Source organism: Rhincodon typus, chromosome 25 (genome assembly GCF_021869965.1).
Source record: "Rhincodon typus isolate 14 chromosome 25, sRhiTyp1.1, whole genome shotgun sequence".
NCBI classification, from domain to species: domain Eukaryota; kingdom Metazoa; phylum Chordata; class Chondrichthyes; order Orectolobiformes; family Rhincodontidae; genus Rhincodon; species Rhincodon typus.
In genome coordinates, this window is record NC_063356.1 from 22797268 (window position 1) to 22860022 (window position 62755).

Here is a 62755-nt window from a genome sequence, read left to right on the forward strand (position 1 = left end):
GTCAACAAAGCCCGCATTCCATGAACTGATACAGAAACAAATGGGATAAACAAATGAGGCAATGGATAGGTTTGGTCAGGAGTGGAAAATACTGAGCTCTGGCCTAAATATTTTGCTACTCCATAATGCTATTACAACACATAGACAGTGTCTCCTTTCTTTTGTTTTAGCTAAGAAAACATACTTCTTTGTATAAATTGTTGCATAGTATAACTAGGCAATGAAAAATACTTATTCAAGATGTAGATTTGGTTATATTAAAGATATTTGGTAACTCATGATTCAAATTGACGGAGAAAAGCTACTGATACTCCATACATTGAACTAAGTTACAATGTTGTTATTTCCGTAAACTAGGATAGTCTTAATACAGATAGTAATGGGAGAGTTTAAAACTGGAGTTTTGTACTGGGTTAGTGTTCTGATTTTTATAGTTCAGTCCTTATGATCCATTGAATGTAGAATATAGTCCTAAAATGGAATGAGTTGATTATATTTATTTTTATATCAGCTGAGGTTTATAATCAGAAAATTATGTGCAACCTAGGCTTATGTTTGAAGTTTGAATTATTTAACTAAATTGAGGGGTATAATAAAGCATAACATTGCAATAAGTTTGTCTTATTGTAATTCATTAGATATTTAATGTACTTATGATTTTTTGGAATGATTGAATTATTGTGTTTTAAATTTTGCCAATTTCTTATGCTAAGTCAGGTTATATGCAACTTATTTTGATCTTTCTTTTGTTTTGGATGAATTCAACCCCTGCCTCCACTCTGACTGGATGCAATGATAGGAAAAGAATTGTACATTTTTACCAATAGTTATAGGGAATTTTATGACTGAAATCTTTTTTCTCTAAAATGTGAACAAAAGTAGCAATAGCTAATGTAAAAGAGGCTTTAATATGTATAACTTAATTGACTTTGCCAATGTTCTATTGACTAGTTCGTTAGCAGACTGATGTTCAATCGCAGTTTGGACATCTCTGTCATAAATTTCAGTGACCGAGAGTGCTATTTCTGGTACTTTCAATTGCTGTTTATTTCCTTTCCGTAAACAGCCAGCATTTCTATATTGATTGTCAATTCAATCTCCTCACGAAGACCTTCTGTCTTTCAATAAATATCTGCAGTTGTTTGTCTTACCAGCAAGTACAATCCAATCTGAAAATTACAATTAGATTCAAGTATACAGTTCTTTCATTTCACTGCGTCATTGGCACAATGTCCTGCGTACATGAAGTTGGGTCTTCTGTGTGAAATGTTTCAGGTGCAAGGATCAGAAGGAAGGAAAAGGGAAAAAAAAAAGACCTTGAGAAAGGAAGCCATTTCATTTAAAGAACCAAAGGCAGCTTCATCAATACAAGCTATTGTAGCTTCAGAACTTCAACAAGCCTTCTAATACAAAAATCCCAAGAAAAATGTAAAAACATTGGAAATAAAGCATTCAAAGCAATTTATAAAATAGCACGTAGATCACACTTTAGAAATGACACAAGTACAAAAGTTCAGAAGCTGGAAAATCAAATTCAATCTAATGCAATATACCACAGTGTATAAAATACACTCTTTAGTACATGTAATTTGTTGCTGAGCTGATTGCTGTCTCCAAGTTATTGATACGTAACTGAAATTTTGATAAACTGGATATTTATGTTTTTGAAATATCGGCTGAATTTGAGGTACTCTTTAAATTAGAACAAGGGTTAATAGCTTGAATCAACGTTATTAGTTAAGTGAAAGCAGATTTATTCATGATGTACTGTTTATCATTCAGAAACCTTTACTAATAGTCTTCTCCACCCTATCAGAAATAAAACAGCATTGATTGAACAGTTATAATCAGATCGTGGAGTTAGTGGTAGTCAAAGAGGAAATCAATGAGAGTGAATGCCTCAAAACATTGTTCAACTCTCTACGTCAAAAATTGGTAGAAATTTCTTGTCTCAGATAATTGGCAAATTAGTTGGAACACCACCACCTGCTAGTTCCCCTCCAGGCCAGTCACCATCATGACTTGGAAATATATCATCGTTCTTTTACTGTCGCTGGATCAAAATCCTGGAATCCCCTCTCCAAGGGCATTGTGCGTCAATCTACAGCACGTGGTCAGCAGCAGTTCAAGAAATCAGCTCACCATCATCTTCTCAAGGGCAACCAGTGACAGGCAACAGATACTGGTCAGGAAGTGATGCACACATCCCACAAGTGAATTAAAATAAAAGAGAAGGTAAATATACATAAATATGTGGTAGTACATTTTGGTAAGAAGAATTGGAAGACCCTTATTCTCTGGAAGGTGCAAGTCTAGGTGACGTAGAGAAACAAATCCATCAATCACCAAGTGTCATGCTACATGTTAGCAAGGCTATAAAAATACAAACCAAGCACTGGAATTTATTTCCAGAGTAGGGAAGTTATGCTAAACCTGTATTGGAACTTACTTAAACTGTACTTAAAAGTACTGCCTGTCATTCTGATGATCACGTCATAAAAGGATACAGAGGTATTGTAGAGGGTGCAGAATTTACATGGATTGTACTAAAAAGATTTGGAAATACAAATTACGATGAAATTGACATGCTGAGTCTCTTTTGTCTTGAAAAAGGAAAACCTAACAGAGGTTATTTAACATTAAAAACAGATTTGATAGAATGGATTCAAAGAGAGTACATCCTTTTGTGAGGAAGAACATAACAAAAGGTCAGGGATTCAAAATGTTCACTGAGAAATTTAACACGGTATTCAGAGGAAACAGCTTTATCCAAAAAATGATGAGAATATGGAACTTTCTATTGCAGGGAGTGGCTGATGAAAATTGGATAGATGGATTTAAGAGGAAGTCAGGCATGCATTTGAAGAGCAGGGAGCAGATAATTCTGAAGGCAGATTTAGTTGTGAAAAGATGGGAGGTAATTCAAGTGGAGCATAAATACTGGCATGGACTGTGTGTGGACCAAAGTGGTACAGTGGCTCAGTGGTCACCACTGCTGCCTCACAGTGCCAGGGACCTGGGTTCGATTCCACTCTTGGGGGACTGTCTGTGTAGAGTTTGCACATTATCCCTGTGTCTGTGTGGATTTTCCTCCAGGTGCTATGCTTTCTTCCCCCAATCCAAAGATGTACAGGTTTGGTGGATTGGCCATGCTAAATTATCTGTAGTGTTCAGGGTAGGCTAGGTGGGTTAGCCTTGGGAAATGTGATGTTAAGGGATATGGTAGGAGGCTGAGTCTGAGTGGGATACTCTTCAGACGGTCAGTGCAGACTCTATGGGTTGAATAACCTCCTTCTGCACTGTAGGGGTTCTATGATAATCAAATAGCTGTCCCCCCATGCTATGCAATCCAAACTTAATGTATGAAATTCAAAGTCCTCCTTGTTATTTACAAATCTCATCACAGTGTTACTGTCCCAACTCATGTTATTACTGGATGTGTCAGATTGCAGACCAAAATCTGGCTTGATAGATCACATATTGTTGTGTTTTGGTTTTAATGAGATGGTCGCTCACCCAAACATAAGCACGCAATGTTTCAGGTTTGTTAACAATAAAACAAAATGTTATTAACCAAAACAGGAGATACAATAGAATAAACCATACCATTACTTATAACACAAATTCAAAGATTACTAAACACACAGTAAAAGTATAATCCCATTAATTCCAAAATATTCTTTCACAAATTCCAAAGAAAAAATACATTTCCCTTCTACAGTATCTAAAAGCACCCCTTTTACATTACTCACACCAGAGAAAGTGACAGTAAAAACTATTTTAAAACAATTCTCATTATCCTCAGCATTTTTAATTACCTTTAACAATTCACATTTACACAATATAACTGCTACATAACAGATTGCTTACTGTCTCCTTTGTTCAGTATCTTGGGATATTTTGCTTTGTGTTGTGCAATTCTGAATTGCTGAAATTAATTAAATATGATGAAGCTTGTTAGGCCTTTTGGAAATCAGTCCTGTGCTGGAGTCTTAATTATATTAATTAGACAGTAATGGAGTTTGATCCAATACATAAAATTCTTGGCTGATCTGAGGGACACAATAACATCCAGCATTAATTTCAATATTATAAGCTGTTGCATTATTTTAGAACTTTGGGAAAAAATCAAAACAACAGCACTTTAAAAAGGAGGAAGACAGACAAAGGTAGTGACCAGTGATTCACATGGGAAGTGAATCAAACAGAGAAATAAACCAGCATTGCTGTCTGACCCAGCAGTGAATATGCACAGCTGACTGTTTTGCTGCTTGATTTCAAATACCTCTGGACATCAGAGTTCATCACCTAAGGAGCAACATTTTCACGCAGAGGGTGGTGCATGTATGGAATGAACTGCCAGAGGAAGTGTTGGGGTCTTGTACAATTACAACATTTAAAAGCCATCTGGATGGGTATATGAATAGGAAAGGTTTAGAGGAATATGGGCCAAATGCTGATAATTAGATTAGATTTATTTAGGATATCTGGTCCACATGGATGAGTTGGACCGAAGGGTCTGTTTCCTCTGTGACTCCATGACTCTATGTAGGAAAGTAATTGGAAAGTGACAATGGCTCAACATTCATTGCAGTTTATTTTAGTAAGTTTTTGATTAGTCTGTATTTGAAATTTCCATGACCTGCAACCAAAGCATTGGCAGTAGGAGGGCAATATAAAAGGAAACAGGTTTCACTTCAATTGACCAAACTGGCCACTGAAACCTCAAACTGCGAAGGACAAACATAAGTGCTTACTTAACTCTGCTTTTAAAGAATTTCACAATGCTGTTTCTTTCACTGTTAAATGGGTTTATCATTTAAGAATCATCATGTGTTTGTTTGGCAAATTGTGACAAACGTTTTGACACCATGCTTTAAACAAAGAGGTGGAAAATGATGGTCCTATCAAAGGCTCCTCAGAATTCCATTTGCATGACACAATGAGATAATGTGTAATGACGATAGCTTAACCTAATGAAATGAATGTGCAATGTAACATGGCAGTACAGATAAGCTGAAAACACAGAAAATCATCATATATTTTCTGTATCCTAGGTATGGGTTACCTTCCTAGATAAATTTGCTTTATAAATAATAGGACAGAGTCCTGTTGAAGAAAACATATTTGCCCTGGAAGTATGGCATAATTCAAATCACAGAATGGTTTAATCTGAATAGTGTGGTCTCCTTTAATTTGTTCACATGATGTGGGTGTTGCTGGCAATGGCAGTATTTGTTGTCCATCTCTAACTGACCTAGAAAAGGTTGTGGTGAGCCCCATTCTTGAACTACTGCAGTCTGTAAAGGATGGGATGGTCAAGTGACGACAGGCCTGAAATTGAACATTCGAAATTGACCCACAGTCAATGAAATCGGACTTGATAGAGAATTGGCTAAAATAAATTAAACAGCAGCCAGTAGCTGTTGGTGACAGAGAACAGTGGAAATGAAGGTCGTAGAGGTGCTGGAGGTCTGGCATTCCAACCGGAACTCCATAAACAAACGTATTGAACTGGATCCAATATACAAGCCACTGAAAAACAGAACTGGAAGTGATGCAAACCATCCCAGCAAACTGAGGCATGTAAATAACAAGCGGGACAGAACGCCAATGCTTCACCAGAGGCACACTGACTATGTTACCTTGCAGGGGGACGAAACGTCTGCAATCAACACACCAGCTCGGCGAGCAAGTCCGCAACCTCATCCATAACCCGAGCTACAAATCTTCTCAAAAACTTTAGAGGTCACAAAGGTTCAGGGGAACCAGTTACAAATAGCACAAAGGTTGTGTACTGGAGAAGTGTCAATCAGGTTTCCTGGCACCTTGACATCCAACCAGTGCCTGAGGATGTACACTTTACACCTCGCTGGCATGGCAACAGTGAAGGGAGCTGGTGCAGCCCCATTGAATACTTTGAACCCAGCTCATGACCCCATTGGCAAAAGGCTACAGAACATCTTTAAAGGTTCAGCGTGAGGGAGATAGAAAGACACACCTGGAAGCCACCCCCTCAGCGAAGACTTAGAACAAAACTCGTGGTAAAGAGAACCTAGAGAAGATCTGCCCTGACCTGTTGGAGAGAAAGGAGTTTCCAACAGCCCAGTTCAAATACATGGATTGTTGCAGGTTTCTCAGGAGGATGGAGCTAAATGGGGAAGAAACACAGTGGGACATTGGGAAAATGAGAAATGTGTTTTAAATAAGGAATATTTTGTTAATAAAATTGAGTTGAAATGCAAACTGAATTCTGTGATCTTTTGCCCGCTTCACCAACAAGAACACTTGGGTAAAGTGTTTTTAATACATAAAATGGTCAAAGTGTCCAAAGCACGGATGGAATAGATGTATCGATAGTGTTGTTAGGAAGGGATATCCAGGATTTTGACTCAGCACCAGTGTATGAATGAAAATCTGTTTCAAATCAGAATGGTGAGTGACTTGGAGGGGACTCTGCAGGTGGTGCCTTTGTCCTTCTAGATGGCAGATCTTTTGGATGTGGAAGATACTATCGAAGGAAACTTGTTGCAGTGCACTTATTGCTTTCACTGTGTATTACTGAAGGAAGGAAGTGTTGGCTGCTGTGTAATTTAAGTCGGGTACTTGTCCTGAATAGTGTTGAAATTCTTGAGTGTTTTGGTAGTGTCCCCATTCAGGTAAGTGGAGGACATTCTATCACACGTCTGACTTGTGCCTTGTAGATGGTGGACAGGATGTGGGGAGTCTCAGGAGCTCAGTTATTGCAGAATAGCCATTCTTTGACCCACTCTTATCTCCATAGTATTTATCTGTTTCGTCCACTTCAGTTTTTTTTTGTCAATGATAACCCCCAAGATGTTGATAGTATGATATTCAGTGACAGTAATACCATTGAATGCTACAGGACAATGGTTGAATTCCCTCTTGCTGTAAATGGCCATTGCCTAGCACTTGTGTGGCATAAACATTTCTTATTCTGTTTGATTGGAACTTGTAAAGACACTCATATCCTCACATTTGTTACAATGCGGTTGCAATGGTAGAAATGAGTCATCTGAGGGATTGAGGCCTACATATGTTAGATTTATGAAGTATTGCCTGATTCTTTGTGAGTATATCTGTTATAGAGGCAGACTTCAAGCACAATCAGTCTAGATCTAGCAGTAAAAACAATATTAGAACAGAGAACAAAGAAAATTACAGCACAGGAACTGGCCCTTCAGCCCTCCAAGCCTGCGCTGATCCAGATCCTCTGTCTAAACCTGTCACCTATTTTCCAAGGATCTGTATCCCTCTGCTCCCTGCCCATTCATGTATCTGTCTAGATACATCTTAAATGACGCTATTGTGCCCGCCTCTACCACCTCCGCTGGCAACGCATTCCAGGCACCCACCACCCTCTGTGTAAAGAACTTTCCATGCATATCTCCCTTAAACATTTCCCCTCTCACCTTGAAATCATGACCCTTAGTAATTGCGTCTCCCACTCTGGGAAAAAGCTTCTTGCTATCCACCCTGTCTATACCTCTCCTGATTTTGCAGACTTCAATCAGGTCCCCCCTCAACCTCTGTCTTTCTAATGTAAATAATCCTAATCTACTCAACCTCTCTTCATAGCCAGTGCCCTCCATACCAGGCAACATCCTGGTGAACCTCCTCTGCACCCTCTCCAAAGCATCCACATCCTTTTGGTAACAGAACTGTACGCAGTATTCCAGTTGTGGTCGAACCAAAGTCCTATACAACTGTAACATGACCTGCCAACTCTTGTACTCAATACCCTGTCTGATGAATGAAAGCATGCCGTATGCCTTCTTGACCACTCTATCGACCTGCGTTGCCACCTTCAGGGTACAATGGACCTGAACACCCAGATCTCTCTGTGCATCAATTTTCCCCAGGGCTTTTCCATTTACCGTATAGTTTCCTCTTGAATTGGATCTTCCAAAATGCGTCACCTCACATTTGCCTGGATTGAACTCCATCTGCCATTTGTTCACCCAACTCTCCAATCTATCTATATTCTGCTGCATTCTTTGACAGTCCCCTTCACTATCTGCTACTCCACCAATCTTAGTGTCATCTGCAAACTTGCTAATCAGACCGTCTATACCTTCCTCCAGATCATTTATGTATATCACAAACAACAGTGGTCCCAACACAGATCCCTGTGGAACACCACTGGTCACAGTTCTCCATTTTGAGAAACTCTCTTCCACTACAACTCTCTATCTCCTGTTGCCCAGCCAGTTCTCTATCCATCTAGCTAGTACACCCTGGAACCCCTGCAATTTCACTTTCTCCATCAGCCTACTATGGGGAACCTTATCAAACGCCTTACTGAAGTCCATGTATATGACATTTACAGCCCTTCCCTCATTTATCAACTTTGTCACTTCCTTAAAGAATTCTATCAAGTTGGTAAGACATGACCTTCCCTGCACAAAACCATGCTGCCTATCACTAATAAGCCCATTTTCTTCCAAATGTAAATAGATCCTATCCCTCAGTATCTTCTCCAGCAGCTTCCCCACCACTGACGTCAGGCTCACCGGTCTATAATTACCTGGATTATCCTTGCTACCCTTCTTAAACAAGGGGACAACATTAGCAATTCTCCAGTCCTCCGGGACCTCACCCATGCTCAAGGATGCCGCAAAGATATCTGTTAAGGCCCCAGCTATTTCCTCTCTCCCTTCCCTCAGTAACCTGGGATAGATCCCATCCAGACCTGGGGACTTGTCCATCCTAAAGCCTTTTAGAATACCCAATACTTCCCCCCTCCTTATGCTGACTTGACCTAGAGTAATCAAACATCTATCCCTAACCTCAACATCCGTCATGTCCCTCTCCTCGGTGAATACTGATGCAAAGTATTCATTAAGAATTTCACTCATTTTCTCTGACTCCTCGCATAACTTCCCTCCTTTGTCCTTGAGTGGGCCAACCCTTGCTCCTTATGTACAAATAAAAGGCTTTGGGATTATCCTTAACCCTGTTTGCTAAAGATATTTCATGACCCTTTTTAGCCCTCTTAATTCCTCGTTTCAGATTGGTCCTACTTTCCCGATATTCTTCCAAAGCTTCGTCTGTTTTCAGTTGCCTAGACCTTATGTATGCTTCCTTTTTCCTCTTTGCTCGTCTCACAATTTCACCTGTCATCCATGGTTCCCAAATCTTGCCCTTTCTATCCCTCATTTTCACAGGGACATGTCTGTCCTGCACTCTAATCAACCTCTCTTTAAAAGCCTCCCACATATCAAATGTGGATTTACCCTCAAACAGCTGCTCCCAATCCACATTCCCCAGCTCCTGCTGAATTTTGCTATAGTTGGCCTTTCCCCAATTTATCATTCTTCCTTTAAGACCTCTCTCGTCTTTGTCCATGAGTATTGTAAAACTTACGCAATTGTGATCACTATTCCCAAAGTAATCCCCTACTGAAACTTCAACCACCTGGCCGGGCTCATTCCCCAACACCAGGTCCAGCATGGTCCCTTCCCGAGTTGGGCTATTTACGTACTGCTCTAGAAAACCCTCCTGGACGCTCCTTACAAATTCTGCTCCATCTAAACCCCTAACACTAAGTGAATCCCAGTCAATGTTGGGAAAATTAAAATCTCCCATCACCACCACCCTGTTGCTCCTACATCTTTCCATAATCTGTCTACATATTTGTACCTCTATCTCATGCTCGCTGTTGGGAGGCTTGTAGTACAGTCCCAACACTGCTACCGCACCCTTCCTATTTCTGAGCTCTGCCCATTTTGCCTCACTGCTCGAGTCCTCCATAGTGCCCTCCTTCAGCACAGCTATGATATCCTCTTTGACCAGTAATGCAACTCCTCCACCCCTTTTACCTCCTTCCAATCCTGCCTGAAGCATCTGTAACCTGGGATATTTAGTTGCCAATCTTGCCCTTCCCTCAACCAAGTCTTAGTAATAGCAATAACATCATACTCCCAGGTACTAATCCAAGCCCTAAGTTCATCTGCCTTACCTACTACACTTCTCGCAGTAAAACAAATGCACCTCTTATCACTTATTGTCATTTGGTAGCATAAATTTGAATATTGCTGATATAAAAAGACCTGTTGTTGGAGATCCACATCTTGCAGTCCTCAGGACAGACACAAAATACCAAATTTCAAAGGAAACAATTATTCTACATGAGGAACGGGTGCTGATTGGTTGGCAAATTATTCTAATTGGCAAGGTGTTGCCATGAAGAATACACAAAACAGTTCCTTGAAAGCTTTTGTTGAAATTCAATAAAGCCAAATCCACCCTGAATGGTGCAGATGTTCCATACGGCAGGTACCATTCCATTTTCATAGAATCTGTACAATGCCGAAACAGGCCACGTGGCTGAACACATCCACACCAACTGTCCAAAGAGCATCCCACCCAGAATCACCCCCCTAAACTATCCCTTTATTTCCCATAGCTAATTCACTTAACATACACATCCATGGATACTATGGGCAACTTAGCATGACCAACCCACCTAACCCGCGGGAAGAAACCCACACAGGCACAGGGAGAATGTGCAAACTCCACACAGATAGTCACCCAAGGCTGGAATTGAACGCAGGTCCCTGCTGCTGTGAGGCAGCAGTGCTAACCACTGAGCCATCGTGCTGCTCCAAAGTTTTTATTTAGTTGATAAGATGATGCCTGGGCAAACTATATTTTTTATGCAGAGAACTGGATCCAGTATTTGAATATATATAGGCTCTTACAATAATCTTAAATTGGTTGCTAATGTAATTCTTGGTACACTTTAGATTATTAAGTAAGAATTGTCCAGCTGCGGTAAACATTTAATATTGGACATAATGGTTTGAGTTTTGCACATAGAGGTTGGTTGTATACAGTCAGTACATTGCCTTTTATAAATTGCTAAGGGGATGTGCTGTTTGATATGATCTGTTGGTCATTGAGATGTACCGCCTTTGGATCTTACATTGCACCAATGCTGAAATTCATATACCGTGCTACTTATTGTGTGGTAGCCAGAACGTCTTTTCGGATTAACAGCATCCTGTTAGTGGAGAATACCACTCATGTTGCTTGCTGAGCAGTAGCAACATGAAACAGAGATAACAAGGCGCAGAGCTGGATGAACACAGCAGGCCAAGCAGCATCAGAGGAGCAGGAAGGCTGACGTTTCGGGCCTAGACGCTTCTTCAGAAAAAATCCTCAGCAACATGAAACAGTTAACTTTATCTATAACTCAAATAATATCATTGCACAGTTCACCAGCATTCACGATGAGCAACAAAATAATCGGTTGACAGGTGAAAATTTAGGTCAAATTAGTCAAAGCTCCTTCCGGTGTGTCACGGAATAACACTGGTTGTTAAGGAGTAATGCAGTGTGGCTGTCCATGAGATCTGCTGTACTAAACAGGATAATGTGTTCTTCTAATTTTCTGACACGATTCATGCTTCAGTCAGGTCTACTGAGCTGATGTCACATCCTACTCTGATTCAAGGCGAAAATATCAGCACTTTTTATTCACCAGTTTGGTTACTGTTGGTAGAACTCTGGGAAAAAAAAGGAAGCTTTATAAAGTACCAATTTGGCTTCAGAAGGAGTACTGTGCTGAATTCTGGGTACCACACTTTTGGAAGTATGAGAAGACGTTACAGAAGGTGTAGAAAACATTCACAACATGGATAGATGAGAGAAATTTAGGCTGTTCTACTTGGACAGGAGACATTTGAGAGGATATTCCATGGAGATTTTCAAAATGATGAGGGGATCAGGGTACAGCTGTTCCAAATAACAGAAATGTGAAAAACCAGAGGATACTGATCTAAGATGAAGGGCAAAAGAATTAGAGGTGACGTGTGGAAAATCTTCATTGCGTGCAGTGATTTGCAAATGCACTGCTTAAGAGAGTGGTGGAAGCTGATTCAGTTGTGGATATCATAAAAGAATGACTACCTGAAGAGAAAAGAATTTGCAGTGCTTAAGTGAATGGCATGGGGGTACAATGAGTTGAGGTTTTTTGCAAAGAGGAGACACAGAGTCATGGGTCAAATGCCTCTTTTTGTGCCATAATTCTATGATGGTGTGATTCCAGGCTAAAAGTTTGCTACTCTTCTGTCTGCTGGTGCATGAAACAACACAAATGAAGTAACTAGAAAGCATCTATAATTTAGTTTCAGGAAATAAGCACTCTGTCTTATCTTCAGTTTAATGTTACTAATTCCATAGCAATTATACCAGTGGCAACTGCATCTCTGAGTCATTTGTTGTAGTCAACATATCTAAAGGATGTGAGAATAGTCTACGTAAATTTGTTTCTTTTCTTTTCAGTATTGTTGCGCAATTAATTGATTTGCAACCAAAAGTCAGCAACAAGTGTTCTTTCATCATTACAGATTGACACGAGTTGTTGATAACTGTATGCAGGAGCTGTCACAACTTGGTGTGCATTCTGATTTTTAACATCAGTCTGCTCCTAGGGTCTATCTGTTTGGAGTTCAATCCACAGGTTCAATAGATTTTTCACAATTGAAAATTCCAATGAAAATAAATGCACAGAGCTTGGCTCTGCATAGACATTGGGCAGAAGGGAGTTGAATGGTATATTATATTCTAAGATAAATACTGGAAACTGCACAGTGCAATTTACACTTAATTTGAGAATTTTGCCCAATTCATTGAGCATTCTGACCATTGAGCTCCACTGGAATTCTGATGTAAAGAGGCTTTAAAAACCTGAAAAATTATAAAAAGTAGAATTTTACTTTTTGAATTCAAAGTGGGAATTTTAACCTGGAAGATGTATAAATCCAGGCATGGGTTAAATGGGAGAAATTGCCAGGGGGTCATGAAGCAAGTTCCACCTTGGTAGTATCAGCATGTCGCTTCAGCACAACCTGTATGGGAGATGTGAGTATTTAATTTCCAGATACTAAATCTGTAATTAGAATGAAGTTAGTACAAACATTTGACTTTACTGTCAGCTTTGCTTAAATTTGCCAGTGAGAGTGAGAGCAAAATAAAAATAAGGCAACAGTTGAAGGATCATCTTATGGAAACTTGGTAATAAATCTTTAGTTCACACTGTTGCTTTCCGACCTGTTTTTGGGAAACAATGTTCACAATACTTTGTTGAGGGTTCAGTTTCTCCAGTTTGGAGGCTTGTTCCGTCATGTCAGGATGAGTGGAATTTTGGTTGAACATCCAGATGGGAGGAGTATAACCAACATCTAGCACATGAGAACCAGCAGCAGCCTGCAGCCTACAAACTCGAAGCTATAGAGGACAGAAGAGGTCAGGAGAGAATGAGCAGCAGATGGGTGCAGCTTTTAGGAGCTTTAAAACAACCTGCAGCTCAGGGTTTATAGACAGAACATCATGGCTGACTGCACACAATTGGCAATCAGGAAATTCCCAAATCAACAAGGCGCATACACTAAATGTGAGATCTTCCAATCAACGCATGGCCAGAGTACAACCACAAAAGGAGTCATCTGCCAGCGTGCGCAGGTTTCCTGGAAACTGCCACTATGTTTTTTTTCTAACAGCAGTTCATCACCCCGATGCCTTTCAATCCGAAAACAGGCTGAAGGGATTTGTGCTCAGGACCAGGGAGACCCATTTCAAACTTGGATGGTGGAACCCAACTAATTAAATCCAATAGCATTGCAACAATTGCCACATAACTCCACTGGATGTGTTATTAAACAAGGAGTCAGCAGGCTGAAGATAAGTTTCAGATGCAGAGTTAGATGTACCCTTCAATACATTAGAGCCAGAACGTTCAGATTCAACACAGTGTGCTGAGTCATAGAGTCATACAGCACAGAAACAGACCTTTGGGTCCATCCAGTCCACGCCGAACATTATCCCAAACCAAACTATTCCAATTTTCCAGCTCCTGGCACATATCCCTCTAAACCTTTCCTATTCATGTACTTATCTAAGGGTGTTTTAAAAGTTGTAATTGTGCCCACATCCACCACTTCCTCAGGAAGTTCATTCCACACATGAACTACCCTCTGCATAAAAAAATTGCCCCTCATGTCTTTTTAAATCTCTCTCCCTTCACTTTAAAAATGTTCCCCCAGTCTTGAAATCCCCTACCCTAAGGAAAACACACCTACAATTAACCCTATCTATACCACTCATGATTTAATAAACTTCCATAAGGTCACCTCTCAAACATCCTATGCTCCAATAATAAAAAAAAAGTCCTAGCCTATCCATTCTTTCCCCATAACTCAAACCTTCCATACCCAGCAATATCCTGGTAAATCTCTTCTGAACCCTCTCCAGCTTAATAAAATCCTTCCTGAGCTCTGCGAGGTTTGGACTTTCACAAGCAAAATGGATAATTTATTGATGGGAGAAGAGGAAAATGAAGAAGAGAAATGGGATACTGGTGTTGCATTCTGAGCTGCTCACATTACTACATGAAATACTCTTACTTAGTGCAAGGCGTAGATGGAATACAATGGGAAAATGGGAGGTCATGCACTTTGGTAGGAAGAACAGAGGCCTAGGCTATTTTCTAAACTGGCTAAGGCTTCAGAAATCTGAAGCACAAAGGGATTTGGGAGTCCCAGATCAGGATTCTCTTACAGTTAACATGCAGGTTCATTTGTCAGTTAGAAAGGCAAATGCAATGTTAGCGGTCATTTCAACATCACTGATGGGAAGATGTGCTCAGACATGGGATTGTCTGTGAATTCATTTTTTAAATAAATCTACAAACAAGTTCACTATATCTTTTCCAGCATCACAAATACCGGCTAACCCTACGCCATCAGTATATTGTATTTTCAACCTTACCTCACACTAAAATGAGCAGCATGCTGTAAAACTTACAAAACTACTATAGGTTTCTTATGTTACATTTTATTCAAAGTAGTTGAACATACATATTTTTAGAATGGGCACTATTGATCTTTTGAGTGAATTGGAACAAACCCAAAGTTTTCAGACAAGTGCTTTGCCTGTTCTCTCACCGCTGACTGCAGTACAATATACATACAATATTGAATTGGCTGAAGATAAGCATTTCAGCAGGCTCTTAATGGAATTGTCTTTTGTTTTGTCAATGTAACAGTGGCATATGATCTGGACATGGAAACATTTGGGATAAGAGATTGTGATGATCAGCATTAATTTTGGTGTATGTTTGTTATATACCTGCTAGTCTGTCAGTAACTGCCCTTCTTACACTGTTATTGAAATATTACCAACAGTCACAGACAAGGCAGTGAGCTGGACAGATAGTGGATTTACCAGCAATAATATCCTCCTTCTATTGCAATTAGCAGATCTCTTTTGGCAAACTTACAGTAAATTCAAAGATATGCTACATACGGAGGCATGAGTGTAATGCAGAAGATTTTGTTTTCTGTTGATGCAAGGTTATCATTAGCCTGAAATATCTGTGTAAAGTTAACAGTTCCAATTGAAGGACAAAATGCTCCTGAATTCAATAATTGATTTATTTTCCTGATGTTTTTAAAAAAGGATATTTGAATGCAAGGTGTCAGTTATGTAAAATACAATGTTTGTGGTGCACCATTGTATGTAGGCATACCTTGAGAGCTTTTATAAAAACAACAAAACATTGCTATTATTCAAACATTCTGATATATGGAATATATCTGAGATATGGAAAGGCACTTCACTTAGTTATTTATTCTTAGTAATTAGTAATAATCTCAAACCTTGACATTCACTTACTGTTCGTTTAGAGTTCTTCAAAAGGAAAATACAATAAAATCAATACAAGTTGAATTGTAGGGGGTTTTCCAACAAATTCAGGTGAAGTGGAATATTGAGATGGTTGAGGAGACTCCATGCAACCCAGTTTTCCTGAAAACAAACATACTCAATGTCCCAAAAAAAGTGTTGTAAATATGTGAAAAATGTATGTCTTTACTTTTCAATGTCTTCACACCTTATGATACCTTCGGCTGTAAAAGGCATTGCAGAATGCTTGGGGCTAGCTCTGAATGAGCTCTCTTCTGATGAACATCATACAATCGGCCATGCCATTGAGGCAGTCAAACATGCTTTCCGTGTTAGCGTGTCTCAGTGCAAAACCTCAGAGCATGTCTACAGGCTTTACTGTTTGAGCTAGCGAGATGGGTTGGTGAGCAGGTAAGCATTCATCACTCTCTTCAGCGTCTTTGGCCTCCTCAGTTGAAGAACATACAGATCTATGATTGCGTCATCTGTCATTCCTGTGGTTCAACATATGGTGTCATTGACTTGGTGTAGACTTTCACTGTTGTCTGCTGGAATTTCCATGCCAGCTTTCCATAGATGAGTGGAAAGAACCTTCATCCTACTCTGCCCTGTTCCTGGTGACTTGAGAAGTTGGAGAAATTTAAACTCAGCATGTTGGAGGTAGTTGGCAATTGTGGCTTCCCATTACCACCTCCACCAAGCCTTCCTCATCATGTACATGGCTTCTGGCTTCAGGTTGGTGGTCATCCAGGTGGTTTTGGTATTTTCATTCTGTAGGGGTTGTGTTTTCACATTCACAAAGCAACGTGGCTTCCTGGACTTTGTTATCACAAGAACCAGCAGTTAGCTGATGCCATTCACATTGGTGCAGGCTGTAAAAGATGAGAAAAATATCTACTTTTCGTCCACATTAAAAACATCTCTGGGTATTTACTCGTTTAGATGTGAGCAAGATCATCAGCCAATCATGTACCATTACTGTTGTAACTCCCACACACTCACCCTCACTGTTTGTCCCATGTAAAAAATCCTGTCCCTTTTATGGAAACAATCGAACCATCCTTTGCTGCCAGAGAACTCCTTGTGGTTCAGCCTCTTTGACAGGACATCTCCTTGTTCTTGCAGAATTGGGCCGGAGAATCACCTTGAGCAATATTAGCTGAGTTTCTTTGACATCAGGATTGGCAGCCATTCTCATCCACTTCCTTTATAGAAGCAAAAAAACTGCAGATGCTGAAAACCTGTAACAAACGTAGGAAGTCTGGAGAAACTCAAAAGGTCTGGTAGACCCGTAGAAAGAGAAATAGGATCAACGTTTTGAGTCTGATATGACACTTCGTCAGAACTCATCCCTTTCTATGCCGGAGAGAATGCCTCTCGACAAACTGCTTCAAGGTCTCTGTCTTGTACTGAAATCTGTTTTTCGCTTCACACCACAGTTTGCCACTTGCTGCATCAACATCACTTTGTTCTCAATCAACAGCACTTTTAAATTTTACACAGGCGTAGCCATACTTGTAGGGTTTTACGGAGACCTTAACGCCCATGGTTTTTGCTGCAGAATGTTTAATTGCTTCGATTGGTTAATGTGATCACCAGTCTGATTGGTTGCTGTGGTCACATGGCCAATGTGCCAGAGTTTGACTATTCTGGAGTTACCAGATCAGAATTTCAATTTATCAAGGGCAACCATCTGCTAGGTTTCCTGTTCTGCCAATGAGGGATCGTTGGTAACTTCGAGACAATCTGAGTGTCAGTTTACCCGACTTTGAATCAGCACGGTTTTACTGAAAATGCAAGATAGAACCATAAAGCCATAGAAATGATACAGCACACAATGGGTCTATTAGACCCATCTTGTCCATTACCGATTCGAAGTCACCCACATGCCCTTTCTAATCCCGTCTTCCTGCACACAGGCCTTAGCCCTGCAGCTTACAGCACTTATGGTGCAGATCCAGGCACTTTTTAAAAGAGTTTAAGGACTCTGCCTTCACCACCAACTAAGGCAGCAAATTGCATACACCCACTATTTTGCATAAAATGTTTTTCCTCACGTCCCCTCTAATCCTTCTGTCACTTAGCTAGCATGAATGGCCCCTGGTTTTTGAACTCTCTGCCAAGGGAAACAGCTTCCTCCTGTCTACTCTATCTCCACCCTCACAAATTTGTGTACCTCAATCATGTCACCCCTCAGCCTTCACTGTTCCAGGGAAGACAATCCCAACCTCTTCAATCTCTCCTCGTAGCTACAATTCTCCAACCCTAGCAACATTCTCATAAATCTTGCGTGCACACTCTTCAGAGCAATTATGTGCTTCTGGTAATGTGGTGACCAGACTGCACACAATACTCCAGTTGTAATAATTGTAATAATTAATCACCAAAATAATATAATTCTTTTAGTGATAAGTGAGCTTGGACAGGAATTGACAATTCAGGGGCAGCTCAGCTGACGTTTTGACTGCATTTATGTAATACAGTTGAAGAAATACTGCTTTTCCTTTTTGCAGGTTCAGGTGGGTTCTTGACTTAGGATTTGACAATACAGTACTTTGGTTCTGTAAAGTACAGCCATTTCACACTGATGTTGATAGTGTCAGTTCACACCTACAATAAATTGTGCTTTTACATTTTGAATCTATCTTGAGATAATGCTATAACAAAGTGAAAATAAAATGGAGCATGATGGGAGTAAGAATTCCCATCATTGCTTTATGCAATACAATTGTGAAGATTTCTTCCACTCACTAGTTCTCATGAAGTATAAGTGGTTTAATAAGCAGATGAAATCTTCAAAAAATTAAAAGGGGGAGGTGATGGCCTAGTGGTATTATTGCTCAACTGTTAATCCAGAGACCCAGACGATATTCTGGGGACCTGGGTTCAAATCCTGCCACAGCAGATTGTGGAATTTGAATTCAATAAAAATCTAGAATTGACAGTCTATTGTTGGGAAAAATCCATCTGGTTCACTAATGTCCCTTAGGGAAGGAAACTACCATCCTTACCTGGTTTAGCCTACACATGATTCCAGACCCACAGCAATATGGATAACACTGGGCAATAAGTGATGCCCTCATCCCATGAGCAAATTTCAAAAAAAAAAAATATAGCTTTCCTAGGCATACTGAACTTCATTTTTTACTTGACTTTATGATCTTGGGCTCATTTCTAAAATTTGATATTTTATATTTCTCAACAGAAGTTTTTTTTGTCTTTCCAGTCAGACAATTGTGGCTTGATGCAGAGTGAGAGAGTTTATTAGTTTGTTGTGACCAGCTTTGAAGTTATTCATTATTCAGATATTTATGGTGAATGATTTTATATTCATGTAGGAACACGGAGATTAAAACTGGGAGGCAGTCTGAATTACTTATAAAATAACAAGAGCAGTGACACACTGATAGTAATGAGACATGCTTCCAGTAAACCCATGATGAAATGAAAATTTTGCACTCTGAGAGTGTGGGCTAAGATTCACTCATTTCTTTTCCTCTTGGAAACAAGATACAAATGTATGATGGTGTGAGTATTGAATTGCTCTGACTCTGAAAAGAACTTTTACCTTCCTCTGTATTAATATGGGAAGATTGCTCCCAAATTATATTTCTGATTGAGGAACTAGATAAAAGAAAAGGAAATTAGATTAGTAAATTAGGGGGATGGGTCTGGGTGGGATGCTCTGTGGGTCAGTGTGGACTTGTTGGGCCAAAGGGCCTGTTTCCACACTCTAGGGATTCTATGATTTCTATGATGAAATCTGTCTCAGGAAACACTGTTTCGACAATCAAATTGAATTAGCAACAGCTCCAGCTCATGGTTCACTTCAAGTTTCTGGTTGCTCCCTGTTCCCTGTCATTATTCCTCTCAAGTGTTGAGGCTAGTTCCTCTTTCCTATTGGGAAGAAGTGGACACCAAACCAGCTTGAAACTTCAGCTGCATGGGGGACACTAGACTAGAAGACATGAGAGCTAAAGTAGACCATTTGGCCCATCAGATCTGCTCCACAATTCAATGAGATCATGGCTGATCTGATAATCCTCAACTCCACCTTCCTAATGGACTAAATGATCCAGCCTCTCTAACCCTCTGTGGTAAATATTGCACAGATTCTCTGCTCTTTTAGAGATGAAATTCCTCCTCATCTCTGTCTTAAATAGGTGACCCAGTATCCTGAGTTTATCTCCTCTAGTCCTAGGCTCTCCCACAAGGGGTAATAACCCTTGTCCATCTACCCTGTCTAGCTGCTGAAGACTCTTGCATGTTTCAATAACATCACTTCTCATTCTCAAACTCCAATGAGTACAAACCCAAACTTCTCAATCTCTCCTCTTTAGTTGGTTACCGTACTGAACTTGACAAACTGTAGGGATTTGGGAGGTGGAAAAGAGATTAATTGGAGCTGTTTTCACAATAATTAGCAATGAGCCTCCAATCTTATAAAAATAAATGTTAAAATCAAATTTTGTCTGCAGCTTCTGTAGTTCCCCCAGTTATCTTTTAAGGCTTATTCAACACTAGAACAAATGAGTGGAGTGTACATTTTACATGACCTTTCCAGTTCTACCTCAGGCTACTGTACTCTATTTAGAATAAGGGGCCATTAAAATCAATCCGACTATGTTTAAGATCAAACTCAGAATGTTCGCAGTTTAATTGCACTCTGTATGAGTTAGCTGACCTCAGCTTGGACATGAGTAGAGTCTGTAAAACAAGATTCAGTACAACTTAAACAGTTCTAATTACAGCTGATATTCTTGCTGGAATGTCCTAACAGTGACTGTACTGTAAAGACAATATCTTTTTAATTTTCTGCATTCGTGATTGTGGACCGAAATGGGCAAAGATCTGGTTTAAAAGTAAAAGATTGCTGAGGGATTACAGCACAGTTTACAAACATGTTCTCTGACATTCATTGTAAGTGCAGTTTACACAGCTGTTTTTTATTCAACAGGAGGGAACATCTAGTTACAGACAAGCTGGAGTCAGGGCGGTGTGCACAAATGGAGCTTCAGCCACTAACAAGTAACTAGTTGGTCTGTGATTATTGACCAGTCATCAATGACAATGGTCTCCTGCGTGCCAACAGTTCTGTGATTGGGTCTCAGGTCGCTAAATTGGCTGGGGGTGTGGATGTTCAGGTCAGAAGCCATAGGACAACTGGAAGGGAAGGAACTGTTTAGCTCTGCAGCAAAAAGCATCTAAAACCTGAAGATAGCCAGTTTATTTCCCCTCATCAGTTACTGTAAACTGCATTTTAAATAACAATTCAGAGACTTTTATAAGTTTGAGCCACACTCCATGTGCCTCCCGAAAACAAGTGAAAACACCAGAACGAGAAGTGCATTTTAATCAGCAAACGGGCCATCTCAGCAAACTCTGTGGACAAGGATTACTGAACTGCATGCCCAGACTTTCCCTCTGCTCACACACAGATGTTTCTTTTTATTGGTCTGCATGTATGTATGTAGATGGGGGAATTTATCAGTGGATAGATTTTTAACCAGTAGAGTCATATGTCAATGGTTCATAATTTTTACCAGTAGTTAGATTATATTTATAATAAATAATCATTCTTCTGTACAGAACTGTTCTGTGCTTTCTGTCAACTTGGGACTAAAAAAAAATCAGGTAAACTAGGTGATTCCATCAATTTTTTAAATCTTTAACTCCTGTGATAACTTGGTGAATGGTGTGAATTGATTTCCAGTGCACTATCCCAACGAAGCGAAACAGTACTGTCACTCAATAAAAGCAGTTTGTCTGTCCTTGTCGAGGGTTATTAGTACTAATTGAATTATACACTGGAATTGGTGAGTTTTGATTAATAATCTGCCTCCGAACAAGAAATTAAGAGTTTATCAGCCTGAAGGCTTAATCCTATTTCTCTCCATGGAGCTGTCTGATCTGTTCAGTATTAGCGATGTTTCTTACATTTAGATTTAGATTTTATTGTCACATGTACTGAAGTACAGTGAGAAGTGTACAATATCGCCACACACAGCATTATCTTAGGTATAACGGTACCTAGGTACAAAAAACTCAGGTACAAAGTAGTACAAAAGAGAAACAAAGTTAAAAAGTTAAGCATTACAGACCATCATAATATAAGTAGAAAAATAAAAAAAGGTAATAGTTAGCATTCAAGTCTTTCTTTATATAAACTAGAAAAATAAAGAAATAAAGTTATAAATTCAAGGTAACACAGTGTGGAGCTGGAGGAACACAGCAGGCCAGGCAGCATCAGAGGAGCAGGAAAACTGACATTCCGGATCGGGATCCTTCTTCAGAAATGGGGAGGGGGAAGGGAGCTGGGAAATAAATGGAGAGAGGAGGGGTGGGGCTGGGGAAGGTAGGTGAGATGGTGATAGATGAATGCAGGTAGGGAGTGGTGGGGATTGGTCAGTGAGGTGGGAGGAGCGGATAGGTGAGAGAGAAGACGGACAGTTAAAAGTTCAACATCTTTCTTGAGTGGTCAGCAATAATAAGGCCCCAATTTCCTCCGTGTAGCTCACTCTCCAGGAGACCTCAGCTGCCTGTTGAGAGACTCTGGTTGTATCATTTTCTTGGTGAGCCTGAAATGTGTGTGACCCGGAAAAGAAGCTGATGTATTTGCTGATAACGATCTTAAGAAACATCTGCAACATTAAAGAGTGATAGAAATTGCTGATAAAATAGATTTTGATGGAACAGCATGAAGAACACCTTGTAAGGAAGGTATAAAAACCCAGCGACAGTAAAGGAGTGGCAATATGTTTTCAAGTCAGGATGACAGAGGGGAACTTGCAGATGATAGTGTTCCTCTATGTCTTCTCCATGAGCTGATTGCCAAAAAATACCTTAAGCAATGTATTAATTTATTAATTGCTTCTTAGCTATTACCAAATATTTTCTGTCCTCTGGGATATCATTTCACTCCAATGCTGTAATATGTTCTTTAATCAATACAGCCTCCTCCACCTCTTATTTTTTTCCCTATCTTTCCTCTGTGTATCCAGGAATATTTAATACATAGTCCTGCCCTTCTTTAAACCAGGTCTCTCTTATGGTCACAACAACATATTTCTATGTGGTTATCTGAGCCTGCAGCTCAAAAACCTCATTTATCCCAGTCTGTGCTTGCACATAAATGTCCAAGCAATCCGCTATTTATTGCCAGTCAAAGCTGAGTTCGTAAACTGCCCCAGATCCAGCTGGTCATTAGATCAATATTTTCCCTATTCCTTTAACAAACAGCTTTGTAAACAGTAGAACCCTATTACAGCTTAGCTCAGTTGGCTGAACAGCTGGCTTGTGATACAGAATGATACCAATCAGCCCAGGTTCAATTTCTGCACTGGCTGAGGTTACCATAAAGATAATCCTTTCCCTTGCGTAAGGTTGTGGTGACCCTCGGATTAAAACCACCACCAGGTGTGTGTGTGTCTCTCTCTTTAATAAAAGAGCAGCCCTATGATCTGCTAAGTACATGGCAACTTTGCCATTGCCTCTTTTATATAACAAAGTATAAAATTCCTACTATCTCTATAAAATTAGCTTCATTTTTAGGAACTGCACTGATCAAACGGTCAATTCTTCTATGTTTTTATATTTGATTATTTTAGATTGATTTAAAAATTTACAAGAAAATTCATCCGCATGACTTCTTGTCCAGTGATGTCACTTCATTTCTGGGATATGGATCACACACAGATTTGACTCACAGCACTTGACCTCTTTAAAATGCTGATTTAAAGATTTTAATTTCCCAGCTCCTAGTTTAATTTATTAACCTAATTTAGAGGAACGGCAAAGAAAAACTTATCCACAAATCATTTACCCAATGTCCTTTGATGTCACATTTTAATTTCTTTCTCTTTATAAATTCATTCACTCTGCCTCCCAGCAACTCTCAGACTGGTTCTCCTCCATTATTCTCTCCCAGATTCATTCAATCTCCTGCTGACTTCTCACTGCCACATTTAACTATAAGTCTCTGAGTCTTCTGTCTCAGGTTTGATCTGGCACATACTAACTCCCCACTGCTGGTTTTAGCTTTGGTTTCTGACATTGTTTTCTCTCGGGCTTACAGGAATACATTGGCTACCCCTGACTCCGTTTTTAATTGTGATCTCTGAGACGCAGTCATTTTCTATAGTCAGTGGGAGTAATTCGAGGAAAGTAACATAACATTAAGGATTCCGTTTAGGAAAAGGACAAACAGTAATCCAGTGTAAGAATAATTAATTGTGAAAATGGATCTGGCAAAAATACATTGGAATCACAAAAGGGAACTCAGACTTATGCTTACGACATGTGTCAGGTGGATAGTACAACTGAGAATCAGGCTGAATATAAAAGGTTCCAAGTGGAATTGAAAAACAATTAAGAGAAGCAAAGAGAGAATAAGACAAGACTGGCAGTAAAATGAAATCCACAAGTCTTTGATGGGCATATAAACAGTAAAAGGAGGAGCAGGGCCAATTGTGGATCTAAAACAAGGTTTACATTAGGAGTTAAGGGGGAGGGGGACACGGCATTACCACAGAAGAGGATGCTGTCATAGTGAAAGAGGACTTAGTTCAGATCCTTAATGGGTTGAAAATTGGTGAGGGGGAAATTTTTGAAAAGCTGGCTGCAATTAATGTTAATGACTCAGATCTTCTATCAACGTTGGAATAGATCTGACTAAAGGTACTCGAGTAAACTTTGCTCAGTAACTTGGCAGTGATTTTTGTGAAGAAGGGTCTAGGCCTGAAACATCAGCCTTCCTGTTCCTCTGATGCTGCTTGGCCTGCTGTGTTCATCCAGCTCCACACCTTGTTATCTCAGATTCTCCAGCATCTGCAGTTCCTACTATCTCTGAAACAATTTTAACCCCACTGCGAAGCCTCTTCTAAGGATGGCTACCCTGAAGAAGTTATCCTCCTCCCTCCGGAAAAACCTCAGTGGATCTCTCTCCCACTGCAACTCTCTCGTAATCTCTTCGGCCTTGAAACTGCTCGACCACGTCCTGAAGCAAACCAGGTACTACAGCCACATCACCTTTCTTAGTACCTGCCGACAGAACCAGATCATCCCCAATGGTCTACAGTCCACATTCAGGCCTTCCCAATTTGGCCCCAACCGTGACAATGTCTACATTCAGAACATTGAGATCCTTCAGAAGCGTTTCTCCCTGCGACTCCTGAAACACACACTCGCAGCAATGCTCCGGGTTCTCCGGGCACTACAATCAAGCCTACCCCAGCTCAGAGCCTCCCTCTCCCAGACCTGCAAAGGACCTCTCCTGTTTTCCATTCTTCGTAGGATCCACAACCTGAACTCACAATTCTACTCAGCTTTATTGGACACTAAAAACTGTCAGTACAGTAAACTTACTGGTGCTTACCACCCAAAACGGGCTTCCTCCACCTCCCAAATCCCCAACCCTGCCCAGGACCTTCCCCACAATGTGCCCGCCGCCACTGGCCATGTGGCCACTGTCAGAGCAGCCACGGATGATGTCACATCCTCCGCCGCCGGGTACACCACTTCCGGGACAGCGAACGCCATCGCTGCTGATGCCACTGCCTCCATTTCCAAGGCCAACACCATAGACACTGAGGATGCACCTACAGTCACCGCTGCTGCCGCCTCCTACCCCGCTCCGCCCACCGCCGACGCTGACGCAACTCTGCCCACCGCCAACGCCGATGCAACTCTGCCCACCGCCGACGCCGATGCAACTCCGCCCACTGCCGACGCCGATGCAACTCCGCCCACAGCCGATGCAACTCCGTCCACCGCCTCCACAGCCAGCAGCTCCAGAGGAGACAGGAACTCCCAGCCCTACCGAGTCTTCACCATCCCCCCAGACCTCCCCTTTACTGAGGACGAACGGTCAGTCATCAGTAAAGGGCTCACCTTTGTCCCCTTCCACCCACACATCAGCGAATACCGGTCACGTTTGGACATTGAGCAGTTTTTCCACCGCCTCTGCCTCCTTGCTTACTTCTTCAACCGTGAGCCTAACCCTCCCTCTATTGACCCCTTCTCCTGCCTCCAACACACCCCCTCCTCCTGGACACCACCCCAAGGCCTCCTACCCTCCCTCGACCTCTTCATTTCCAACTGCTGCCCCATTTCTGAAGAAGGGTCTAGGCCCAAAACGTCAGTCTTCCTGCTTCTCTGATGTTGCTTGGCTTGCTGTGTTCATCTAGCTCTACACCTTGTTATATTAGTGATTTTTGTGGCTATATTTCTGAGTCTGGTCTACTCCAGATGCCTCTATTGTGAGAAACTGGCTAGGAATCTACAGCACAGCCTCAGTTGTGGAGGGCAAGGTGCATTTCCTTTTTAGTTACCCTTTTCAAGTCTCGAAAATGCTAAAATGCCTAAAAGCCACCTTAACCACTGTGGAGAGAAAATCAGTGTGTGATAGTGGGAGAGGGAGTAAGGCTTTCGGTGGTTGAGTGAGCGTTTAGTGTGGTGTGTAGTCAGGGTTAGTATGTCAAATGAGGGAACAAGGCACCTAGTGAATGAGAGGTATGGGACCACATAGATAAGAAGGTAGAATGCCAACTGTTTAAGTGGTAGGGTGCCAGGTGGTTAAGGGGTTATGGTGCCAAATGAGTGAGGTACAAGACAGAAGACCAGGTCACTGGGTAAGGGGTTAATGTGACAATTGAGTGCATGAAGGGATTGGGTGCCAGATATGTCAGCAATGAGCTAGGGTGACAGGTAGGCATGGAGTTAGAATGGTAGGTGGTAAATGGGATAGGGTGTCATATGGCTAAGGGTTTAGGGTGATCAGTGGGCAGGTGAATGGCAAGATGATTGCTAGGTAGGATGGTAGGATAGGGGTAGGTGAGGGATAGGGTAAGAAGGTAGAATTACAGGTGTGTGAGTGCAAAGGTGGGAAGGTTAAATTTGTGAATGACTGGAATGAAAGGTGCCATGTAAATTGGTGCGGGGTTAGGGTGCCAGGTGAGAAATGGGGATGGGATGGCAGATACATGGATGAGAGGATCGTGCAGCCGGTGGTTAGAGTGGCAATTTGGGGAGCAAGTACAGGTGGTAGGTAAGTGGGTTAAAGTGCAGGGTGGATCAGATGTCAGGTTGGGGCAGATGTTTGGGGTACAGTGGTGATTGCACATTCAGGATGGGGGTGGTATTTGGGGATGTTACCCATGGGGAAGAGTGGAATGTGAGAGGGGATAGGCATGTTGGGGGATTGTATTCAGTTGGGTTGGGGTGTTGTGGTGGTCACTTGTGCTGGAGACATCAAACTCAAAAGAAAATGAAACTCCTGTGAAAAGGCCCTGATTTCCAGTAAATTGTTATCTAACATAAGGTATTCATAGCCCAATCCTGCATTAATACTCAAGACTGGTGTGCATGTTATTCAAATACAGCCAGTCATTGAAACACAGACACTGTCACTTTCGCATCAGTGATTGTCATTTTTTCTCTGAATTTAAATATATGGTGGCTCAGTGGTTAGCATGCTGCCTCCCTGGCTAGGGGCTAGACCACCCCTGGGCGACTGTCTGGTGGAGTTTACACATTCTCCCCATGTCTGCGTGGGTTTCCTCCAGGTGCTCCGGTTTCCTCCCACAGTCCAAAGATGTGCAGATTAGGTGGATTGGCCATGCTAAATTACCCATAGTATCCAGGGATGTACAGGCTAGGTGGATTAGCCATGGGAAGTTCACGGTTATGGGATAGTGTAGGGGGGTGAGTCTGAGTGAGATGCTCTTTGGAGGGTTGGCATGGACTCAATGGGTCAAATAGCCTGTGTCTACGCTGAAGGGATTCTATGAGCTCACCCAAATCCACCCACCCTCTGAAAATACATTCCCCCCACCCCACACAACATTTAGTATAAATCTTTGGTGGTAACAGCATTTTAGAATGAGGAAAATAGGCAATATATGTTATGTGACTGCTGATGCGCAGTAATTAATATTTTATTCAAATTATTTTAAATTTATATGTACTATTGACTCATTCTACCTTTCTTTTTCAAGTTATTGAGAAAACTGAGACAAATAGCACGTTTTAAGGGCACCATTTTCATACCATAATGTGATCATTTATCCTTGTTGCTATTTCACCAATCAGATGCTGAGCAAACAGTCTTTAAAGGTTAAAACAAACCAGACAGAATGGACTCTAATATTAAGCTCATAAGTCAATAAATCCACTCAAGGACCCTTCTGTTGGTTCCTTACAGTTTTTACGTTCAAAAGTTGACTCTCAAAATTCACTGTTGGTGGCTTCACAACCTAACAACCTCAACTAACATTGACAGCTTTCTGTACCCATTCAAGAATATACCTTTGCGTAATTAGTTAGAGTAGGCCAGGTTTCTGGACCAATCAGGATATATATGAGTTATAATATTAGCATAGCAGAGTGGCAGGAATATTCCACTTGATTACTGTAAGGCTTTCCCCTTGGGTTTTAAAATTGCAAATAAAATCCTATTTAGTTTAATTTCCTTTTATTATTGAAACCAGATCAAATTGAATTTGAATTCCTGGGAGACGTGAAACTACAAAAGACTCATATTCCCACAGACAGAAAAAAGAAAGAGTTCTCTGGATGGCTCTATTAGTAAGTGCAGTGTCTGGACTGGAATTGAACCACATCTCAGCTTCAGTGCCTGATCTATGTTGAGTTGCCTTATTTTAGATAAAGCAACACTAGGGATGATATAATTGACTTCAGCACCTACAACAAACAAGGGGCACATTGCATTGACTGCTATCCATTCACTGTTGCTGAAACTGTAATGCATGCACATCAACAATCTCAATCAAATACACTGGGAATAACTAAAGAAGGATGAGAGCTTATTGGTATTGGCCAGATCAAAGGCCATTGTTTTGACCATGAAGACCAATTCTGAGCATCGACAGCATTTCACAACCTTAAGTGGTTTGAAGTGAGGACAGATTTGATTAATAATCCCCACTGACACTCATTCTCGAGATGGATGTTCAATAATGCCCATTTAGGAGTAGGCTTCAGAGGACATAGAACTGGAAGGACGGCCGGAAAATGTCTAACAATGCAATGGGCTGAATCCGAAATTTTTCTGGTTAAGTGCAGGTTGTGTTGGGTTTTGGAGCATTTTTGCCACAAGGCCTAGTGAATTATTTTGCCGTTACGTACAAAACTCACCTCATTACCTAGATATCCCATCCTGTGCTGTCCCTCTCATTTGATTGTAACCACAACTTACCATGTGCCATTCTGAGAACAACTCACCATTAACCAGATATTCTGGAATAGATCGTCATCACCAGCAGCGTCATCTTCAAAAGGCCTTGGGAGTACCTGGATAAGCACTGTCAGCCTGTGGCTGCCTTTAGACAAGGGGAAATGAGGGCTCTTAGAAGCTGGCACGGTGGATGTGGCTGGTGCCAGGGAATCACCCTGAGATTTTGGTGCCCAGTGTCCAACATGGGGATCCCTTGGAGCAAATGGTAAACTGAAATCTCTAGGGACCCACTCAGACTTCCATTGAGAAGAATTCTCAATGTCGAGCTTGGGCAGCATATTTGGTGAGACAGGAAGCTGAATATTGACGAGATGAGTTGTACCAGTAATAAGGCATTAAATAAACTATTATGCTCCTTACATATAAATCAGTTGCAGCCTAGTGAGAATCTCACCTTGTCTCGCCTTGCTGCTCAGCAAATGCTGGACTTTTCACATGATTCTGCCACAAATCTCATTATAGCCCATGGTGTTCAAGACCATATAGGATTTCACCCGACATTGTTGTTTATTCACTGATGTGACTCTGCCTGTCAATGTACACAGCAGTGACTGATGACTATTTAAATATGATAACAGTAGCACCATTGGTAAAGCATGTGACTCAGGAATCTGAATGATAAATAAGCAATTTAAGAATTGAGAAATACCAAGAATAATTAATTTATAACTACCTACTGGAGCAAAAGAGGATTCAGAATGCCTTTACTATTAAGTGTAACATATATCCTTTCACCAAATACTTTTCTTTAACACAAAAAGTAACTGAAGTGGCAAGCAAAAGGCCATTATGGACCTCATTTTATTGGCTATTAAATTCAAGACAAATATTGCACACGACCAACTCATGTTGATGAAGGGTTTTCTGATGAAGGGTCTAGGCCCGAAACGTCAGCCTCTCTGCTCCTGTGATGCTGCTTGGCCTGCTGTGTTCGTCCAGCCCTGCACCTTGTTGTCTCGGATTCTCCAGCATCTGCAGTTTCTACTATCTCTCCAACTCATGTTGATGTTGGATTGGCATTTAAATAGCACATGTTTATAGTTGCTGTTCAGACTGCTGGTTAGATACACACCTATTAGCATCTACACACATTTGTTCAGTAGGGATTAACTATTGTGGTTTCTGAAACCAAAAGTGTATACTCAAGCGGTAAAAATAACATTTTCCGTCCATGTCAGTCCCTCCATTTTTGTTACTATATTACTGTGTTAGTCACAGCACATCAATTGGAAACACAATCTTTGCTTTTTATAAAAATCTGAAATTCCATTTGCTGTTGGAGCTCTATTTAAAGAGTTATTGGTAAATATCATCTGAATTTTGAGACAGTCCATTACTAGAACAGCCAGATTTCAAATTAGCGGTGTAGTTTTAGTCTTCATAGTAATTTTTCTCTATAATAGCAATGCACGGTTGTTGCTCAATGCAAAGAATATATAGTCCCATATATAAAATGAATGTTAAACCAGGTCACAGAAATGTGATTCCAACCCACCATTCAGCATCTGGTTGACATTAACACAATCAATTTTAATTGTTTCAAGATGATTAATTTATCGTGAAAACAATTTGCATTCATATGGTGCTTTTCATGGCCTTGTGATAATCCAGATCACATGTTGTATAGTTTGCAGACAATTTACCCACATCAAAATTCCACAAATAACAATGCAAATATTAGTGACAATCTGATTGTGTGGTTTTGATTGAGTGACAAGTATTGGCCGAGGAAAATCTCCCTTGTCCTTCTTCAAATGAATTCTATGGCATCTTTCACATTCACTTGAGAAGTCAGACAATGTTTGAAATGTACAACATAGCAGTGTGTTCAACACAAGGTCTTTGAAGTATATGCCTCATGGTAAAGATCATGTGACAACGGCATGGGTAAAACAGATATTTCTGCATGATTGTATTCAATCCAAACATTCTCCTTTTTAAACAAAAAGATGAAATGCATTATCATGTATATTTTTAGTTACCAACGTTACTATTCACATGCTTTCACAGTTCATCCATTCCATCAGTCTCTGCATATGCATTGCAGCCATAGTCTTTAAATCATGCTGGTCTCTTTATTGTATATCAGCATGTTGTTGTGGGCTGGGCAAAATTCCTTCAATTATTGGCATGGGGCAGTGAGATCTCTTCAAGGCTTTATTTAGAGTATTTAGATCAGGGAATACTCTCAGATTTCCGGATTGTTTCACTGCTGCGAGGCTGCTAACCCATTCTGTAGATGTTGTCACTTTCTTGTTTGTCCCTTTCTTTTCCATGCTGTGTGTGAGGCTGGCCTTGAGGGCAGCTGTAACTTTCCTCCGCAAACACTGAACGGGCCTTGCATTCTCATCAACTTCGAGATAATAAGTTCCTGGAGAACATTCTAACCTGTGAATATGTTTTAATTCCATTTTTTACAATTTCATATGCTGCAACACATAGACAATTTCTTTCACCTGGTTGAGAGGTACTAGTTTAAGCTTTAATCTTGCTCTGGCTGAGATGAGTGGTGTTTGCTTACACTCTATGATCTGAAACTCCATATCTCTGTTCTTGCTTTTGCAATGGGCTAGGACAGTAATCTATCCCTTTTGCAATGGACATGTTACCATCAGATAGCCTTAACCTTATTGTTAAAATTTTTTATTGCTATGTGGAGCCAATTTGCTCAATTCTGTGAAGTTCGCGGTGTTGTATGATACATCAGTGTCTATTTGACATTTTATGTTGTCCTGGTGTTCTCCTTCTGCAGTCCTTATTCCAACCATCACGAATCATCCTTCATCTATTGATTTGTCTGAAAGAACATGTTTTATGGTGTATAGTAAATTGTCAGAATCTTGAGCTGGTATGTCTCCAGTACCTGCTTGTGAGTGCTTATTATTAGCTATACACTTGTGTGCAAAATGATTCAGCCTTTTGGAGTGAGAATGATGTTTTACCATACTGCTCAGTTCTCCTTCTCTTTGGCATGATGTTTTCCACATGATTTGCATCCAGATCTTTGCCTGTGATTGTTCTGTCCTGTGTGCCTGTATTGAGTTCCCTTTTAGGAGATTCCTACGCACTTGATACAAATGCAATACGCCAACTTCTGTGAATAGCCACAGTTTATTTAAGCAAGTACAAGCTTTGGAGGATCACTTAACAATCTTCACAGGGCTTGCGGAGCCGTGTCAAGCGATGCTCTCTGTAAGGGAACCGCCCTCCCTTTGTATAGGTTTTTACAGCACAGTCTGACATGCATACAAGATACAATTTTTTTTCTCTTCCCCCATAGTCACATGCCTAGCAAAAGTGATAGTACATAACGTAATCAGCTAACAGTGAAACAAAGGTCAGCTGCCCCAAAACAATGTGTAGGACTAGATAGTTCCTTATCCTTTTAGCCTTAATTCAACATTTACAGAGAGCAGAGTATAATTAGATTACCACCTTTTGTCTGCGAGATCTTGTTAGCCTTAGTTCAACATTTACAGAGAGCAGAGTATAATTAGATTACCGCATTTTGTCTGCGAGACAGGGGCGCCCATGATGCACCTAATTTCTTACATGTCAGCAGAACAGATATTAACTCTTTAACATTTCATTCCCTCCTTTTATCGTTCCATGATAACCAACTAAATGGGGGCTGAGAAAGGCGCCGCCAGCTTACTCATAAGAATCTTACAGCCAGTATTTAAGCAAGTTATTAACACACAACATACAATGATTATAACAACAAGAATTACTAGCCCATGCAGTAGATAGGATCCCCAGGATCCTCCCAGTAGCCACCCTAGCCAGTCATCTCCTTTCTTAGGACCTTGTCTGAAATCATCCAATTGTTTCTTAATAGATTGGATGGCGTGGGTTATGTTGTATGATTCGTCCGTAACATGGGTGATGCATCTGTCTCCTACTGTTGTACAAATTCCCCCTTGTTGAGCCAGCTGATAGTCCACTGCATACCGGGTTTGCTGAGCATAGAGCCGAAGTTCGGCTAATTCTTGATTTACTGCTTCCAATGCCAACATTGTGCTATTTCCCAGGGCGGTAAGTCCACATATAAAGTAGTTTTGGTTTTTAGCAGACACCACCCCTGAGGAGCCTCCCAAAGTGACAGTTCCCAGGAAGCCATGTCCCAAGGAAGAGCCCAGGGTTACTGGATCCTGCCACTCGGCGCAAAACTCCTTGCTTATGAAGCATGTGACAATTCGTCATCGAGTATATGCTCGTTGGGGACAAGGGACTGTGAGAGGCCCAATGGTCCCAACAGCAAACAGCACCGGCAAAGTTGGAGTAGCAGTAGAAAAGGTCCCATTGAGAAGGAAAACGAATCCCTTCTTAGCACGGTAGCAGGTAACGGACTCACGGACTATCTTGTAACTATTCCAGGAGGATTGACCCTTAAATGGTTGGAAGTCCGAGGAGTGAAACAGAAACGTCCCATACCCCGTTTCTACATGGGTGCCATTACAACTCCCACAAGTCCAATGTATGCCAGAAGTCATATTTACCGGTTTTGATTCCAAACAGGGGCAGTTCAATAGCCCTCCTTTAGTTGTACAAGTCTGTTTTACACACTGATGGGGCCAGGAAGCATCATGGGGATGGTTGGTGACGTTTACTAAGGCATATACACAACAACTTCCAGTACCATTAAAACAAAGCGGATAGCTGTTAGGATCCGTACAGTTGGCCCCTTCCTTCCCAGACTTGGGTTTAGTACCTGGACAATTGGAGCGGCCGTTACCCATCAATTCTACACATTTACCCTGCACACCCCTGCTTCAGGTTCCTCTCTTCCCTTGGCAAGGCTCACCAGAATAATCTACTTCATAGAGTTGGTGAGGGTTCCATCCTGGGGTTGCTACAAATAAAGCTTCTACAGATTGTGCTAGCGGATAACACACTGTTTGGTTACCATGCAGTAGGATATGTGTCTTATAAAACAAATTGTCCTCCAACCCACTCACAGTCTGAACAATACTTAGTCCAATGATTATTTTCAAGATGGTGAGGGAACCCATCGTTTACAGTCGCTTAGGTGGATCCAGCGATTCTGCCCTTTGACTTTAAGCGCAGTCGGAGTCTGGAGAAGTATTTGGAATGGTCCTTTCCACCTGGGTCTGAGCTTGGGGCGATCCCAGTCTTTGATCAGCACGAGGTCTCCCGTTTGTAGTCTGGGGGGTTCATTCAGGTCGTCTGAGCTCTGATCCGTCGCTTGTGATGGTGGTCCGAAGGTGTGCTTTACCTGTTAATGAAGAAACTTTAGAGACGATGTTAGCTGCTGAAAGTATCTTTGCATTTCCTCTCCCATAATATTTAAGTCTACGTGGGCAGGTGGGTCTGTGTCGGCATTCCAAGGGGTCCTACTGGGTCGGCATAAATTATTTCTGCGGCTGAGAGTCCAGTAGTGAAGTGGGGTGTTATTCTCATGTGGTACAGAGCTAAAGGCAAAACCTTTAGCCAGTTAAGGCCGGTTTTGGATGTTAGCTTAGTCAATTTAGCTTTGAGAGTTCCGTTAGCTCTTTCCACTATCTCTGCCACCTGGGGGTGGTAGGCACAGTGGAATTGTTGTTGGATGTGTAACACCTCACATAGTTCTTTGTTGATTTTTCCTACAAAGTGGGGGCCATTGTCTGAACTAATCTGTCGAGGCACTCCAAACCTCGGTATGAGCTCTGTCAGTAGTAATTTTACCACCGTTAAGGCTTTATTATTAGTGGTTGGAAACGTTTCAATCCATCTGCTAAATACATCAACAATAACAAGACAATACTTATAGCAATGTACACGCGGCAATTCAATGAAATCAAGCTGAATACACTTAAATGAGCCACCTGGCAAGGGTGTTTTCCCTGTTACGTACCGCATTCCTTGGCCGGCATTATTTTGCCGACATGTCAGACATGACCTGACACGCTTCTGGGCTGCCTCAGCCAATTGGGGGTGCCACCAGGTACGTAACATGATATTACTCATTCCCTCCTTGCCAAGGTGGGTATCAGTATGAAGACAGTCAATAAGCATTGGTAACAAAGCATCAGGTATACACACTTGGCCAACTGGAATGATCCAGAGACCTCTTGACGCAGAGTGCGAACACCCATGCGTCTTCCATATTTCTTTTTCTGAGTCAGGGGCATCCCCCTGTGAATGCTGCACAGTGACAATGTCTGGTATGTCCGTTGTTTTCGAGGCAGGTGAGCGATTTAATGCCTGCTGGTTCATAGAGGACACAATAGAACTGCGTGCTGTTGCAGCATCTTTGGCAGCTCGATTAGCTCTGGCATTGCCTTTGCTGATATCCGTATTGTCCATTACATGGGCCGCACATTTGATTATGGCCAATTGCTTGGGGAGGAGGATGGCTTTGAGTAGATTTTGGACGTATAGTGAGTTCTGAATAGGTGTCCCTGATGAGGTCAGAAATCCGCGCTGCGACCATAGCTGGCTGAAGTCATGGGCCACGCCAAAGGCGTATCGTGAGTCAGTGTATATAGTTACCGATTTTCCTGTAGCCAGGGTACAAGCCCGTGTTAAAGCAATGAGCTCTGCTTTCTGAGCAGATACCGGAGGATCGAAGGAGGCTGATTCTAAAGTGATTGCGTATCCTGAAAGGGGAACTCCTAAAGGTGATATCGAAGAGCTACCATCCACGAAGAGGGTAAGATCCAGTGTGGGTAATGGGGCATCTGAAAGGTCCGGTCGAGGGGAGGTTAAGAAGTGGTTGCGCAAAAGGCAATCATAGGGGGTTCTAGGAGCTCTTCTGGTGGGGTACCCAGGAAGGTCGCTGGGTTGACAGTTGAGCAGTAGGAGAAAGTCAGAAGGGGGTTATTAAGAAGAGCTACCTCATACCGACTTAGTTGTGCCTGTGTAAGATGTTGGGTCTGATGGGAAGTCAGGAGGGCTACAATAGCATGTGACGAATAGACCGTTAGGGGTTGCTGGAGAGTAATATTGGAAGCAGCCGTTACAAGGGAGTAGATAGCGGGAAGAATTTGTGAGCAAGGTGGGAGACCCATGGCTACAGGGTCAAGACGAGTCGAGTAGTAGGCCACTGGTCTCCTGCGATCCCCGTGGGTTTGGGTTAAAACAGCGGTTGCACAGTCCTCTAGGATACTGGCACACAACTGGAAGGGCCTGTCATACAAGGGTCTTCCGAGTGCTGGGGCACTAGGCGGAATTTGCCAATCCTCCTCCTGGTCATCGGTGTCATTATTTTGGAACAATATTAGCAGACCAGACATGTCAGGAGGTCCTCCATTTTATTCCCACATGATAAACCGGCTTGACACTTCAACCCTGATTCCTTATTTTGCCTCTCCTTTCTCAATCTTTCCTGTTCTGCTTTACTCATATCATAATCCTCACACTGCCGCTTCAACACCTCCCCTCATGATCACATACTCTAATCCCTCTCTGACGTGCATTATTCTCCCAGCTGGCCTGTTTAGATTTATTCGTTATTTCCTCAGCAATCTTTCTCCACGTGGATATTAAAGTTTTCCATTTTGTCCCCGTATTACATTTCCAAATTGCCTCTTCCGCTTTTATGTATTTATCTACATCCAAGTTCCCCCTATTGGCCAAATTTCATTTCCCAATTTCTTATTTAGGCATGCCGACAGACGTCTGAACCGTTCTTCATTTTCGGGGTCATCCCAATATAACCGATGTAAAGGGGTTCCGACACCCGACTTATCCAACGTCTGTCCCATTTTATCGCTTCAACTTCTTACTTATCTCTATATACTAGTCCAGTGTCCTTGGTCTCCACACCCACTTCAGGGTCCTGACCTTCGCATGGGGGATTTCCCCTCTTAACAACCGGTCTAAGGCAGGGTGGTTGAGACAGACACTGTAGTTATCCTTTACCTTAGGTACTATGTTCCAGGGACTCGAACCCCGGTATTGGAGGACTCTAACCTCCGAATTCCCGACACTCACAGTTGGGAGGACTCTAACCCCCGAATTCCGGGTACTTACAGTTAGGAGGACTCTAACCCCCGAATTCCCGGTACTTACAGTTAGGAAGACTCTAACCCCCGAATTCCAGGGGCACTCTAACCTCCCTGAGACGAACTCCTCAGCATACAAGTGCATAGGTTATCTCAGAGATTCCGTCACTACAGAGTTCTAGGGGACGAGGGGTCGACTGAGTGATAGGTTAATGAGAGAGATCAAGGTAAATCTTACCTTGTGGGCCCATCTGTCTCACGTCACCATCACACAGACGATCACTTATTCAGTCTGTCTAGAAGTTCCGTATATGTTGGAATCCCACCACTGCCACCAAATGTTGAGTTCCCTTTTAGGAGATTCCTACGCACTTGATACAAATGCAATACGCCAACTTCTGTGAATAGTCACAGTTTATTTAAGCAAGTACAAGCTTTGGAGGATCACTTAACAATCTTCACAGGGCTTGCGGAGCCGTGTCAAGCGATGCTCTCTGTAAGGGAACCGCCCTCCCTTTGTATAGGTTTTTACAGCACAGTCAGACATGCATACAAGATACAATTTTTTTTCTCTTGCCCCATAGTCACATGCCTAGCAAAAGTGATAGTACATAACGTAATCATCTAACAGTAAAACAAAGGTCAGCCGCCCAAAAACAATGTGTAGGACTAGATAGTTCCTTATCCTTTTAGCCTTATTTCAACATTTACAGAGAGCAGAGTATAATTAGATTACCACCTTTTGTCTACAAGATCTTTTTAGCCTTAGTTCAACATTTACAGACAGCAGAGTATAATTAGATTAACGCATTTTATCTGCGAGACAGGGGCGCCCACAAAGCACCTAATTTCTTACATGTCAGCAGAACAGATATTAACCCTTTAACATTTCACCTGGAGCATTTGTCAGCAAAGTGTAATACCTTGTCTGTTCTGCCAAGAATATGCTCCAGCCGTTGATTCACAATCTCAGCACATTTGCTGTTCAAATGCTCTCTTGAGTGTAGGTTTATCTTCTCTTAGTTGTATGCTTTCACTTTTGAATCTTTATTCCTAATATAGTATAATCTTGTCTCTAATAATCTCATTCTTTAGCTGTTCAAACTAAGGTTTCTGCAAGCTAAGCTAATGATGTCATGTATTGAAGAATTGACTGTTTTTCACAATGTTCCCTAGTATTTAATATGCACTGCTCATGTATAATAATCATTTGGGGTCAAATATATCTTGTAACAGATTTTTTCCTTAAAAATGATAAAAATGTAGTGACTTATAATTACTTTGGTTTGATGAACACATTCATAGCCATTGCTTATTTTTGCCATTGTTCATGGAAGATTTCCCAGTTCTGCCTAATGTTCTCAACAATTTGAGCAGGAGACGCTTTAGGGAAAAGGTCCAGTGGTTTTCTCTTAAGCAGTGTTTTCACTGTGATCTTCATTTTTTGTTTAGTTGCAGCTCACAGCTTGGCAGCTGTGCTTTTTCTTTCAGCTCTGTACTTCTGACACGATGTTTTGAGTGTAAAACACAGCAGTGTGTTTAATACAAAGATATTATTGAAGTGAAGCTTAAGTTGTCTGCCTACATGCTGGGTGTCTCAGGAGTGCAGCAGACTAGGACAGACTTGTATATGATTGTGTTTCAACCTAAACTAACAGTGTCCCAGTTTAATGTTACATCTAAAGGACAGATTGTTAGACAGTGCAGTATACCCTCAGTTCTATGCTTATTTGTCAACTGAGATCCTAGAATGGGACTTGAACCCACACACTTCTGAAGCAAAGGCCAGATTGCTCCCAGCTTAATAGCTGACAGAGAAACTTAAGGCATTATATTGATGGAAAAAACGTAATTTAATGTATGTTGCAAAAGCAAAATAATGTAGATGTTAGAAACCTGAAATAAATATCATAACAATTGAAAGATCATTGACTCAAAATAGTAACTTTGGTTTTCTCTCCGCAGATGCTGCCAGAACTGTTAGGTATTTCCAGCATTTTCTGTTTTTACATCAATGCAGGTTATTTATTTCTCATTCTGTATTGATCTCCTTGTAGTTCCCTGGCATTGACATACAGGAGTTTCCAGGTTATGAATGGGTTCCATTCTTGATTATATTTGTAAGCAAGTTGGAACACATTATAGCACAGTATGAAATATCCGTTCATAAGTACCACTGAACATTTGCATGTCAGATCCTTAAAATTAAGTCATATGGGATTAGTTTATAAGTATGAGTCTTCATCGTTTGGATGTCCGTAAGTCGGGGAACAAGTGGACAAAATGAAAGCTGGGAATAGGTTGCTGGGACCATTGGGCAGAATATTATAGGGGCCTGAGTGAAGTCAGCTATGGTTAGATTTGTGGCAGACTTGCACAAGAAATCCAATGAAGCCTATCTTGAAGTCAACAGCAACTCTTACTGCATCTTTAATGCTTTTGCTGAGCAGCAAGGCGAGTGTCTCACTAAGCAGCAGAGAGTTGCTAATTAGAGTCACAACGTGCCTCATGAATCTTCAGCTTTCTATTTTATCAAACATTTTGAACAATCTCCCCATTGGGAATTCTCAACATGGAAGTCAGAGCCAGTACCTGGTGACTTCAGCTCATTACCTACTCCACAGGGCCTTCATTTTGATCAGTGGGCACCAAATCTCAGGGCATGCTCCATGGGCACCAGCCACATGCACCCCCCCCCACCATGCCCACAGACATTGGTATCTATGTCCAATGTCTAGGAATCCTCAAATCACATCTCCAAAACACTATTCAAGCACTTTAATACTGAATCTTGAGCTGCACCAGCAGCAATAAATGCAATGCTACTGCAAGGATGCTGAGTGCTCAAGGGTCCATATTTGGCTCATGGACTGGACCAGGCTGCATCCTTGGCTTGTTCACTTGTTGTTCCAGCCCTCAGTCTCTCTGAGCCTACCTGGATGCTCATGGCATCCCTGCCTTGCACTGCCATACTTTGCCATTTTGCCCTATCAGCCAGAGTTACCAGGCTCAGATTATAGCTGTCGTGCTTTGCTGCTTAACGCAAACAAAAAGCCTGGAAACTTGTTATGGTTGTCAACAGCCCTCAGGCAAGTCGAGGGGGTGCCAACACTGTAAGTCAAGGACAGTCCTCAATACCAATCCAGGGGCTTGGACAGAGTCAGGATTCTTTTTGTTTTATTCACTCGTGGGATGTGGGACGTCGATGGCTGAGCCAGCACTTTTTTTACCCTTCCCTAACTGCCCCTGAGAAAGTGGTGGTGTGCTGTCTTATTGCACCACAGTCCATGTGTTGTGGATACACCCACAATGTCATTACAGAGAGGATTTGACCCTGCTGATAATGAAGGAACGATGCTGTATTTCCAAATCAGGATGGGGAGTGGCTTGGAGGGAACTTGCAGGTGTTGGTGTGACTGCTGCCTTTATCCTTGTAGATCATAGTAATTGTGGGTTTGGAAGGTGCTGTCTAAGGATCTCTGGTGAATTACTGCAGTGCATCTTGTAAGATTGTATACACTGTTGCTACTGAGTATCAGTAGTGGAATGTTTGTGGATGTGGTACCAATCAAGTGGGATGCTTTGTCCTGGAGGGCGGAAATCTTCTGGAGTGTTGTTGGAGCTGCACCCATCCAGTCAAATGAGGAGTATTCCATCACACTCCTGACTTGTGCCTAGTAAATGATGAACAGGCTTAGGGAATCAGGAGGGTTACTCATTGCAGGATTCCTAGCCTCTAACCTGCTCTTGTAACCATTGTATTTAAATGGTTAGTCCAGTTCAGTTTCTGATCAATTAAAGTCCCAGGTTGTTGTTAGTGGAGGATTCAGTGATAGTAACACTACTGAATGTCAAGGCTTAATGATTAGATTGTCTCTTACTGGAGATGGTTCTTATCTGGCACTTTCGAGGCTTGAATGTTACTTTTCATTTTTAAGCCCAAGCCTGCAATTTGTCCAATTCGTGCTGCATTTGGACAAGGACTACTTCAGTATCTGAGGTGCTGAGCATTGTACAATCCTTAGTGAAAATCTGACTGATGGCAGAGAGAAGGTCATTGATGAGGCAACTAAGTTAAGTGGTTCTAGGACACTACCCTGAGGATCTCCTGTAGAGATGTCCTGGACCTAAGATGACAGACTTCCAACAACCACAACCATCTTCCTTTGAGCTAGCTATGACTCCAACCAGTGGACAGTTTTCCCCCAGATTCCCATTGATTCCAGTTTTGCTGGGGGTCCTTGATGCCACACTCAGTGAAATGCAGCCTTCCATGTCAAAGCCAATCATTCTCATCTTGCCTCTGGAATTCCATATAAGGGTGAGGTGCTGAGTATCAGGCAGCTCATCACCCATCTTTACTCTTTCTGCCACATTACTTGCTACTTTCCTCCTGGAAAGAGAGAGAGGCAGATATGAACGGGAATGAAAGTTGGTATTGCAGCTATTATTTTTGTTGCAGTTGTGGAGGGGTCTTGAGAAAGTGAGTAGTAATGCAGAGGGCATGCAGGGTTAGTGGTGTCAGGAGTTTGGGTGCATGACAGTGAGTGGGGAAGATATTGTGGGTAATAAAACATAGGTGTAGAAGTAGGCCATTCAGTCCATCAAGTCTGCTTCACCGTTCAATGAGACCACAACTGACCTGATAATCCTCAACTTCAGTTTCCTGCCTTTTCTCCATAAGTCTTGATTGATGACGGGGCTACACTCCGAAAGCTTCTGTTTTCAAATAAATCTGTTGGACTGTAACTGGTGTCGAGTGATTTCTGACCTTGTCCACCCCAGTCCAACACCAGCACCTCCACATCTTGAATATTCTTAACAAACCAACCTCAAAAGGTCTCTGCAATAGAATTCCATAGATTCAATGCCCCTGACAGAGAATAAAAACTCCTCATCTCTGTCTTACGTGTGCAAGACCTTACTCTGAGATTATACCCTCTGGTCCTAGAATCTCCCACAAAGGGAAATCATCTTTTCTGCATCTTCCAGATCAAGTCCCCTAAGAATCATGTATGTTTCAATAAGATTGCCTCTCGTTCTTCTATATTTCAACTATGAAACCTTTCCTCATAAGACAGTCTCTCAATACCTTATACCAGTCTAGTGAACCTTCTCTGGGCTCCCTCCAATGCCAGTATGTCTCTCCTTCTGTAGGGGTCCTAAAGCTGTTCACACCATTTCAGCTGTGGTCTGACTAGTTCCTTGTGTAGTTTTAGTAAAACCTCCCTACTTGTATTCTCCATTCCCTTTGAATTAAAGGTCAACCTTCCTCTTAGCTACCTTGTTACCTGTTGAATGTGAATGCTAGCATTTTGTTGATAATCCGCAAGGACTCCCAAATCCCTGTGTTCTGTAGATTTCCGCAGTCTTTCTCCATTTAAATAATATTTAGCTCCTCTATTCTTCGTACTAAAGTCCACAACCTCACAGTTTCCCATTTTATATTCTATGTACTCTTCTGCAGGCTCTTTGTATGATCCTCATTACTTACCTTCCCCTCTATTTTTGTGTCATTCACTAACTTGGCAATGGTACATACACTTTCCTCATCCAAAAATTAATATATATATATTGTAAATAATTGTGGCCCCAACACTGATCCAGTAGCACTCAACTACTTAAGGCTGCCATTCTCAAAATAGCCCCCTTATTCCAATTATCAGTTTTTTATTAGTTTGCCAATCCTGTATCCATGCTAATATCCTACTTCAAACACCTTGAACATTAATTTTGTACGATACCTAATCAAATATCTTCTGAAGATCTAATTATAATAATCCACTGCTTCTACTTCATCTATCATGCTTATTAACTCCTCAAAGGATTCGAGGAAATTTGTGAGACATGATATACTCTTCATGAAAGCATGTTGATTCTGTTTGATTATATTATGTAAATATTTCTAAATGCTCTGCTATTACACCACTTGTAATCGACCTTAACAAACAGGTCTCATTTCCTTTTTTAAATAGAAGTGGCGCATTAACAGTTTCTCTATCCTCTGGGACTTTTCCAGGATCTAAGGATTCCTGGCAGATTACTACCAGTGCATCCATTATCTCTGTCATGGCTTCCTTTAATATCCTAGGAGATATCCCATCAGGCCCAAAGGACTTATTGGTCTTCATGAGTTTCCCTAGCACTTTCTTTTTCTCTGTTCTTCCAACATTGTGGGCTCTCTTCCAAATTCTGTGACTGTTTTAACCACATGGTAACATCAGACCAGATGGCTAGTCACGGGGAAAGAGGAAGTTCTGTATCTGCATTGTCCTTTCCAGCAGGACTTCCAGGTCCCTGCCATAAAGCAGTGTGTCGCCTTTGCCTTGTCTACCATGTCCAGGGCAATTGTCAGGAGCTGTGAAGGGAAGCTCCAAACTGACAAGTCATTTTTGGTAGATTTTTGGGGGGATTTTAAAGATGGTGTTGGCACCAGGGATACAGGCCAATTCCAGGACATCCAGTGAGTGAGGAGCTACTTTGGAACATCACATGCTATGGTTGGGCTAGAATTAGACAAGTGAGACACCAAAGGGGTAGGTAGGTAATTAATATGTCGAGTTTACCAAGAAAGGGTGAGGCCTTGCAGTGAAAAGTCCTCCAGAAAACTCAACGCTACTTATACTATGCCAAAACAAAACAAACATTGAGCGCATAATTCAGACCAAGAAAGTAGTGGAGTTAGGAATGCAGCATGCGGGCTCCCGACCAAATCCCTTCTCCATCCGCTTTTACTTTTTTCCCACTTTTTCCTTTCCTATTCTATCTTTCACTACTCTACTTGCCTTTTGCGAGTCTTTCCAGTGCAGAGAGATCGAACAGCACGAATAGGCAGACTGGGGTGGCCGGCAGTGAGAGCGGGGACCTGGCACACACCCGGTGATCGGAGGCTGTGAGCAGGTCCTGCCTGGGCATGTTGCACAGGCAGCAGCATCAGGGGCAGCGGCGGCGGCGATGGAATCGTGGCTTCGCCGGGTCTGGACCTTGGACTTTGTCGTTCAGATTCGAGCCCAGTGCAGGAAAACCGAGCGGTGAGGGAGCTCCCCGATATCTGCAGCTGAGGTCTCCCAGAGACCGAGCTACATGGAGGAGATTGGGACCCCATAATGACTAAGCACTCAAGAAAATCTGTTGAACTTTTACCTTTTTTATATTCATTTCAAGCCCACCGACTCCCACAGCTACCTAGAATACACCTCCTCCCACCCACCTTCCTGCAAAAATGCTATCCCCTATTCCCAATTCCTTCGCCTCCGCCGCATCTGCTCCCAGGATGAGGCATTCCACTCCCGTACATCTCAGTTGTCCTCGTTTTTCAAGGACCGTAACTTCCCCTCCTCGGTGGTCGAGAACGCCCTCAACCGTGTCTCCCACATCTCCCGCACCTCATCCCTCACACCCCGTCCACGCAATAAAAACCAAAAAAGAATCCCCCTCGTCCTCACGTACCACCCCACCAACCTCCGGATCCAACGCATCATCCTCCGACACTTCCGCCATCTGCAATCCGACCCCACCACCAAAGACATCTTTCCCTCCCCACCCTTATCTGCTTTCCGGAGGGACAACTCTCTCCGTGACTCCCTTGTCCGCTCCACACTCCCCTCCAGCTCCACCACACCCGGCACTTTTCCCTGCAACCGCAGGAAGTGCTACACCTGCCCCCATACCTCCTCCCTCACCCCCATCCCAGGCCCCAAGAAGACTTTCCACATCAAGCAGATGTTCACCTGCACATCTGCCAATGTGGTATACTGCATCCGCTGTACCCGGTGTGGCTTCCTCTACATCGGGGAAACCAAGCGGAGACTCGGGGACCGCTTTGCAGAACACCTACGCTCGGTTCGCAACAAACAACTGCACCTCCCAGTTGCGAACCATTTCAACTCCCTCTCCCATTCCTCAGACGACATGTCCATCCTGGGCCTCCTGCAGTGCCACAACGATGCCACCCGAAGGTTGCAGGAACAGCAACTCATATTCCGCTTGGGAACCCTGCAGCCCAATGGTATCAATGTGGATTTCACAAGTTTCAAAATCTCCCCTCCCCCCACCGCATCCCAAAACCAGTCCAGCTCGTCCCTGCCTCCCTAACCTGTTCTTTCTCCCACCTATCCCCTCCCCCCACCTCAAGCCGCACCTCCATCTCCTACCGACCAACCTCATCCCGCCCCCTTGACCTGTCTGTCCTCCCTGGACTGACCTATCCCCTTCCTAACCCCCTACCTACACTCACCTTTCCTGGCTCCATCCCCGCCTCTTCGACCTGTTTGTTTCCTCTCCACCTATCCTCTCCTCTATCCCTCTTCTATCCGCCTCCCACTCTCTCCCTATTTATTTCAAAACCCCCTTCCCCTCCCCCTTTTCTGATGAAGGGTCTAGGCCCGAAACGTCAGCCTCTCTGCTCCTATGATGCTGCTTGGCCTGCTGTGTTCATCCAGCCCTGCACCTTGTTGTCCCTGTAGAAAATAAGATGGTTTTGGTTGATACTTTTAACTGTGTGACTGGGGTCAAAATTCTAAAAGGTTCTTTTTAATTCTTGACCTCAGGGTAGCTGATCTCAGAAGAAGACATAGGTGGGGAATAACAATTGGGTACATTTCCTTTCGAATAGGAAAAAAACAATGCTGATGTTACCAGCTCCTAATTACTGATCCAGTGACCACGCTGGGACGTGCATAGCATGTGGTTGAGGACAGGATCAGGAATGTAGGTAATGCCTTTGCAGTTGAATTACTTGTGCTTGCTGCTTAGCCTCAGACTTGGAAAAACAGTTGCCTTAATTGCTGGAGGTCTGCCATTATACATGGAACCAAACAAGGCGCCAAAAACCTCAGGTAGGCAGGAAAGAAAACTGAATGGTGAAGTGTTTAATAAAATATTCATAACTGTCTATTGCTAAGATATGATGATGTGTGCCTAACACAACAGTTGCCAAGTTTGATGATTGCTTGTGGCAAGCTTTCAAAATGAATGTGTTTGCTTGAGAAACCCAAAATTGTCAGTTTACGTCAAAGATTATACCACCCAGCAGCCAGTACTGTTTTGGATCTGAATCATTTACAAAGACACTTTATACTCGTGATTCTATGTGTGGAATATTATAAATAGAGAGGAAAGATTGAGTAACATGTGCCTATACTTTCTCGGGTTCAGAAGAATAAGAGGTGTTTCTATTGAAAAAATAAGTTTCTAAGAGGCTTTGACAGGATGGATTCTATGAAGCTATTTCCCTGTGAGGAGGATCTAAAACTAGTGGGCATTGTGTCACAAGTACAAGTCAGAACGTCAAAGTACTGTGAGACAACAAGTTGCAGGGCTGGATGAACACAGCAGGCCAAGCAGCATCATAGGAGCAGAAAGGCTGACGTTTCGGGCCTAGACCCTTCATCAGAAAAGGACTGTGGACATTTTTAGCTCATTATTCCAAAATGTTTTATTTAAAGAGAATTGCTGCGGAAACAATGACGACAGGTGTACAAAAGGTGTCAATCAGGTTTCAAACAGACTGACTTGTGATCTCACGCGTTAATAAGAGGTTGATAACTTCTGTCCAATCACAAGCTACCTCCGATGGATTATGTCTCAAACTGCAGACACATTTTCTGTTTTTCCTTTTGACAAATACACAAAAACATGAGTTAAAAATCATTTTCAAATCTACTGGAGTGGACTAGTAAGACTCAACACTTTTGTGTATACCAGGCTGCGTTTGAGCATTAACATGCTGTGAAGCTCACAGTCAAAGAACTGTCCCTTAGTTACCCCTGTGTTGCAGGTAAAGATACTCTCTAACTCTAAGGGCTGCAAACCAGTTAGAGAGGAAACAGGATAACAAAAGGATCTCTCTAACCCTGAGTGCTACAATTCCATCACGGTTAAAAGGCTTCAGAATTACAGAGTCTCAACCAATCTATAAATCCAAGGATCATGAAACCAACTGTTCATCTACGAATGTCAATGCTAATGTATTCTCTGCTGCAATGATCACAATGTTCAACTATCCACTCTTCACAAGCAATTCAGAGAGTGATCCACATATTTGTTTTGTTAACTTTTACCTTTTTAGGTAAATTTCTAATAATTTCTAATCTCTGTGCACATATGTTTTATTATTACTCCTTGTCACAGTAAATAATTGATCAACTCATCCTTTGTTAAATCAGGAATGACTGATTAAATTGTCACCTTTTCAAACACAAGTTGACTTGGCTCTGGAAGAGCAATATTCACAGAAGATGGGAACCTTTCTAAATTAACCTTGTTGCAAACAACTGAGGGGGTGGGTGAATGAAGAAGGGGTCCCATCTGGACCTGAAATGAATTGGAAAACCTCACCCAAAGTCTGGTCAATACAAATATTTCAGGACAGAGATACCATTTTGTATTGGAATAAGCAGAAATGTCTTCACTTGTTGTGGATGGTCCATTATCATCAGTTCCAGCCTTAGATTAATAGATCATTGCACTCTTAGAGAATAAAGGGGTACATAGAACATAGAACAGTACAGCACAGTACAGGCCCTTCAGCCCATGATATTGTGCCGACCTATTATCCTACTAAGATCAAACTACCCTGCATACCCTACATTTTACTATCCTCCATGTGCCTATCCAGGAGTCGCTTAAAAGTCTCTAAAGTATCTGACTCCACTACCACTGCCGGCAGCGCATTCCACACGCATTCCACCACTCTCTGTGTGAAGAACCTACCTCTGATATCTCCCCTATACCTTCCTCCAATCACCTTAAAATTATGCCCCTTCATAATAGTCATTTCCGCCCTGGGAAAAAGTCTCTGGCTATCCATTCTATCTATGCCTCTCATCATCTTGTAAACCTCTATCAAGTCACCTCTCATCCTTCTTCGCTCCAATGAAAAAAGCCCTAGCTCCCTCAACCTTTCCTCATAAGACCTGCCCTCCAGTCCAGGCAGCATCCTGGTAAATCTCCTCTGTACCCTGTGGTGTGGGCATCAGGGAAGAAAGTGGGATTAAGGTTGAGGGTCAGTCAAGGGGTGGAATCTTAACAGGGTCTGAGCAATGTGGGCCATGGCAGGATTGTGGTAGAATTGTGTGAAAAGGGCAACAAGGCCACGCTTGACAATGGGGCAATTTGCTGCCCATTTTATGCATCTTCTGGGTGGTGAGGCAAATATGCTGCATGTACAGCAAGCAGATAGCTGTGTCTCAAAGTCTCAAGGGAGTGATCCTCATTGAAGTTCCAGGGGGCATGCATCATTCCAGTGACCTGGCATAGTAAGTCAAGGCCATTCCCCCATACCATCCAGGTAATTGACCATGGTCAGGTATTCAGACACAGCATTCTCGGGTCCTACAGAGGTGTGAAGCCTCCAGTTCATGGTAATGACTACCATGGAGGGGACGTGGATGTTTCACGTCTCACCAACAGGTAGAGGGGATGGCTGGAGGCCACTGGCCAAAAAATTCTCACTACTGCCTTTCACCATGCTAGAAATTGACGTAATGGAATGGGGAAGAAAATAGTTGTGGCCAGTCGAGTGAGTAGGGCAAGTGTGTCGCTCTGTGAGAGAAGGTGCTGCAAGACCGCTGAGGGAAGCCTTGAGAAAGAAACAGCATTGCACTCAGAGCCAGGTTCTGTGCAGGAAACAAGCACCCATCTGATCTGCAGTGATCTGAAGGTGTTGACTGACTATATATGCTATATACTTCCATGCCTCAGATATCGCTGACCACCTCATTCACACCATCAATTATGGACACAGAGGCCAGAGCAAGAATAGGGATGTTTTACCAAGGGGTGCCAACAGAACCCATTGCTCTTTCACACTTTGCTCCCACATGCTTCAACATTGATCCATGATACATTTTGTATGGACATGATGTTAGGCATCATGCTGGCACAGTCAAATTCAGGGCCACCCAGACACTCAAACAAAAAAAAAATACAAAACCATCAATTGTATAAGTACATGATACTTTATATGTAATATATCTGAGACACAAAAATTCCCTCTTTCTTTCTTTCCTTTCTCCTATTATACCTTAGTGTTGTCCCATGTTCTGTAGCTGGGTGGAGGAAGCCTGTTCTTGCAGTAGAATCCATTGACCTTGGAGACTTGGTTGGATGATCCTGGCAGCGCTTGACCCGGAAATGTTGAGTGTACTGCTGGAAATCACAAGTGGACACTTCTTGGATTTGAACTTCCAAGAGAGGGGTCAGGCAGGATGGAGATGGAGGACCTGGCCTTCTCTGGAATACCTGAAAGAAGACTTCCGAGAGGCTTATGTGTGGTTCCTCCTCCTGGCATCAAACCTGTCTTCTTGTGAGGAAGGGGCACCCCGAAAGTATTCCAGGTTCCTTTCACCCTGTCACTGTGCCTTCAGTCCTAAGGACCGATGTCTAGATCGAAGGGGTGTAGGTTTGTGCTCCTGTCCAGTAGTCACTGAGGGTGCTAGACCTTGTTTTCCATGGCTGCTATCAACCTGTCCATAGAGGCAGCTGGACGGTTTGGGCACTGAGGGCCATTGCATTCCACATCTTTGTCTGTCACTCCCGTTTCTCCCTGTGCATGTAGATGAAGTCTCTGCTGGCCAACACCACTGGGTCCTCTCCTTCCTGGGGCTAAGCAGGTGTTTAGTCTCTAGCTGTATTCCAGGTTCCAGCAGCTTGAGATATCTCGCTACAGAATTGTTACAGTGAGGTTCTCACCAGATTGTGCTTCCAAATTTTCGGAGGCAACAGTTAATGTGGCAGAACCTGAGCCTTTGTCGGAGATGGGAGCAGTGGCAGAGACATAGTGAGTGTGAAGTAGTACAGAAAAGGGTGTGGCGCTTAAAGTGGTAGAGTGGAGAAGGTCGTTGACCTTGTGGCACTGCTATCCATTCTTCTGCACCATAGAGATTGCACTGATCAAGGTGGAGACGTCTGACCAGGCTGCCAAGGTCATCTGCAGGTCCTGGGGAAAGAGAATGCCCCTCCTCTGCTCCATGACTTCCTGTAGGAGATTCACAATGCCACCTTCCCCTTCACCGATATCTTCAGAATGTCTGTCACCGAGCAGGGCAGTTTTGGAATGCCAGAACTTGCCCAAGTCTTTTAAAGATGGCACTAGTGATAGGATGCTAGCCTTTCAGCTGATAACCACTAATTAGCAAATTGTTTCAGGAATGGCACAGTGGTCAAGCAACCACAAACTCAAATTGGACATTCTAAATTGACCCACAGCTGAAGAAATCAGGCCTGACAGAAAATTGGCCAAGTTAAATTAAACATTAGCCAGCAGCTATTGGCTACAGAGAACAGTGGAAACCAAGATCAAAGCCGTTACAAAGGTTCAGAGTGAACCAGTTACAATCAGTTTCAGCGTTGTTTATCGGAGAAGTATCACTCAGACTTCCTGGCAACTTGACTTCCAGCCAGTACCTGAGGATGTGCACTTTACACATCCCTAGTATGGCATCAGTGAAAAGTGTTAGCACAACCCCCTTGGATGCTTTGAACCCAGCTCATGACCCCATTGGTCAAAGGCTATAGAACATTCTGGAAAATCCAGGGTAAAGGTGGATAAAATCACATACCAGGAAGCCGCGCCTTCAGTGAAGACTCACAGCGAGACTATGGTGGAAGACTGTGCAGCAACCCGAGAAGATTCAGGAGAAGGTTCACCCTGACATGCATGATCTATCTTCATGGAAGAGAGCCAGCCCTATGTCAGCAAGGAAGGAGATTTTAATGGCCCAGCTCAAAGATGTGGATTATTCCGGGTGATATCCTTTCTCAGATGGATATGGCTAGACAAAGAGCAAATATTGTGGGAATTTGGGAAATGCCTACATGGTGTTTCTAATAAGGATTAAAAAAAATAAAATCAATTTGAACCATAAACAGAATTCTGTGTCCCTTTGTCCACCTCACCAACAGTAGCACTTAGATAAAATAGTTTTAATACATAAACTGGTCCAAGTGTCCAAAGCATGGACAACATTGGTGTCCCTGGGTGATCCTCAATTAGAAGTGTTTGTATAACATCCAAAGTCAAATCCCATTGACCTCTCAGACCTCCAGCCTAAGCCTGAATCAAGGGCAGCTGCCCCACCTGGTGGCTGGGATTCAACTGGTTGAAAGAGAGTGAAGGTTTCTGACCAGTGACTGGGCCATAACCCAAGTGTTTGTAACCTGAGGACGGCAAACAGCCAGAGTTCAGAGCTAGGATAGTCCAGGGTGCAGATCAATTGCGCTTGAATTCAACAGGATCCAAACCCTGTCCCCATTCAATTCCTGTGCTCCAGGTTGAGCCCTAGTGGGAGACAGAGAGTGTGATTGAGTGAGAGTCAGTACAGGATTGGCGACCTACAGAAAACAGAGGCAATGGGAAGCTGAATATAGGGATCCACCAGGATACAGAGAAACTAAAGTATGATTGGGGGCTCTGAAGTAGGAGATAGTGTGAAGGGTTGGAGTCCCAGAGTCACAGAGAAGTGAAAAAGCAACAGACATTGGGTCACAGCACAACATTGAAAAATTATAGTCCTAACATTCCATGCAAAAGGAATTTTGAACAACAGAATCAGATGTAGACAGCAATTCTGGGATAAACTTGAAGGAAATGGAAGAAACACCAAAAACAGTGAAGATTGGGGACGCCTACGACCTTTTCCTGAGGGAGTAGATCCTTCAGTAACCCTGGGATCTTACCCTGCCCCAGTGAACGCAATTAATTCTACAACCACTTCTACAGTGGAGCAATTAATAGAGATGGCAAAAAAGATTTCTGCATTTGAGCCCACAACTGACACCCATATGTTTTTCAACAGCACACAATGTCAAGGATTAATTATTGTTCATGTATCTAAACTCCGCAATCCTATCTGCCTTCCCCAATCCACCGAAAATAGGAGGTGAGCAGCTGCAGGCCGCAAAAATGGCAATCCTACCCACTGCAGGATACAATAGGGGAGACCGCATGGAGGGTTTAAACAAGTACAGGCAGTGAAAGGGAAATTGCATTTGCCTGGCGCCTGGGGACACAGATCACAGCAATCTTCAGTAACCTAGATCAGACTGTGCTGACACTGCAAACCTGAGCAAACTGGACCAGAACGTTTGTTTTGCATACCACTGAGGCAGCGGGGAAAACCCACATACAACATCCACACAGAGGTTTGGGTGACAAGGAGGGTGGCCCAAGCTTGGGAGAAAGAGATTCATGAATCAGAGTACCCCAAATCAGGCAAGGGGAAAATGCACCCAAGTAAAAGCCCCAAATCCCAGACCCATGTGGAGGAACAAAGGGGGTAATTGAAACATGGATAGTTATTATTGGAGCTATCCACCTCCATATGCCCATCCCACCATGACAGACAGGGATCAACTGCAGGGACATCTGAGGCAGCAAATGCTGTTGCAAGGGAAATACTACCATGTGGGTGCACAGGCCACTTTGCAAAGGACTGCAGGGTACCCAGGCAGTTAGCACCATGGTAGGAGTCAGGCTCAAGACCCCGATCCACACTGCTGGAAGGACCGGAGAGAGATGGGAGGGAGATCATGCAGCCAAATTTGGTGAAGGAAATTCCACCCTCTAACTCCTTGTGCCACTGGATGCAAAGACATCCCAAAGCTTGACGGAGACGTGCATCTCCTTACTGGGTGTGCCATGTCAGATGGGACAGTGTGGAACGGCCCCTGGTAAACAGCGAGGTGGAAGGCCACCTCATTATGTTTTTAATGGGACACAGGAGGTGTCCAGAATGGCACTTAACGCATCCCACGATTTTGGTAACTCATGACACACCCGTTGGAAAATTCTTCTGAACGGATTCACTGGACACCTCCAGGAGGGCGAGGAGACAGAACCCGTAGGATTATCACCCAGCAGGACTGGTTAATGTCCACACAGACACCAAGATCATTTTAGGCTCAGACCTTATGAGGAAGTGTAATTTATCTTTGACCCGACCAGTCATTGTATTTGGTAAATGTTGTGATTGATTGATTTTATTGCCACATGTACCGAAATACAGTGAAAATCATTGTTTACAAGCGATAGATCAGGCAGATCACAGCGAGCAAAGGATGTACAGATCAGAAAGACTTAGAGGCATTACATGTTACATTGCAGGTTACATTATTTGAGGTTAGAGTCCATTCAACGTCTGATAACGGCCAGAAAGTAGCTGTTCCTGAACCTGCTTGTGTGTATGTTCAGGCTTCTGTATCTTCTGCCTGAGGGAAGAGGTTGTAGGAGATCATTACTGGGGTGTGATGGGTCTTTGATGATGTTGGTCGCCTTTCTGTGGCAGCGAGCCGTGTAAATGGAGTCCATGGATGGAATGTTGGCTTCCATGATGGTCTGGGCTGTGCACACAACCTTCTGTAGTTTTTAATAGTCCTGGGCAGAGCAGTTGCCATACCAGGCCGTTATGCACCCAGACAGTATGCTTTCAATGGTACATCTGTAGAATTGATGAGGGACCTTATGGACATGCTAAATTTCCTGAGCTGCCTGTGGAAGAAGAGGCGTTGTTGTGTCTCCTTGACTATCCCATTTACATGGGAAGTTCAGGACAGGTCTTCAGCTATTGTCACTCAAAGAACTTGACGCTTTCCACTCTCTCAATCTCAGTTCCGTTGATGTAGATGGGGGTGTGTTCTTCTCCTTTCTTTCTGAAGTCAATGATCAGTTCTTTAGTTTTGCCGACGTTGAGAGACAGATTGTTTTCATTGCACCACATCACCAAGCCCTCTTGAGCTGTCTGAGCTTGATAAGGCCCCAGCAAGGATTGCAATAGGCACACACTCACACACATGGAGCAATTGTGGATTAGACTCACTGAAATGACTGAGGACCCAGCAGCACAGGCAATTCTCACAGAGCAGAAGATTGTGTTCACCAGTCACAAAGAAGACTGTGGGTGTATAGAGGATAATAATAGACAGAATAGGCCCAAAGCCACAAAAACAATATACTTTCCAAAGCAGGCAGAGGAGGAGGTGGCCAAGGTCATTAGCAAGGAGTCCTATGTCCTGTAACATCTACCAATAAGTCACCAAAATGGCTGGATAAGAAACTGGGTGCCTCTCAGTGATCTACCATTGATTATAGGCAACTAAATAAAACTATCTCAATCATGGCAGGGTCAGTAGTGATTAGCCCCTAGCCATAATGAGGCAAACCCCACAGGCAAAATATTTCCCTTTACTGGACATTAGTAATGGATTTTGAACTATCCCCCTCCACCAATGGGGCCATTATAAATTTGCCTTCACATTTCAGAGCCAGCTGTACACATGGACCTTCTTGACTTGAGATTTTTACAATAACCATTTTAGATCAGCACTATCTCTTTCACAACATTTTTGGTCTATTTATGTTTCAGGTATTAAAGTAAAACTTTGGATGTTGAATATTGATGGTCTATTTCCACTGCAATAATAATGCCTTAATGTTTTTTTCTCCCCTAAACTTAATTCTGCTCCTATTTTTGCAAGCAGTATATATTTTTTTCATTAAAATTAGTGCTATTTATTTTTCTTGGAAAAAGTGCCCCAAGACAAGTGAAGCGAAGGAGGATTGGAAATATGCTAGGCAGCAGCAATGTGTCTAGTAGGAGATCCTATAGGCTGGATGTGATGGAAACAAAGCTTGGTTATCCCCCAACAAAATCAGTCTTGTACCCTCTTAATGTGATTTTGGGTCCATAAAGAATTATGAATCAAAAATCAGATTGGCTACAACATTTGAAGAGCCAGTGTACTGATTTTCCTTAGCCTGTTGAAGAACATGCACCAATGGATTAGACAGAGGATTTGCGAAGTTTGGTCCCCATTTCCTTTGCAGTCACGGTTCTGCTGTACATTTGAGATGAGCAAATCCAAAATAAGAACTAGAGGACCAATACTCCAATCACGTTCAACATTTGTTTGGCCACTTGCACAGCAGACTATAGGAGAAAGAAAAATGCCTCTCTAGCAACAGCACTTCTACAGTAATCAGGTAAGCACCTATCACTTGATAACATATATTCTGTTAAAGGGAATATACGAACAACATACGAACAATGATGAGCAGGAGAAGATTGTTTTCAAATATGATAAGATCCAGCAATCCAGTCCCATATCATTCAAATGCTTTATACACCCCAATATAAAGACTCTACCCTGCACCCAAAGCCTGTGGTCTGTTGAGTGAGGGGTAATAAACAGAAAGGACATTGAAGTCCATGACACACACTGTTTCCATGACTCATGGCTCCTCTGATGCAAAATCTCATCGACAAAACAGATGGAGGATTTTGCGGATGATCCTGAAAATGCAAAGGATACAACAACATTGGCACAGTTCGCAGACACCAGAGACAATTTTAATAACTTCAATCAGACAGTCATCTGTAACTTCCTCATGCCCTTTATAAAAATTCTCCCTAAAGCATCCACGTTGCCAATGATGCTGGGCAAATTCTGTCAACTATAAAAATAAAAAAAAGACTTGTTTTTCTAAAACTTCAGAAACAAATTATTTTCTTTCTGAAAAGTTGTATCTGAATCCAATGTGCTTGCAACGACACTGTCTCTACTTGCTAACAGTTTATGTTTAGAATGTAATATTCTCAGCCCAGTCCCTGCTTTTGCAGCTTGTAAAGGTGCTTGTCTTCTGAGTCCCGGTAAAGGGACCTGCTGAGGTTCAGATAGCTGTCAACCTCTGCCAACATAACCAAAGCATCATCCTGCTTCAGGCTATAGCACTTCATCAGTAACAGCGATAGACTGGCTGACATCACATGAAGTCGCTGGAGGGTTGGGCAGAATGGTGTTACTTACTGCTCCACTTCTGGTGTTCGTGCTGCTGATCTGTGTGTGAGCAGACCCCAAGACCACATTGCTGAAGTGTCCACCTATATTGTTTGTATTTTGCTGAGCAGGTAAGTGAACCTGCTGAAAGAGGAGGTGTTAGCAGCCGCCTGAGCCAGCATGATGGATGTGAAGTCTGTCTTCTCCGATATGAAGGCCACACTGCAGTCAACTCTGAAAATGTTACATGCCCCAAGGCAGAGGGCAGTGTCTCAATGTGTAGCAGGATAGCCTCGCTTGTGGATAGAAGAATATTTAACATTATCTGTCATGTGATTGATCCATCCAACTATGTCACTGATGACTCTCAATAATCTATTGTGTTCTCAGTGCATCTTTCTTACACAGGACCCATGAATTCAGATTTCCTGTCATCTTCAGCGAACGATAAGTTGTGAGATAAACCCTGTGTTTTCAGTTTGAAGCCACTGCGGTCTGTGTGACTCAGTGGGTGAGCAACGTTGTAAAAACATAATGATCTATTTTGAACTGCACTATGTGTGTGTATGGTCTGGAATGTAGCCCAATATGGTGGAAAATACGGCAGCCAGGCCCACTCAGTTACAGCGTGCCCCTGCTTCAGAATCCGCATGGCAGCGAAACCTCCTGCCTTCAAATCAAACAGTGAAAGGAGCTGGTGAGGCATTCCCAGCTGCTGCCAGCAGAATGTTAATAGAGGTCATTAATGAGCCAATTGACACCCATCATCTCTGAGCTCACTGTGGCTTTGCGGTGGCACAGAGGCAAGATAGGAGCTTTCTCATGCTTTCCGAAGGCTGCCTTCCTATCCGGCTTACTGACCCCAGGTGCACAGGAGGGAACGGGGTGGGGGAGAAGGATTGTTCCTTGTAATCAGGCATCCTGTGCTAAATTGAGGGAGTCAGCTCCTTGTGGGGAAATGGCCCTTGATTCCCTCACTTCATCCTTGCCGTGACCCCTTTCCTATGATACCTACCTCATGATTTCTATCTCATTTACCTTTGGTCTGGGATCCCACCATGATCTTGGAACTTTGGTAGGTTCATTGCAACCCACAGCCAGCACTCCTACTGGAGCTGGTGGTAATGAAGAGCTGCTTGCCTCTGATTGGATGACAACCATGGAATGACACCTCTGGGGGCCTTAATTAAGGGAAGCCCCTGATGGTGGCTATGTAAATGCCTGAAAACCACCTGACTTCATCAGGTCTTCCCCAAAAAACTGATAGGATTTTGCCACCACTTCTCCAATTGACAGGCAAAACTCCAGTCAGCCTGACAAATTCCCTGCTTTTGAGTCACTGTATCTTATTAGATTAATGAATGAAAGCCTCCTATCAATTTAATTTCCATGAGCAAATACTGTAATTAAGGCTGCACATTCCCAAGATGGCAGTTTCTCAACGAAGGGAACAATTCCAAATGTAGATAGACTTCATATGAAATTTTATGTGAAGCAAATTATGAAAATCAGCTGCTCCCAAAACCAACAGTTAAGAAACAATTTAAAAACAATGTCAGTTCTACCAGGAGAAAACAGTGAAACCTATTAACTAAATTAATCTAGCCTGGTGAATTTGTACGAAAAAGAAAGGATTTTGCAGAATATTGTGATGATACAATGGTTTTAGAAGGTGTATTTTGTCCTTTTTTTAAATGAAGAAATGTTGAGGCAGAAGGACCGAGCAATCTGCTCCAAAGCACATAAAGTAAATAGCTTGTGAGGCCTTGGTTTTTTTTCAAAGTTGGAGCAAAAGAAGCAGCCTGAATGGGTGGGATCAAGCTCTCGCAGAACCAGGATTTTGTTTTAGTTATAGTTTTCAGTAGCAATTGTTGGGGTCTTGAAGCTGAATGTGGAAGCTTTTATTCCTTTCTCTGTCGCAGCTAAATGTGAGAGTCCCCTTCTTGCTGCTATGTGAGACAATCTATTTTACTGAATTTGCCTTTGCCAAGGGTATGTTAATGTGATATTACAATATTGGAACAGTTGATTAGTGGTAGTTGATATATATTTATAATTTTGTTAAGCATTTCTACAGAGTTACAGTTAAGCTAATTATTTTCTTTAATTATTATTTTGCCTGTATTTTAATTATAGTGTGTTTTATTTCAATCCTGGTAGTTTGACCAATTGAATTCCAACTGAAAAACAACTCTTGCCTTTAAAAATCAGAAGAAGATAGGGTCTAGACTATCTTCTTAATATATTTGAGGAGGTTTGGTCTGGTCTTTAACAATATGTTTCTCTATAAAAGGAGACTATTTTTATTTGTTGATGGAATGTGCATATCACTAGCTGGGGCAGCCATTTGTGGTACCCATCTCTAATTGCCCTGGAGAAGGCAGTAGCGAGCTGATTTCTTGCAATCTATGTGAGGTAGTGAAACCCACAATGCTGCTTGGAAGAGAGTTCCAGGATTTTTACCAAGCTGCAGTCATATTGTTTCAAGTTAGGACGGTGAATGGCTTGGAGCAAACCTTGCAAATGGTGGAGATGCTCATGATTCTGCTACCCTTGCCCTTTCAGATGGTAGAGGTTACGGGTTTGGGAAATACTGTTGGAGAAGCCTGGGTGTCCTGCTGCAGTATATATTGTAGATGGAACACACTGCTGCCACTATGCATCAGTGGTGAAAGGAGTGAATGTTGAAGGTGGTTAGTGGAATGCCAGTTAAGTAGGCTGCTGCATCCTTTATATTATGTTGACCTTCTTGAGTGTTTTTGGAGATGCATCCTCCCAGGCAGGTGGGCAGTATTCCATCACACTCCTGATTTGTGTGTTGTAGATAGTTGGCAAGCTTTGGGGAGTCAGAACGTGATTTACTTGTCACTGAATTCCTAGCATCTGACCTGCTCTTATAGTCATAATATTTCTATGACTGATTTAATTGTGTTTCCAATCAATGGTAACATCCAGGATGTTGGTAGTGTGGCTTCAGTGATGGTAATGGCATTGAATTTTAAGGGATGATGGTTAGCTTTTCTTTTGATGGAGATGGTTATTGCCTGGCACCTGTGTGACATGAATGTTTCTTGGCAGTTATTGACCCAAGGCTTGATGTTGTGCAGATACCGCTGCATATAGATGCAGACTACTTCAGTATCTCAGGAGTCATAATTGATTGTCAGCATTGTGCGGTCCTCAGCAAACATTCCCACTTCTGCAGAGATGTCCTGGAGTTAATATGATTGACCTCCAATAACCACAACTATCTTCCTTTGTGCTAGTTATGACTCCAACTAGCAGAGAATTTTCCCCTGAATTCCACTGAATCCAGTTTTGCTCAGGCTTTTTGATGTTAATTTTAGTCAAATGCTGCTCATTGTCAATAGAAGTTACTCTCACCTCTCATCTGTGATTCAGCTCCTTTGTCCATGTTTGGATCAAGCCTGTAATGAGGTTATAGGTTGCCTGACCCTTCCAAAATAACAATTGAGCATCAGTGAGCAGGTTGACATCACTGTTGGGGACCCCTTCTGTTCCTTTGATGATTCAGAGTAGACTGATAGGGTAGTAATCAGCTGGGTTGGATTTGTTGTGCTTTTTGTGTACAAGACATTCCTGGACAATTTTCAACTTATTTAACTGTCTGGTAGATGTATATGTTGTTGCTGTACTGGAACAGCTTGTATAGGAATACGTCAATTTCCAAACACACATCCTTGGTATTATCATCAGAATGCATCAAGACCTACAGAACCATAAGTATCCACTGCCTTCAGCTTTTTCTTGATATCATGTAGAGTGAATAAAATTGGCTGAAGACTGATGTTAGGGGACTTCAAGAGGAGGCTGAGACTGATTGTCAACTCTGTACCTCTAGCTTGATGCAAGTGCTTCAGAATTGTCCTTTGTACTGACATGCTGGACTCTCCTATCATTGATGAAGAGGACATTTATGGAATGTCATCCTCCCGTTAGTTTTTTAATTGCCCACTATCATTCACAACTGGGTGTGACAGCCCTGTAGAGCTTAGATCTGATCCAATATTTGTGCGACTGCTTTGCTTTGCCTGCTGCAAGCTGTTTCTGCTGTTTGACATGCAATTTGTCTTGTGCCATAGTTTCATGAGGTTGACACCTCATTTTTAAATATGCCTGGTATGGCTCCTGGCATGCTGTCATGCAGTCTTCAATAAACTAGTGTTGGTGCCCTGGCTTAATGCTAATGGTAGAGTGAGGTATATACTGGGCCATGATGTTACAGATAGTTATTGAATACAATACTCTGCTGCTTATGGCCCACTGCACCTCATCGATGATCTTTTTCCAGATGGTGGACCTATTCAAAATCTATCCCACTCATCACAGTGAGTGTCACACAATATGATGGGAAGTATCCTGAATGTGAAGACCAATCACTCCATCGAGTCAATGCTAACCCTTTGAAGGAGCTTTCCGATTATTTCCAATTCCTGTTTCTATCACTTTGTCTTGCAAGTTTTATTTTCTTTTTATAGTATATATCCAATACACTTTAAAAGTTAATCTTCAATCAGCTCACGCCCCTCTTTCAGAAAGTTCATTCTAAATCATAACAATTCAATTCATAAATAAATTCATCTAATGTTGCCAATGATTATTTAGTCAGACTACTATTATCACAGCATAAAACACTCTTGAAGAGTAATTTGTAAAATCCCTTCTTGTTACTTTATGAATGAAGCATGGCTTCCTCTTTGTTGCACTAGAGAAATTGACTTTAGGTGGTACATATTATGTGATTGCCATCCATTAATTTATAAGTTTGAGCATGTACCCTGAACAGAACTTTGGAGGCTTGGACCAGGGCCAGGATATATTCAAATCTCATGGCCTGGCTGCTTAAGTTATTACATACTGACCTCATGCCATACTAGTTTATCTATATTAAAAGCATGTGAAACCACCAATATAAATTGTTGGACATGAAAAGTGGAAAAGCACCTGCTTTGTTATAAAATTTTCCTTGAAAAATCAAGCATGCGTACGTACAAATTAGGAGCAGGATTTGACCTTTTGTCCTCTTGTGCTTACCCTGACATTTAACATGGGAAGGCAACGGCCTAGAGGTATTATCACTAGATTATTAAACCAGAAACTCAGCTAATGTTCCGGGGACCTAGGTATAAATCCTGCCATGGAAAAAGGTGGAATTTGAATTCAATAAAAAAAGCTTCTGGAATTAAGGGTCTAATGATGGCCATGGAATCATCATCAATTGTAGGGAAAACCCATCTGGTTCACTGATAACGCAGTGTGGAGCTGGATGAACACAGCAGGCCAGGCAGCATCAGAGGAGCAGGAAAGCTGACATTTCAGGTCGGGACCCTTCTTCAGAAAAACTGGAGAAGGCTCCTGACCCGAAACGCCAACGTTCCTGCTGCTCAGATGCTGCCTGGCCTGCTGTGTTCCTCCAGCTCCACACTTTGTTACCTCTAACTCCAGCATCGGCAGTTCTTACTATCTCCATCTGGTTCACTAATGTATCTTAAGGAAAAACACAATGTTGTTGACTCTTTACTACCCTCTAGGCAATTAGGGATGGACAATAAACATTGGCCTAGCCAGAGATGTCCAGATCCCACGAGTGAATAAAAAAAAATGCCTGACATGATTATGATCTCTATTCTACTTCCCTGCCTATACCCTTTATTTCACCTTCAATCAAGAATCTATCTAAAAGCAAAATATTGCCAATGTTAGAAATCTGAAACAAACACAGAGAATGCAAGAATGCTGAATAAACTCAACAGGTCATGCAGCATTTGTGGAGTGAGAAACAGAGTTAACATTTTGAGTTGAGTATGAATCTTCTTCAGAACAGAAAGGTATTGGAATTTTTTTAAAATATATACTTTTTGGCAAAGGAAGAGCAAGGAGGCAGATTTTAGTCCACTTATTTAAGGACAGATGTCATTTCATCGGAGGTAGTTCAGAAAAGGTTCACTAGGATGATCTTTGGTATAAGGGGATTGTCTTATGAGCAAAAGCTAAACAGGCTGCAACTGTACTCACTGGAGTTTAGAGAATGAGAGGTCATCGCATTGAAACATATAAGGTTCTTAAGGAGCTTGACAGGGTAAATGTTGAGAGGATGTTTCCCCTTGTAGGAGAGTCTAGTCTCAGATTTAAGGGGCACCAATTTAAGGCTGAGATGAGGAGAAATTTCTTCTCTCTGAGGTTTGTGAGTCTTTGCAACTCCTTGCCATGGAGACAGCTGCGGTGGCAGAGTCCTTGTGTACGTTTAAGGCTGAGACAGATAGATTATTGATCAGTAGGGGATTCAAGGAAAGGGCAGGAAAGTAAATGTGTGGAATATCAGATCAGCCATGATACTACTGAATGGCAAAGCAGGCTCAAGGTGTCGAATGCCCTTCGAAGGTTCCTATTTTTTACGGTCTTATGGTCTTATAGATGATATAGAGGCCTAGTGCGAAAGACAGTGTTGTTACTGGGGATGCTGGACCTTAACAAGATATAAAATGGGGGAGAATGGGTCCTCTCTGCTCGGAGCAAAGTATACAAAACACAAACATGACAAGGCTGTGGGGGAGGCTTGTCGGAGAAGGTAAGAAATATGGAGTTCAGACAAAATGTGGTCAGTTTCTGAAGTTATGGAATTTAATATTGACACTTTAAGGCTGTGAAGGGTATTAGTGGAAATTGAGGTGTTGTACCTTGTGCTAGTGCTGTGCTTCATTGGAACATAGCAGCAAGCCCAGTTCAGAAACATTAGCATGGGAACATAATGTATATTAAAGTAGCAAGCAGCTGGGAGTTCAGGGACATTCCAACAGATAGAGTGGATGTGTGCCCCAAAGCTATTGAACTCAGCCTTCAAAATATTCAACAATTCTGCCTCCAGTGTTCTCTGAAGAAAAGAATTTCTGGGCCTGGTGACCCTTTGAGAGAAAAAGATTCTCACCTCCATCTTAAATAGGAGACTCCTTGTTTTTAAGACATAGTGGGAACAGCCAATGCTGGAGAATCTGAGATAACAAGGTGTAGAGCTGGATGAACACAGCAGGCCAAGCAGCATCAGAGGAGCAGGAAA

The 62755-nt window shown here is 42.3% G+C and overlaps 1 long non-coding RNA gene across 1 annotated transcript; it reads right to left on the reverse strand.

The window, feature by feature from the left end:
• Nucleotides 1-32052: 32052 nt before the first annotated feature.
• LOC125486082 lies at nt 32053-37561 on the reverse strand. Its single transcript, XR_007264766.1, has 2 exons — nt 36824-37561; nt 32053-34196 (listed from the first exon to the last, which is right to left on the reverse strand). It is a non-coding gene; the product is annotated as an uncharacterized LOC125486082 (long non-coding RNA).
• Nucleotides 37562-62755: the final 25194 nt, after the last annotated feature.